The 60,948-nt window shown below is 42.1% G+C and overlaps 1 protein-coding gene across 1 annotated transcript; it reads right to left on the bottom strand.

Moving 5' to 3' along the window:
• Window positions 1-396: 396 nt before the first annotated feature.
• LOC311627048 (aldehyde oxidase 4-like) lies at window positions 397-54,982 on the bottom strand (the record flags this gene model as incomplete). Its single annotated transcript, XM_084893175.1, has 35 exons — window positions 397-497; window positions 2,014-2,181; window positions 4,480-4,665; window positions 6,649-6,714; window positions 6,890-7,004; window positions 7,390-7,442; window positions 8,431-8,505; window positions 11,037-11,165; window positions 11,980-12,075; window positions 14,568-14,795; window positions 16,732-16,923; window positions 17,108-17,194; window positions 17,498-17,585; window positions 19,332-19,465; window positions 20,949-21,073; window positions 24,124-24,220; window positions 26,338-26,460; window positions 26,980-27,094; window positions 27,409-27,578; window positions 28,323-28,415; window positions 30,590-30,752; window positions 32,082-32,266; window positions 33,267-33,376; window positions 34,337-34,430; window positions 35,822-35,973; window positions 37,907-37,999; window positions 38,233-38,377; window positions 39,708-39,788; window positions 40,353-40,439; window positions 41,052-41,113; window positions 42,615-42,741; window positions 47,477-47,585; window positions 48,186-48,282; window positions 51,228-51,285; window positions 54,929-54,982. 35 exons carry the CDS (start codon window positions 54,980-54,982, stop codon window positions 444-446), a joined length of 4,011 nt encoding a protein of 1,336 aa, XP_084749301.1. The 3' UTR covers window positions 397-443.
• Window positions 54,983-60,948: the final 5,966 nt, after the last annotated feature.

Raw genomic sequence — 60,948 nt, 5'->3', positions numbered from 1 at the left:
TAGATCTTCAGGATAATGCAAATGAAAAGAAGAATTTTGATTTTCTATTATACCTTTTAGTGAAAATTTGTATCCTAAAACATGATCATGCAGTGACCAAAACTACAGAGAGTGATTTAAAAATGCTAAAATTGCCCTGACTGGGTGGCTAAGCTGACTGAAACGTTGTCCCATACATCAGAAAGACAGTGGGTTCAATACCCGGTTGGGGCACACATGGGAGGAAACTGTTTCATGTTTCTTTCTCACACCGAAGTTCCTCTCTTTCTCTCTACCCTTTCCCCTTCTCTCTAAACATCAACAAAACATGTCCTTGGGTGAGGATTAAGAAATAAAAAAGCTAAAATTATCATTGACATTTGGGAAATACCTCATTTATTGCTCTGATTTGAGAGTTTTAAAGGCAATCATAAACTCTTTCATTTCCTAAAGAAAAGACAAGATTAAGACACCCGGATGGACCAAGGTGTAAATGTTGAAGGATCATCTCTGGGAATCTGAAAAAAACAAAAGAAAGGCAGATGGTTACTAATACAGTGTTGTTATACTGAACAAACAAAACAGAAACAGAGAACAAACTGATGACTGTCAGGTGGAAGGAGGCTTGGGGGCTGGGTGAAAAAAGTGAAGGGATTAAGAAGTATAAATTGGCAGTTACAAAAGAGTTATGGGGGTGTAAAGTACAATATAGGGAGTACAGTGAATAATATTGTAAGAACTGATGTATGGCATCAGCTGGGTATGAGAGTTATGGGGGGGATCCCTTCATAAGTTATATAAATGTACACCTGAAACTAATATAATACCGAATGTCAACTGTAACTGAAAAATAAAAAACAAAACAAAAAAAGTATTAAATGGGTCAAACAAGAAAATCTGAAAATCACTGCAGTAAAATAAAAGCTGAAATTCAGAGCTGCAAAAATAAAAAAAAAGTCCGAATTCTCCTGGCATGTTCAACTCTGTCCCTCTACCATGCCTCCTGGGGAGCAGCCAGCATCCGTGACCAGGAGACCGAAACCCCCCCTCTCGGACCCGGAGGGGGCAAGACCCCGGAAGCAGCCTGGGTCCTGATGGCATCACTGGACTGCCCTGAGCTCCAGAACTTCCTTTTGTTTCAGAAAAGCAAATCTCTTTTCTGTTTGTTATATGAAAAATGTAATTCGGAAGAAAAGTTATTTGTTTTTTAAAAAGAACGTGAGTATCCATTTTATTCTTACCAAAATCTAATTAATTTTCACATTTCTTGAGTCATAAATCTCCTCATTCTCATTATGTTTGGGGATAAAATGCATTTTAAACCCAGAAGTCCTGTAATGTCAAAGGCCTACACTGCAGTCTAATGCTATACCAGACTCAATTACGGCTGCAGTAAGCAGTTGAATATAGAAGTAGTCTCTGATCCTTCTAGAAGTGTTTTCAGCAGCTGAAAAATGAAACTGTGTTCTGTGAACATGTGCCCAGTGACTTAATAATTTTATTAAAAATTTTTTATTAGTTTGCTTGAAGATACTTTCCAAATAATTGAGTAGATCAGATATATATTTAATCTAATTTGGTTATTGAGGTAATTCAAATACCACATCAACTCCATTTTGACAAATATTTAAAGACATAACCTACCATGGCCATTTGCTATTTTTTAAAAATTTATCTTTATTGCTCAAAGTATTACAGATGTCCCCCCCCCCCCCTTTTTTTTTGAAATCAAGGAAGAAATAAAAACCTCCTGGAAACAAACGAAAATATATACCATTTGCAATCAGCACTGACTCAGTAGAGTGTGCTTTTCTTTGCAGCTGGAAACAATGAAATATCATTTTAAGAAGTTCACTCACTTTACAGGCAGCTGCTTTAGAGCATCTAGGAAGTAGCAAGTGGAGGAAAAAAGAGAATTTCCGTTGAAAAAGATGAACCTGCCCTAGAATTCGGTCACAGATACCAAATTCATACCGATAACCTGGAAGCCATGGAAAAGGGATCCCAGCAGGGGCCTCTATTCGCCATCCTTACCATGTCGGTGAACTGATCCACACAAGCCATCCGAATCTCCTCAGGCGTCGCCGGGCTGTTCAGGAGGAAGGTGTTGGCCAACCCCCTCTCTCTGCGGGCAGCAGCCACTGCATCGTGGATGGCGAATAACACGGAGTTTCCCATGAACATTCCAGCCTCACCCAATCCCTGAGAAGGAGGCCAGAAGGCAGTCAGGAAGGCATGGCTCCTTCAGGACTTGTCATTTGTGTTGACACACATGTGCACTTGCACACTCTCATGCATATTCACCTCCTCCGGCTTTATAACTCTCAGAGTGGGGTGCATCTGAATTGCTGGGCACCCCCCCCTACCCCCCCCCCAATGCCGATTGGTGTGTGTGGGGAGTAGTTAATGAAAATGCCCCAGAACATCAGGGTGGCAGGGCAGCTAACAACACCTGTTCCCCTGTTCAGGTCCAGAAGACCAGAACCCTTGGTGTCCTCTAGAGTGCTTCAATTTGGCCTCTGGACCAGCGAAATCGACCTGGTGTGTTGTGGCTGAAAACCGCTGCTCTAGGCCATTTGTGTTTAACTCAAACCCTCAGCAAAAGAACCACAATCTTTGTAGCTGAGCTTGAAAGACAGTGAGGTGTTTGTTGCCTTTCTTTGTGCTCACTTCTCTGGTGAATGCTGGATGCTTTTGAATGAACAGTGTGAGGGCATTATATTTTAAAGAACCCTCCGTTGCTTCTTGTCCTGATTTTCCTTCTTTCTTCCTTCAAAGGAGTCTGGTTCTTGTTCTGTGTCCAGGGCCTTAGTAGAAAGATGGAACAAAGGGCCCAAAGCAGATAAAGACTACCCCGGGCTGTGGCTTTTACTCTGAGGCAAATGTGGAGGAAAAGGTGGAGCTGGCAAAAGAAGGGATTTCCTGTGAGGTGAGGGGGTAGGGAGGGAGAGCAGAGGTCCTGTGCCCTATTTGGAACACAGCTGGCCCCAACAGGCGGGTTTGTGTTAGGACAGTCTTTAGAGATATCCCTGGCCAGAGTGTGCAGACGTGGAGAGAGGACCTATTCATATAGAAAGTCTCATCTTCCTCCCAATTCTGACTACTGGGAAACAGAGGTAGTCTCCTGAAAACCTGAGGTTAAAGTTGCCATGTGTCTGGCCAGAGGTGGGCTCAGAATGGCACTGCGGGTGGAGAAGTTGTGCTTTTGTACATGTGTTGGAGAATCTTTGCTGCAAGTCTACATGGGCCAGTTAGACCCCAGGGCCATGGAGCGTGTACGTCCATGGCTATTTTTTATCAATGGCTATTCACACCACAGAGCAAATCACCCTCAGTGAGAAATTTGTTTGAAGCCCTTTCTAACTTGGGGAGAGAGTGGGCAGAGGCAATAGGAGCAAGAAAGGACTGAGTCTGGAGGACATGTGGGAAGAGTGCAGAAAAGAAGGCTCTGGGCTGGGGAAATTGGCCTACAACTTCAGCTTTACCTCCCAGTGGCACTTAGCTTCATGAGTCAAGATATTTGACTTCTTGTTTTATTTAAATATACTGAGTGGCCAGATTATTATGATCTCTGAATGCATAATAATCTGGCCACTTAGTATATAGCCTATATAATAAAAGGTTAATATGCAAATTATCCCCTCACCCAGGATTTCGACCAGCAGGCAGGCTGGCCAACCGCCCATGTCCCCTCCCCCTGCCCAACCCATGAATGAATTCATACATCGGGACTCTAACACACACACACACACACACACACACACACACTGACACACTGAGTGGCCAGATTATTATGCCTTCAGAGATCATCATAATCTGACCACTCAGTGTATATTTCATGATCTTTCTCAAGAGTGAAGACTCCACTTGGGGTTCTGAAGGCAGTGAGTACCACTCTGCCATGAGTTTGCTCTCCCCTCCCCCATCTCCCTCTGGGCCCTGCAATTCCAAGGAGAAAGCAAATTCAGGGGACTGTTTCATTATTTCTTGAAGTAACAGTTTATTATGGGATGAACTGTGATCCCCTCCAATTTACATGTTGAAGTCCTAACCACTAGTACTCAGTATGTGACTATAATTGGAGATAAGGTCCTTAGAGAGATAATTTAGTTGAAATGAGGTCTTTAGGATGTGCTTTTAAGAAAAAAGAAATTAAGCCGAGAAAGAGAGAGAGAAAAAGATATATATATATATATATATATATATATATATATATATAGAGAGAGAGAGAGAGAGAGAGAGAGAGAGAGAGAGAGAGGGAGAGAGGGAGAAAGAGAGAGAGAGAGATCCGACCCATGTGCCATATAGAAAGATGATCATGCGAGGACACAATGAGAATGGCCATCCTCAAGACAATGAGAAATCTTCGAATAAATCAAGCCTTGATCTCATACTTCCAGCCTCCAGATCTGTGAGTTAATATCTCTGTTGCCTAAGCCATCCCAAATGGTATTTTGTTATGGGAGCGCTAGCAAACGAATAGAGGTGTTGAGTTCTTACCTTGGATGAGTAGATGGCTATGGGATTTCGGGACCACACCAAAGTAACATAGAACTCTTGCGGTATTTCTGTGACGGTGGGGATTTTGTAGTCTTTAGGACCCCGAGAATAAAGCACACCTTCCGGGGAGTATTTCAGTTCTTCTATGGTATATAATCCCATGCCTTGGATAAATGCTCCTTCAACCTACAGGCAAAAATGGCACAGTTTATAAACATATGATGTTGGTTGAAAATGTATCCCAATGTGATTGCAAATGGAGCTCTGAACCATACATAGTAAGTCATTCTTGAAAGCATTGCTGAGAACTTACACAGGATCTTTCAGCATCTGTTGTTTGCCATCCTGCCTGGCCCTCTAGACTTAGCGCTTCTTGCCCAGGTACCTCACATTCCAGGGACTCAGCATTCATCAAGTTATGGGGGATTCTCCAAGCCCACCAGATTCCTTCAACCCTCCAGTTCTTTGTAAAGGCAATTTCTCTCTTTACTGCTCCCCACCTCGGCTTCTCCACTTGGCAAACTACTCTCTCTCTCTCTCTCTCTCTCGTTTCACTCTGCCTCTCAGTGGCTTATAAATATTATGAGGTCTGGCTTTAATTAAAATATATTCGTTTTCTTAAAATCCATTTGACCCTAAGCCAGTTTGGCTCAGCGGTAGAGCGTCGGTCTGCGGACTGAAGGGTCCCAGTTTTTATTCCGGTCAGGGGCATGTACATTGGTTGCGGGCACATTCCTGGTAGGGGGTGTGCAAGAGGCAGCTGGCTGAAGTTTCTCTCTCTCTCATTGATGTTTCTAGCTCTCTATCTCTCTCCCTTCCTCTCTGTTAAAAATCAATAAAATATATTAAAAAAAAAAAAAACCATTTGAGTTCTACTACCTACAAACTATTATGCTCTGAGAAAAACGGTTCACAGTCCCTTATAAAGGGGTTATCTGCCTCAAGGTTAAAAAACTGAAGGAGAGTTACATGTTGCATTCTATTGAATTGTAAAATTACAGAATAAAGTAAACAAATCTAAATGCTAAATGTGGATACTTCCAAATGCTTGTCCCTAAAGGAAAAGATTCAAGTCCAAGAGTTCCAGTCTAACACATTGCTGGTTTTTTCTTTCCTTTCCCAATGGGACAAATGTATGGTTTTTCTGATGATAACATTTCCCTTTTGGCCTTTGCTTAAGCAACAAAGAAGCAGGAATAAGCTGGTAAGAGCAGATAGGAAGGCGAAGGAGAGGTGGGGCCTGAGGCCAGCTGTGGGTGTCAAACTTTACAGAATCTCAGGTGCAGGTTAAATGGGCAGATTACACGTTCCCGCCCACCAAGCTTCTGATGGAGAAGTTGGCCTGGGTGGGCACAGAGACCTACATTTCCAAGAAGCACGGTAGGTGCTTTCCTTGCTGAGTCGGAGGACCGCACTTTGAAAAACACTGAGGGACAAATGAAACGGCCCCTCAAAAAGCCCATTGGCCAACCCCGGCCAACCAGCTCCTTAGGACTCAGGAAGGCAGGAAGCTGTTGGCAGATGAAAACACATGTCTGTCTGTTGGGTTTGAAGCCAAGTGCTCAACCTGTCCAGCTACTCAGGTCTAGGCTGGGGCCTAGTTGGCAGGTTTAGGAAGCACTGATGCAGCTGGCTTTATTTTGAGTAACAAGGCTACCGAGGGAATAATGCAAAGCTACAACAACAGCAGGAAAGGCTTTCACTTAAAGCTGAAAAAGGCTTTGGGTGTGTTAATTTACTTGTGAGATCTAAATCAGAAATTCAGCCAGAGAGAAATTGTTTTTTTAAGCATTTCGTTCCCTCTTATATTTCTCTAAATTGTTAAGTCTAGTTAAATTCAATGTGCCTATGAATATGAATGGGGCTTTATTATTATGCATTTATATAATATCCCCTAATTACAAACATCAATGTTTGTTGAAGAACATTAGAATGCAGGGAGAATTAATAGGCAGGATAAATGACACATATTTCTGCCACGTAAAGACAACCACTGCTAACTTTTTCTTGAATTTTCTTTCCATTTTTTATCTATTTGTGTGTGTGTGTAATATATGACATAAACTGCAGAGTATCTGTAGCAGGTATAAGCATTTGGAGAACTCTGGGAAATAATGTTCTGAATGGAATTGACCCAAAGTCCCCTCGGGGCGGTCTGGAGCCACGCACCTGCCCGATGTCCAGGGCCGGGTTGATGCTGCAAGCGGAGTCCATGAAGATGTCAGTTCTGAGGAGCTGTGCCAAGAGAACACGCAGGATGGAAAAGATCATTTAAAAACAGATCTTCACTGCATCTGTCTACCAGCCCCCGGGTCCCCACGGGCAGTCAGGGTGATTATTATGCACATAGAAAATGCGCCCATAGAAACACTCACTCGGTGACAGTGGAGAACACCCACCCCCTCTTTACCTTGTGAGCCCCAGTCAAGCAGTCGACTTCCACCTCAGAACAGCCTGCTCCATAAACAAAGTATGGCCAAGGCTCCCCTTCCCCCTTCTCCCAGTCCATGTAGGTCTGGTAGTCTCTGCGAAGAGAAACCCAAGGGAAAGAGAGGCTCCTTCCCCCCTCGAGGCCTGATCCCGGGGGGCGCTCTGGGTCCTGGAGATGAACAGAGCGCTCACCCCAGCACCGAAGGCCTCTCTGACCGCCCTCCCAACAAGGGTCTCAGCCCAGACACTGAAGAAGGCCCATTGGTGTCTGAGCCCTACTCTCCATCACGCAGCTACTGTGCTAGGCCATGGGGGTGTCCCTCCTTGGCCTCCCCGAGCTCTCCTCCCGCACCCCTGCCCATGACTGAAGGGCTGACATGGGGCATGGCTGAGCGCCAGCAACCAGCAAATATCTCTGCACCAGGAGCCCCGCCATCCCTGCCTAAGTGTAATCTAAACCAACGCAAAAGCATCCTTTACCTGAAATACCCCGTAGAGGACAGGCTGATGGATTCCTTGTAGGCTTTTTCAATCTGAAAGAGATGGTTGATATGAAGACATGTAAGTGCGGGGACAGCAGTGGAATTCCGTGCTGGGCTCCCCTCCTCTGTGTGCAGCACCCTCTGCCCTTCACCCCGAGCGAGACTGAGGCTGCCTATAGGCACAGGCTGTGCTTCCCCAGGGCGGCGCCCTGGGATCCTCCAGAGCCGCACGGGGTCAAGTTTATTATTTTTTCTCCCTTTTTGGCTTTTTAAATTAGAGAGAGGGAGAGACTAGGTCATATTCATTTGCAATAGGCGTGTACACAAGTAGGTGTATATATACATACACATATACAAACACATATATGCGTAAGTGCCTATGTGTGCATGCATGCATGCATGTAACCTGTTTCCCCGAAAATAAGACAGTGTCTTATATTAATTTTTTCTCCCAAAGTTGTGCTAGGTCTTATTTTCAGGGGATGTCTTATCTTTCTATGCGCTAGGTCTTATTTTCGGAGGATGTCTTATTTTCAGGGAAACATGTAGTATGTATGTATTTTCACCCTGCTTTTTTCCATGTCATTTGATTGACTGTCTCAATATATTACATCAGCTTCCCTGCTGGAGTACACTGTGTAGAGCTGGAGATAATAATAATGATGAGAATTGAGATAATTATTATTGAAAGCAGAGTAACCTTTTGGCATTTGGTATTTGCCATGATCTCCATTGCTCTGGTGGGAAGCCCAGGCCCTGCGGATGGGAGGAGCCTGTGCTCAGAGGGCAGTGACAGTGAAGGGTGTTCTGCCAGGTGTGTTCTAGGGCAGAACGAGCCGCTGTCACGCAGTGAGAAACGAGGCTCCTCAGTGCAGCCACGGGATGAACACAGACTCCCTCTCCCTCTCAGAAAAGCAGAAGCGAGTGCTAGTAAATGCTTTGCTTCTTGCGTGGGCACCACCAACCAGCCACACTGAGGGCTTTACCTACCCATCCAGATGCATTTGCCTTCTCGGGCAGGCTAAGGCGGACCACTCACCCAGTCCTCCCACTTTCCCTCCGGGTTTTTCTTGATGACTGGCTTGAGTCGGGCCATGAGAATTTGGCAAGCGTTCTAAAAATAAGAATTCGAAGTGACATGAGAAATGAAAGGCACAGGGAGTAGCACAATATTCAATATTCAAATCAATTCAAACATAGATGCCAGTTTGTAAACCTGCTTCCTAGTCCTCTAGGAGGAGTTTCTCAAACTTGAACAATGTGTGGAACCCCTTTGAAAGAAACAGTCTGTGGATCCTGCAGTGTTAAAATTATTTTTTATTATAATGATGTTTAAATACATGCTAACATAAAGCTAGGCAGAGCCGCCTTAGGGTTATAGCTCTTTTATGTCTACAAAGCAAAAACCCAAATGACAAAGGGTGCAGACTAATCTATTATTATATACCAATAAAATTTGAAATAACATTAATTTAGTTGATGGATAATGTTTTCCTGAAGCTGAATGGCTGCTTGGAAGGTGGAAAAAGTCTCAACTGCTGCAACTTTGCAGGCCATGAGTTTGACATGCTTGGTCTAGATTAGGGGTGTCGAACTCAATCAGAGAAGGGGCCAAAATCTAAAATCCAGCCTAAATCTCTGGCCGAATGGTTTACTGAACAGTCATAAACTGACAATGTCATAAACTGACAGCGGAGTGCAGTGATGACAGCGCGGTGTGGGCCACATTGCAAGGCCTGGCGGGCTGGATTTGGCCCGCGTGCCTTGTGTTTGACACATGTGGTCTAGATCAATGATCAACCACTGAACCACATGGACTGGGCTTTAGCTTCCTCTCTTAATTCAAATACAAATCTGCTTTAACATACTCTTCTCAGACTCAGAAGAGCTCACCAGTCCTCTATTGGTCTCTGTTCCTTCTGTTCTATCATCCCCTCTCTGGGAATGGTATCTGGCTACTTATGCATTCAGGAGATCCCTGCATTCATAAATCTATCTTTGTTGGTTCATTCCGTCTTCAATCACTGACCTCATTACAAATGCATGCCTTCCAAAAGAGTAACACACCCAAGGCAAACACAAGTCGCACAGTTCCTGCCAGTCCAAATATCAGATGGCCTTCCTCTTGTGACCTGACCATATACTCTGTTGTATATCTTTAGGCTCAACAATCTATTGCTACACTAAGGTAAGTTTTCCCTTGAACAGAGTGAGGTATAGCAGAGACCCTTTGTCATTCTTTTGTGACATCTGAACTCCTTTTTGTGTGTTGAGAATTTTTTCACAGTATCTTTCTTAGTAGAGTCACCTCCTGCTATTGGAGCTCCAAGTGCCAGATACAAATTTTTCTGGCTTTCTTTGCATTAGAGAAGATTTAAAAATGCACAGAAGTGGAGAGAATAGAACAATATTTCCTCTTACACCACTTACCCAGTTTTAACAATGAGCATTTATATCCCAACCTCACCCCAGCGAGCTACCATTTTCCTCCCTCCCCTTGGCTCCCTCTGCTCCAACCATCATGACCCTCGCAGCTCCTCAAGCACAGTAAGGGAGCTCCCTCTGCTCCAATTCCCTACACGGAGGGCTCCTGTCCCTGCTGCCTTCAGACCAGGTTCAAGGGGCACCAACCAGTGCCTAGCCTGGTTTCCTGGCTGCCCAAGGTCACCCTGACACTTGCACTTTCTCTTTCCATAACTTCCTTTATTTCGATTCATAGCACCTGCCACTATGCTTCCTTCTTTTTCTTCTTTATTTATTATTACCTAATAATTTATTATTCATTATCTGACTAATTTTAGGCTAAGGACTCTAAAGGACGAGACTGGCACAAATAGCCCCTTCACCCAAATGGGGTGCTCTCCCTCCGAAGCAGGTCTTGTAGAGAAAGTGGCCACAGACTGCTCCTAACCAGCCTCAGTGGTGTCAAAGGGTTGGAGCTGAAGAGGCTGGGAGGTTGGAGTGAGGGACAGGATTGCACTGCGACAGGTTGGTGTGCTGGGATCTCCATCTTCTCAGGATGGAGTGGCAGGAAGGGCTTTCTCCATCGCAAACCCAGCGAGAGACACTCCACAGACACTCAGAGAGCTTAGTGTGTGCCCTCTAGAGGTGGGGGCCTACAGATCCCTGTCTGCTGCTGCTCACAAACCTGTGGGTAAAAGGTAGCCCTCAGCAGCCCTGGAAGTCCCGGGCCATCTCTGGGGGAGATGTTGTACTCCGTCGGGATGGAACGTGTAGTGTGGGCGCTGCCTGGGAAATCAGGGGAGCCAGCCCCACCCCCTTTCTACCTGTAGGCCCAAGCTGTTAAGTAGTAGAGACACTGCAATTGGAAGTACATTTTGGAATTTTGGACTAAACATTTTAATTATTGAATGAGATGGTTTACACCAATAAAAGTGATTAATGAGTGTTTAATGATCTTAAGTTGATTAGAAAAATTGAAGGTATATTTCCCTCAAGGGGAGGGAAAAAGAGGCCCACAGGGGAAGCTTGAACCTCTCGAAGTCTCGCAACTGCTTAGCAGAGTGCCTAAAACCAGCTGCCTGACCTTTCTAGGCTTCAATTTCAGTTCCCATATGAGAGGGGGTGGGGCAAGGTTATTTCCAGCACCATGACTGGGTGACTGAGAAATGAAAGAAAAGTCACCTGCACCGCTCTCCCATGGATGTCTGTCCCCATGGACCCTCCTGTGAGGGGGCCATTCGGCACGGTGACTGTGCTTGTTTCCGACAGGTGGATATAGGAGACGGGGATGTTCAGTTCACGGCTAGCCACCTGCCAGAAGCAAATGAAAACCACCATTGATATCATTGACTCTAAGCTTCCCTCCCCCCATATTAAGAGCTTTGATATATATATATATATATATATATATATATATATATATATATATGTATGAGAGAGGAAAGAAGAGGGAGAGGGAGAGGGAGGGAGAGGGAGAGGGAGAGAGAGAGAGAGAGACAGAGAGAGAGAGAGAGAGAGAGAGAGAGAGAGAGAGAGAGAGAGAGAAACATCAATGATGAGAGGGAATCACTGATTGATTGCCTCCTGCATGCCCTACACTTTTAAAAAGGGATTTCTTATTTTAAAAAGAGGAAATTCTTATTGCAAATAATCTCTTGCTCTTTCAACAACACTATTAGGAAGATTTCTTTGAATTAGCACACAAAATGGCCCACCATTGGTGTTGCTAAGTAGATTGTGAATAATAAGAACATAATTTCTCATCCTATTAAACACATTCATTTCTAATGAAGATTTGCATGAACACAATGTAGCTTTGAACAGTTGCCATAAAGCCAAAAAATACTTTATCTTTGAAAACTGGAATCACATTTTTCAGAAGACCTTGATGAGACTTGGTTCTTTAGTATGCAGGAAGAAGAATATAACATATTTTCTCAATTCTAATACCCACTTCCATCAGTCTTCGCCATTCGTGTGTTCCTGACATCAAAATGAATGTGATAACTGACCTGTGCACTTAGTGTGATGGTATTTCTCCTGCTCAACAAGAAAGGAGTTGTTAAACTGACTGTACGGTGTGATAGTCTTCCAGAGTGGGAAAAAAAATGGATACTTATTTCACCTGGATCATTTTCGTGTTGAGGCCTTGTCCAATTTCACAGCCACTATGAGCCACCAAGACAGAGCCATCGGTGTAGATGTGGACGAGAGCGGCGGCCTGCCAGGGAATAATTATAATACCAGTTTGCAAAACCAAATGTTGCCCGAGTTTAGCTGAGGTTACCAAATGAACAATTTGCTCCACTGAGTCAATCTCTCATTGTTTATACTGGAGACAAAAGCTATTATTGGTGGCTACGGACAACCCTTTAACACTTAGGAACCGCCCCTGTAGAGCAATCATGTCAAACTTGCAGCCCAAGGGCCACATGTGGCCCACAACGAATTTTTTTGTGGCCCAGCCAATATAACGGTATGAAAGGAACATTTCAATAACAATTTCGTAATTTAATTTTTACAATATCCTGTTATACATAATTATTAATAACGAACTACAACATCCGCTAATGACTAATTACTATCATTGTGCTGCATTCATTTCCCTTATGCATTTTCTATTCAGGCACACCATTTCTCTCCACTAATACTAGCAGCAATGGCCACGTTCTTAGCCTTGCATTGATTTGTTTGGTGTGTGCAACAGGAAATATTTTGCTTTTGGAAAACAAGAAAAATAGGTTTATTTGAGTTATGCTTATTAATTTGGACAGTTAGTCAGAGTCTGGTAAATTAATATTCAAGAAAATATTAATTTTTATTAAAATGTTCTATTATTTTATGTTAACAGTTACTCATTTATTTCAGCACTTTGTATTCAACACATCTCAATCAAAACAAACCTATGAAAATTGAAGCTTTTTTTTTGTGGCCACATAAAACCTTGCTTATTTGGCCTGTGTAAGCCTTTGAGTTTGACATGCTTGCTGTAGAGCAGTGTTTCCCAAACTTCTCTCATGATGAGAATCACCTGGTGGAGGTGTTAAACTACAGATTCCTGAATCCCAACTAAGAAGTGCTAAACTAGAATTTTGGGAACATATAGGTAAAATTGTATACTTAACTAGTGCTTTAAGACAGTAGTATCAGGACTATCAAAGTCTCTACAGGAACTTTTAAATTTTGTATTTTCACTTCATGACCATCTAACAAGAATAATGATGACCATATTCAATGGTATTGCCACATTCTTTCAGAGCCCATTTTAGATTTTATGTTGATGATTGTATAAGCACCAAGCAGGACGACTGTAATTGATGGGGCATATTTGAGACAAAAGGTGAGATGGTGAGTCATCACACCCTACACAGACATTTAGGATTAAGACTTCAAAATGACTTGAAATGTAGCAGCAGCCAGAACTGCAGGAGGATTTAGTTTTGGAAAAGCAACATCACCCTCCATGTTAAGTTAATGTAACTATTTTGAATATTACTGGCATTTACAATACTACTTTCATTTAATTCCCAAATTCACTTGTGTTCTGTATAGGCATCAGAACTATAAGAAGCTTGTTCTTTGTTGTCATACACAGTTAAGTAACATTAAAATAGATAATTTAAGCAGCTGTTGAGAGTCCACTGAATTTTTCCCTTCAAAGATGGTCTGTGTGTTATTCTGGATTCAGAAATATTTGCTGGGGAGAAGGATTGATCACCTGATGCCCTCCTTCCTTCTCATCTTGCTTTCTACCTTGTGAGTGGACTCTGAGGAGGGGAGTGGACAGAGGGGATTGGGGCATCGTTCACTGAAACCATACAGGGACCTGTATTCTTTTCTTTGTGTGCATTTGGTTACGGGGATATTTCAGAGATTACTGGGGATAGAAACAAGTAAAAAACAACAACACAAATACATAAATAAATAAGAAAATAAATAATTAACAGAAACAGAAATAGAACCTCACAAAAAACTATCTAAGGTAAAATGAAAAAGAAGGCACAGTAGTCATAGATCCCAGTATGGTGACCCTGTGTAGTCATGGAGCCCAGGATGGTGTCCCTATGTAGTCATGGAGCCCAGTATGGTGGTGACTCTATGAGTCATGGAGCCCAGTATACTGACTCTGTGAGTCATGGAGCACAGTATGGTGGTGACTCTGTGAGTCATGGAGCCCAGTATGGTGACTCTGTGAGTCATGGAGCACAGTATGGTGACCCTGGGTAGTCATGGAGCCCAGTATGATGCCCTGGGTAGTAATGGAGTGCAGTATGGTGACTCTGTGAGTCATGGAGCCCAGTATGGTGACCCTGGGTAGTCATGGAGCCTAGTATGGTGACCCTGTGTAGTCATGGAACACAGTATGGAGACTCTGTGAGTCATGGAGCCCAGTATGGTGGTGACTCTGTGAGTCATGGAGCCCAGTATGGTGACTCTGTGAGTCATGGAGCCCAGTATGGTGACTCTGTATAGTCATGGAGCACAGTATGGTGACCCTGTGTAGTCATTGAGCCCAGTATGGTGACTCCGGATTTCTGTGAGAATGGAGCACCTCTGTCTGTTTTCAGTGCTTTGAAAGCTCTGTCTTTAAATGACCCTATTGCTGTCACTAAGAAGTTAGGCAAGAGGGAAAGGGATCCTCTTGTTCCCTCCAATTCTTACATGGACTTGAAATTTGACCCATACTTCAAGACTCATTTCTCCCAACCTCACCTGATTGTAATAGGCCTCAGGGACGGCAATGCAATATTTCATGGGGACCACAGCAAGCCCCCTTTTCTTCCAATAATTATTTTTGTTAAATTCCTCAGCATCCCTTTTCCTAGCATAAAATGAAGATTTCTCCAGACACTCTTTCCAGCATCTTTGCAAGGGCTCTGGATTAAATGTCTGCTTATAGGCTGTTTTGCTAATTTTCTTAGGCATGTTTATTTCTCTAACCTGAAAGACAAGGAATAAGCATTTTAAGCATACATGCTATTCCATTTGTGAAACATGTGTGTTTTGTTATATACCTAACATGAAGAAAGTCTTTCTAAAAAAAGAAACAATTATTTAAATGGATATAAATATGTAAGTACAAATATAAACATAATGACAACCATAATGATAATAACAATAGAAACTACTTTTGAACACATCATATCTTCCAGGCTGCAGACTAAGTATATGATCTCAACAACTTTACAATAATACTGAGAAATAGTATGTGTATTATGAGTCCTATGACAAGTTTCGTTACTGGTGAGACAAATTTCTCCTGACTCAAAATTCTTTTACTTCTACACAATGTTTTTTTATTCTTAACTGTTCTCATGTTAGCTCCTCAAAATCTGAACTATGGTAGGATGTTTGCACAAATGGCTGTAATGATGCCAATCTCCCTCGTCATGACCTTGAGTGGTTTCACACGGGCTATGGGACTGGTCATATGACTAGCTTTGGACACCAGGACAACACATATGTAAACCAGGCAGAGACTTGAAAAGTGCTTGCATCATGTTCTTATTTCTGGAAAATCTATGAACTAGAATGAGATTGGACTCAGTGAATATTTAATCCACTAAGTTTTGATTGACTTGCTGCACAATAAAAGCTTACTATTGATACATAGACTATCTACTTTAATTGAATCTTACAAGCTAATGTAGTGTTGTCTGTAGGTGCTCAATATACACTGAGTGGCCAGATTAAGATGATCTCTGAATGCATAATAATCTTGCCACTCAGTGTATATCCTTGAAATACTTTTTTCCATATCTACCTCGGTTTCCTTTCCTTCTGGAACCCCTATTATTCAAATATTATTTTGTTTTGTATTGTCCCAAAGCTCCCATAGGTTCTTCTCCTGCTTTTTAATTTTTTTTTCTAGAAGCTGCTCTAATTGGGTATTTTTTTCCATCTTGTCTTCTAGCTCACTGATGCAGTCCTCTGCTTCATCTAGTCTACTCTTGATGCTTTCTATTGAGTTCTTCATGGTAGTGATGTCATTTTTCATTTCTTCTTGGTTCTTCTTCAATTCCTCTTGGTTCTTCTTAAATTCCTCATGGTTCTTCCTCATTTTTTCTTGGTTATTGTCAAATTTCTTTTCCATTCTTTTTAGCCATCCTATGATCATTACTCTGAATTTTTGCTCTGGTAGGTTGCTTGCCTCTAACTCATTTACTTCCTTTTCTGGTGATGCCTGCTTTTCTTCATGTTTGGGCTATTTCTTTGTCTCCCCATGGTTTCTCTTTTCAGGATGTCTGGTTACGTGGTGTTCCTTCTCCTTTCCTTGGTTGATCGAAGAACTCCCTTGAATCCACGTGTTTGCGCCGATTGGGGTGTCACAGCTGCTCGTTGGTCTCCTCTGCTGTGGGTTTTCCAGGCCTCAGAGAAGATCCATCTTTCCTGGTAAGATGGCGCAGCCTTCCCTCTGAGCCCATAGCTCAGGGCGAGGTCTCTGCCGCCCCAGTGCTGGTTGCTTGGCCAGGAAATCCTGTCCAGCGGACCCTTCCTTTCTTTCCTTTAGACTTCTGCTGCCCCTTAGCTGCCAATCAATATTCCTCGATCAACTTAGACGCTGCTTTTATCTGTTCTGGGACCATGGTCAGAACAAGTCCGTCTGTTCGATCGCCATCTTGTCCTCTCTCAGTGTATATTCTATCAATATATAATAAAAGGCTAATATGAAAATTGCCCCCTTGACCAGGAGTTCGACCAGCAGGCAGACCCGCCAATCTCCCATGTCCCCTCTCCCACTGGTTAGGCTGGCCAGACCCCACCCATGCAGGAGTTCATGCACAGGGCCTCAGAGATCATAATAATCTGACCATTCAGGGTATATTTGAACCATTGATGGCAGAGTTTTGTACGGGGATTCTGACTTATTACCTACCTCTTCAGGGAGTAAGTTACATTGATATGCCACAGCAGTTGTATAAGCTTCAACTACCACTGAAACCTCGGGAAAGCCAAATCCTCGAAAGGCAGTGTTGGATGGCAAGTTTGTTTTGCAAGGCCTACCCCGGCACCGGTAGTTAGGAACATGATACGCATTTTCAGATTTCAGCACGACGAACTCTATCACCTGAATGAAAACAAAACAGAACTTCACATCTATCCATCTTTCAAAACCAGTTATCTAAATTCTATCTCTAACACAAACCCTTCACAGAATTTTGTCTAATTTGTATAAGAAATATCCATGCAAATAAAGTGTAGCACATACAACTCAACAGGTAACCTATGGGAAGGGCATGGTTCTTATTTACCAACTCAGACTCATCAAGGGTGCATCCACCATTGATATAATATTCAACGTCGACAGCTTTGATCACACCGTTGTTCGTGAATCCAATCTGCAAAGTCACATGACAAAACCATTTTCTCAGCAGTTCGTTACAACCAGATCCTGCTGTACACAAACACATTCGATCACACGTGCCAGTCCATACCCAGCTTGTGAACATGATTTGATGTGACAGTCATCAGAGGAACATCCTAGGGGGACCATGGGATCCCAATAGAAAGTTCTGATTGGTTTTGGGTAGCATTCAAATAATCCTTGCAGTCGGTATGGAGTTTAGTAGTTGTTTTATGACTGATTGGTTGTCCCTGGACAATATTTTCAGCAGTCTCCTACAATTTTTGCTCTCACTCACTTTGTATTTTCCGAGGAGTGGGTGGCGGCCAGCAGTTATCAGCATGTCATCACCACGTTCTAGAACAAACCGGATTGGGCGGCCAGTTCTGTAGGAAGTGACTCTGTTAATACGCTGGGTGCTTCATAAAGGTGTAGAAACTTGGAGCTGGTGAAAGGGGACTGGAAATAACCTAACTTAGTGGTTTTCTATGGGGGTAGCAACATACCTTAAACAACATTTTGAAAATTTGTGGGGATATTAATACGTAACAAACAAACAAATACAAACACAAAACCCCCTATTAATGTTATCCTCATTTAGTCATGTCTGAGAATTTTGATGTTGAAATAATACATTATTTAGTTAGGTTACTTTATTTTTATTTCTTTTTCTTTTTGTATGACATTCAGGCACTGTATGAGGATTTTGCAACTGTGTGAATTAGTAGGTTATATTATGATGATGTTCATGTTGGATATTAAAAGGGGCATTAAAACACGTGGCAAAGGGGAATGCTGAGAATGAAAGGATTGAGAACCAATCAATACTCCGTTGAGTTCTGTCCCCCCTTGCATGCATACTCCCCGTCATAAAGTGCCCGTGGGGGACCCCACTGGCTCCGAGGGAATGCTCCCCGGGCCCGCCCCTCTGCTCACAGGACAGGCTTTGCTATGTTTGGAAAGTGCCAGTGAGCTGTGATGTTCACAGTGTTTCTTTCCGCAGCGATAGTCTGGGATAAGTTACGTTTGTCCTGAACATACTTAGAAACTCTGGTGTGTAAGAGGTTCACAAAAAGTCACGGCTATTCCCGCTCTTACTGTGTCGGGTTCTTCCATCTTGGTGATTCTGAGGTTAAGTGAACATTCCCAGGCGGCAGCTGACCCTGCTGTGTTTCATCACAGAATGTGTCCCTTGTAAAGTTGAGGCTTTGACCTGCCCTCCATTCACCCACCTTAGTTAGATTTATGTTAACTATTTATTTATTTAGTGATTTTAAAATTCTCACCTGAGGATATTTTCCCATTGATTTTTTTTTTTTTTTGAGAGAGAGAGAGAGGAAGAGAGAAGGAAGACAGAGAGAAATATTGATGTGAGAGAAGCACATCGATTAGTTGCCTCCTGCGCATGCCAGAACCATGGCCTGGGGCCAGGGAAGTGCCTGAAACCAAGGTACATGCCCTTGATCAGAACTGAACCCAGGACCCTTCAGTCTGCAGGCTGACACTCTATCCCCTGAGCCAAATTGGTTAGGGCAAAATGTTTGTTTTAAATTGTTAAAATAACTCTAACCAGTTCGGTTCAGTGGATAGAGCATCAGCCTGCAGACTCAAAGGTCCCAGGTTTCATTCCCATCAAGGGCATGTATATTAGCTGCAGGCACATACACAGTAAGGAGGTGTACAGGAGGCAACTGATGGATGTTGAGAGTTTCTCTCTCATTGATGTTTCTAGCTCTCTATCCTTCTCCCTTCCTCTCTGTAAAAAATGAATAAAATATATTTAAAAAATGAAACAAACATTTTAAAGATTGAAAGTCAATGCAGTTCATGAAGAAGTAATATAGAAGTAACATCTATAGCGATTGCATTTATTCCACACAACTATCTTGTGAACAAGGTAGATATTACTTTCTCCATTTTCCCGAGGAGGACACTGAGGCGCCTTGCCTACGGTGACCCTGACGATTGGAGAGTAGGTAGAACAGTGCCCCTTTAACCTCATGCTAACCACATGGGAAGTGACAGCATGTGACCAATGGAATGAACCCCAGGGTGGGCGCAGGGCTGGAAGGACATGGGGGCACCTGTCCCGCTAGGACTTCTGACATAGTAGCTGGCACTGTGACTCTTACTTGTTGGCGGCCACAGCACTGACAGCTCCCAGCAGGGCGGGCTTGGTTACTTTCCCCCCAAATGCTCCTCCGGCTCTTTTCATGTGGCAGGCGACTCTATTCTCTGGGATGTTAAGGGCTGCAGCCACAAATTCCTGCAAGAGAAGCTCGCAAAGTCACAAATTCCAATTTAATAGGCTATTTCCTCATCCATGTTCTTCCCCTCTTCATAGTAAAAGACAGTCAGTACAGTATTTAGAGAACTTTGAAAGCCTCATCACAACCCAATTTTAGAAGATTTTAAGTATCCCCAAAGAAACCTCGTATCTATTAAGCAGCCACTTCTGAGCTCCCCCTAACCTCAACTCCCTCTTAATGCCCCACCACTAGGCAACTACTAATCTGCTTTCTGTCTCTACAGATTTGCCTGTTTAGAACATTTCATATATGTGGAATAATACAATGGTGGCCTTTTGTGACTGGCTTCTTTTGCTTAACATTGTTTCCAAGGTTCATCCATGTTGTAACATGTACCAGTACTCCATTTTTTTTAAAAAATTTCAACCAAGGATGTGCTTTTATATTGATTTTAGAGAAAAGAGAGAGAAAAATTGATGAGAGAGGGAAACATAGATCAGGTGCCTCCCATATGTGCCAAAACCGGAATTGAACTGGCAATCTTCTTAGTATTCAGAATAATGCTCTAACCAACTGCCCTCTCCTGCAAGCCCGATCAACCCCAACTGCTCCCCTCTGCTGGCCTGGTTGTCCGTCATTGCCCTCCTACCAGCCTGGTTGCCGCCAACTGTGCCCCCTGCCAGCTGGTTGCCCCTCACTGCCCCTTCTGCCATCCTGGTCATCCCTCTCTGCCCCCCTCTGCCAACCTGGTCGCCCCACACAGCGTGCTGCTCAGTCATTTGGTTGTCCCTCATGATCCCCCTGCTGGCTTTGTTGACTCACTCAGCTTGTTCAGTTGTCCATTTGGTTGTTTCTGATGTGATGGCTCTGGCTCTTTATATATATATAGAAATTCCCCTGTGCCTAGCACTGTTCTAGGACCTACAACTCCTCATTTCAGAAGATGGGAATGTCGGGGATTTTCTTTGCTTGCTTGGGGGTGGGGTGTGGGCAGGTACAATGCTTTATAACTCAGCCACTAGAGCAGGACTGGCATTCACACACTACTGTGCTGGGCTGAATGCCTTGGACATGCAACCATGTACATGTGCAACACAAGATGCAAAATCATGTATAGAGAGAGAACCAACACTCATTCACCACAAAAAAATTTAAATGCACATGTACTACTAATTCAGGTAGAGAAGCAATGCAATAGATCCATAGAAGGAAATGTAATTACTATGATTAAATTTTACACCATCAATTGCCATAAGGGAAAGAGGAACTTTGCCCTATATTTTAGAAGGGAGAAAACATTTCTGATCTCCTTAAAAGGTCTGCCCATTTAGGGAAATACTTGCCCACTTCCTCCATTACGGACAGTAGCCAGCGTCAAGTGTGCAGGGAGTTTGAGACGGAGAGTGGGAACAATCAAAGCTCCTCTAAAGAGGAATGCCTGGTGTATGGGCCTCACACCACAGTCATCTGGAGCCTCAATTTCAAAAAATATCCGGTTACCTGCACATGGAGGGGAAACTGTGTTCCCACATGTAACACCATTTCCTTATCTTCTTCTTTTGGGATAGCCAGGATGGTTTGTGTTTCCATGTAAAAATGTTCCTGCCCTTCCACGTGCATCTCACCTGTGAAACGTGAACACAGGACAATATTTTTCTTAAAGTCCCACACTGGAGGCTCTCAGTGGGGTTTGGTTTATCAAGGGCAAGTTGCTTCGGCTTATGGAGAACTGGACTTTATGTCATTTGGTTAAACCACTTTTCCTCATTGATCTTCACTCTGCCCAGCCAGCTGGGTGACCATGGGCAATTCAGTCCCCTTCTCTTGGGCTCGGTTTCCTCATCTGTCTAGTGCAGTGGTTCTCAACCTTTCTAATGCTGCGACACTGTAATAATAGTTGCTCATGTGGTGGTGACCCCCAACCGTAAAATTATTTTTGTTGCTACTTCATAACTGTAATTTTGATACTGTTAATGAAGCGTAATGTAAATATCTGTGTTTTCCAATGGTCTTAGGCTCTACAGCAGCAGTTCTCAACCCACAGGGACACAAAGGTTTAAAATGGTAGAACTAGCTCTAGCTGGTTTGGCTAGTGGATAGAATATCAGTCTGCCTGTGGACTGAAAGGTTCCAGATTTGATTCTAATCAAGGGCACATGCCCAAGTTGAGGGCTTGATCCCCAGTAGTGGGTATGCAGAAGGCAGCTGATCAATGAGTCTCTCTTATCATTGATTTTTTTTTCTCTCTCTCTCCCTTCCTCTCTGAAATCTATAAAAATATATTTAAAAATAAATAAATAAGTATGTAAATATATAATAATAAAAGTGTACTATGCTAATTAGACTGGATATCCTTCTGGATAAAGCATGGGCTGCTGCCTCGACCCTCGGAGCCCCTTGCATGAATTTTGTGCATGGGGCCTCTAGTAAATAAATAAATAAAGTGGCAGACTTGTTCCCACCAGTTTTACAGCCTGTTCTTACTGGTTTATCTGAGATTTTTGGCTTGGTTAAAAAATTCTTAAAATTTTGTAGGCTGTGCCAAGAGAGGCATTTGGCTCTAGTTTAAAACTTACTTTAAAACTAGCCAAAAGATTCCTATATAGTTAAAATAAGTGAATTGCTTTTCCAGTAGTCAAAGAATTTTTTGAAATTATTTTTTGGGACAATAGAAAAAAACTCTCCCAAAAAACTCCCTCCCCCCCCCCAAACCTTTGTTTTTAGCATACCAAATACTGACTTTAATCTAAATTCAAATAACGACATCATTTTTTCAATATGCTAGGTTTTGTTCTCAGGCATATCAAATTACAGATAATGAATTAATTTAATCACCATACCGATCCTTTGAGGCAGGTATTATTAGGAAACAGATATGAAAAAGGTAAGTAAGCTGTCCAAGGCTACACAGACTGGAGATAACAGAGGCGGGATTCAAGCCCAGGCAATCTGACTCCCGGATCCACATCCTAACTACACCATTTCTCTATGTTGGCATTCTCTGTAATTCTTAGTAATTTCTTTCCAAATTTCAAATTCCCTTCATATTACAAATTTTCCATTTGTGCTAAAATTTTGAACTCCCATAATGGCCAAAATCCTAGATGACAAAGAGCTAGCATCTTGTGACTCCGTTGCTCTTAGGGTGAATGTAAAAATGAAAAGAAAATATATTACTGTGATTAAGAGAAAGGGCCTTTGGGTCATCTAGTCAAGAGCTCCAGTCCTGGCTGTATTATAAATTAAATATGAGATCTCAGTCAACTACATAACTTTCCTAAGTCTCAGTTTCTTCACCTGTGAAATGGAGCTACCGATATATGTTCCTTCTCAGAATTGATCTGCTTGAATATTAAATAGTAAGCACTAAATACATAGGAGCTTAAAATAGGTTTCATAATACTCATTTCTCAGGGGTTTTATTTTTGTCATTAAATAATACATGTAATATGCTCAGCATGGTGTTGCTATAGTTTGTGTTTATCTGGATGCAGAGAAACAAAGGATAGGGCTGTTTAAGGCAAAGCTAACACTTTTTACTAAGGAAATTATATGCCTGGGGTAACTATGCAGCATACTAGAAATTCATGATCAGTTCACCGTGTGAGGTTACTTTTGGTTACATTAGTTATGGCGCCCCCTTTTGGACCACAATCGTGTGCTTAAAAACATCATTCATAATAGTCCCAAGTTGAAACCAACAGAACTGTCCATGAACAGTAGAAAGGAAACATAAATTGTGGAATATTTACTGTATTTTCCGGCATATAAGATGACTTTTGAAACGGAAAAAAAGTCAACCGAAAATCCGGGAAAAGACCAAAATTGCACAAAAATTGCCTGTAGATCTTGACGGTAAAGTAAGTCTTTTCTTTGAAGTGGGAGGTAGTCTTATACAGCGAATATAGGCTTAAACCTATGTTTTTAACTGTAAAATTAGGGGGTCATCTTATACGCAGGAAAATATGGACACAATACAATGCTCCTGAACAATGAAATAGAACTACTTGTTTATGCACCAACACGGGTGAATCACCCACACATAATGTTGATGAAAATAAATAAACACGGAAGAAGTTGCAGTCTAGTTTCCATTTATATGAATTGCAAAACTGGTAAACTCATTTACAGTGACCACAGTTAGAATAAGACCTTTCAGGAGGTTGCTGACCTAGAAGCAGGGGGATAAGGGGTGGGGGGGAGACAAGGAAGCTTTCTGGGGAGCTGGAAATGTTTTATATCTCCATGTGGGTAGTATTCACACAGACTGCTGCCTATGAACAACTTCATCAGACTAAAATTATTTGTGCAATTTACTTATTTTAAAGACATTTTTATTGATTTCAGAGAGGAAGGCAGAGGGAGAGAGGAATAGAAACATCAGTGATGAGAGAATCATTGAAGGGCTGCCTCCTGCACACCCTACACTGGGGATTGAGCCTGAAACTGGGGCATGTGCTCTGACTGGGAACTGAACCATAACCTCCTGGTTCATAGGTCGACGCTCAACCACTGAGCAACACCACCTGGGCTTTATTTGTGCATTTTAAATTGTGGTTTAAGTATCCCATTAGGGTTGAGAAGCTCTGCCTTAGAATTTCAGCATTCCTCAAACCAATGGGATGATTTAGTCTTTATCTTCAGAAGCTTCACTTTTCTGGCCAAGACCACGTACCTTCAATGATTTGATCCACATGTTTAAAGGCTTGCTCTACATCTCCTTGCTCAATCTTCCTCTCCTCAGAAAGAAATGAATTGTGCTCTAGGGCTTGCTGCAGGGGAAAAAGAAACAACAACAACAAAAAATAAGATTATTGTTTTTATTTATTTATTTTTTCACATTCTAGTAAGCCATTCAAACCTCAGCAGAATCCCATGCTCCTATTCTATCAGATCTTCACACACCAAGACAAGCTGAGCAATTTGGAGAGTCACAGAAATTGGGCTACAATGGATCACAGGCATTGGTGATTACTTAGTTCTGTTCAGCTCTGGGAGGAAGAGCAGGGAGTGGGGTGAGGGGGACAAGGATATGTAAAACACAATCCTCAGGTTTGCTGAAGGTAGCAGTTTGGTGTTAGGGGCCAACTTTGTGATGAGGGGGCAGATAATAGTCAAAGAGAGGCCAAGAGGAGGAGCCTGCTGGGTCTGGGGCTGCTCAGGGATGGCCTGTGTAGGTGACCTCAGGTGCTGAATTGGATAGGATTAGGACAGTCAGAGAAGAGTCTGAAAATCATTTGAAGTCAAGAGCAACTCATAAAGTTACAGAGGTAAAAACCCAGCTGAGGGGCCAAAATGAGAACAAGGCTAGATTGGGAGTGGAGTTTTCTATCAAGAAGCAGTTGAGCCCTGGTCAGTGTGGCTCAGTTGGTTGAGTGTCCAGTGTCCAGTGCACTGGTAGGTTCTGGTTTAATTCCCCGTCAGAGCACATGCCGGGTTGCAGGCTTAATCTCCAGTAGGGAGCATGTTGGAGGCAGCTAATAGATGTTTCTCTCTCTCTGCCTTCCTCTCTCTCTAAAACCAATAAAAACGTATTTCTTAAAAAAAAATAAATAAATAAAAAAGAAGCAGTTCTTCCATGGCCAGGTAGCTCAGTTGGTTAGAGCATTTGTTTTGGGTTCGATCCCCACGCAGGGCACATACAAGAATCAACCAATGAATGCATAAATAAGTGCAACAACAAATCAATGTCCCTTTGTTAGTTCCCTCTCTCTCTCCCTTCCTCTTTCTAAAAATAAACAAATAGATAAATAAGCAGTTGGATGAGCTTGAGAGATGGAGTGAGGGGGATTATGAAAGATCTTGAGTTTTATACTAAGAACCTTATCTATAATAAGAAGACATTGTGTTTTTATTGTTATTTGTTTGTTTTTGTAAGGAAAAGTGATCTGGTGAACTATGTGGCTTAGAAAATGAACATGGTAGGTATACATTTTGAGATAAGATTGTTTTTGTAGTAAATCTGACAATAAGGTGATGAGGACTGGGCTGGAGGTTGGGAAGGGGTGTAAGTGAAAATAGAAAAAAGGAGCACATTTAAGAGGCATTTAAAAGATAACTGGAAAATACTTGAACTTGGCATCCGTTTGGAAAAGCAGGGGAGAATCAAAGAGGATGATGAAAACTGTACCTACTAGGCCGGGCTTCATATTGCTTATGCATCTATCCCTCCATCACACACATTTGTTGAGTACCTACTATGGGTGTAGTGCTTGGATGGGCAACAGGGAAATAAGCATCAGGAACCATGTTTTTGACCTCATTCATAACCACAATTAAAAAAAAAATCACAGCTAACATGTGTTCAAAGCACCCATGTCCCAAGAGCTTTTTTTAAAGCACTTTATTTGGATTCTCTCACTTAAACTTCATGATGACCTTTTGATGTAGGAACTTTCATAGTTCCCATTTCACAGATGCATTTAAGGAACTTGTCAAAATTTTCGTTTAACAGCGTGTTAATGGTAGAGTCAGAATCTGAATCGGAGTAGTCTATCTCCAGAACTTGTCTTAAAGCAGGAAGTAGGCACGGAGATCGAGAGGACCCACACTGTCACTCAGTCAATGGTAACCTGCCTCTGAGTGTCACAGTGCTCTGCACTTTCTCACGGACTCGTCTTGTATGTAAAGCTGTAAGGACCTTCCTCTGATGTTGCTTATCTATATCCTTAAGGCAGGCATTGGCAAGAGGTTATTTGAGGAGTCGTGGACAAAGGAAGGAACTGAGCTCCAGGCAGGAGAATTCTCAGTATCATGTCTCAACTTGGAGATGACTCTGAATAAGGCATAGATGAAGCTCAAGTTATACTATTTTGTGACTGTAAGGGTTGGATTCTTCCAAAAGTGCATCACCCTAGTCATTCTTGAAGATACAAAGCAGCTCCAATACCTCTATTGTGATAATCTGAGGTTCTATGTCTTCATAAGCAATCTTCACTTTCTTAGCGGCCTCTTTCGCATGGGCGTAGGTATCAGCAGCCACAGTACAGACGATCTGACCCACGCAAATAACCTGCAGAAAAGTCACATGTTGGATGTGATTAGTTGAAACACAGAATCACTAAAAAGAATTTACTGTTCCCAAATTCTTACATTTACCTCCTGGGTTCTTGTGAACACAAGAATGGTTACTTCCTGCCTATGAGAATACATTTAAAACAGTGGCTTGAATGGGACTTAGGGGCTTCAGAATTGGACACAGAACTTGATTATGTCTGGCCTAGGATTGTCTTCAGCTGCAATCCTCACTGTTCCGAAATCACTCACGGGGATCTAGCCATCCTGAAATTTCCGAAGTTCTGTTGGTTCTTTTAATGGCTGATACTTTTATTGCTTCTGGGACTTTTTTAAATTTTTTTTTTTTTTTTTTTTTTTTTAGAAATCTTCCTTGAGAGTGCTTATGGTTTTTATGAGCATCTCAAAAGAGCCCCCAATTCAAAATGAGGTGGAATCCTTGATTCTCTGAAAGTCTTTGTGGCATGGCATTTTTCCACAAAGTATTTGAATCCTAAGCCACATACAAATCACACACCTCATTCTGTGCATAAAAAACCTCTCCATCATGGTTATTATCTCCGGGAACATCCTCTGCTGTTATCACATCAACAACACCGGGAAGTGCCAGGGCTTCTGAAACATCAATTTCTCTAGGAGAAAACATGTAAAAGTACACATTAAAGTTGCAGGTGTAAGTTCAGGGTACACTATACTAGTACATGACTCCGCCAACACTGGGAAAAAGTCCAATGGACTTCATAACTACATCATGGGCAATTCTCTGCGTTGGTATTCTGACTCTTGGCCATACATTTTTTCATAACTATTCTTTAAAAATGAATGATTCCCATCCAGAAGAGGAAATACTTTTAATTGACTTACATATACAGTAGGTTCTCAGTTTAAGTATAAAGTAATTAACGCATTTTAGTAACTTTTATAAGGACAGCTTTTGTTTCCTTACATGATCTTTGCATGAGCTCTGGTGCTGGTAACTACAGCCAGAAAGAGTTCTTGGGCGACCGGGGGTATGTCATCAACATACACGGCTTCTCCAGTGGCATGTTTAATGGCTGACTGGTGCATCATGGGGTGGCCGACTGGATCTTGAGGAGGTTGGTGGGGATTCACACACTGTTCATGAAAAAAGCCCGATATTTTATTGCCAGACATTCTCATGCCCTAACAATTGGGTCTGTTATATTTGGATTACTTACAAGAAAAACTACGGGCAACTGGATATCTCTAGCTATGAGTCAGAGTTAATAAATATCCATTGAGTATTATGGTAAGGAATATATTCTTGGTTACAGGCTCTAACTGCCTCCTCAGACACCCCGCCCCGCCCCCGCCCCCAACCCCAAGATGACATTGTTCCTACCCTCAAGGATTCTACAACCTTGTTGAGAAATCAGAAAACATACATTAAAATAATGTGATCAATTTCATAGAGTAATAGAGAACAACATTCACAGCTAATATGGTATAATGAAAACACACAGTTTCCTGGGAGATTCAGGGTGGCTCTTATAAAGGAGGGAAGACTTTCTAGAAGCAGTAAGTGTTGAGTGAGGTTTTAAAAAAAAGGACCAACAGTGGCTAAGAAAGAGGGACATTTTATGTAAAACAGCTGGAAATAAAAGAGGAGAGATTCAAAATCAAATTCCTTGTGTAGTCTTGAGTAAAAACAAAAACCAAAAACGCTAAACCAAGCAAATTGTGTGTGGGTGACAATGGGTCACATCAGCTGGTTTCAGTAGACTTTTATCTTTACATGTATCACAAAATATGGCTATTGAAAAGGGGGAAATACATGATGTGTAATGCGTACATCTGAGTGAATAAACCTATTAGAAAGCAGAGACCCTACCCACCAACCTGGAACATCTGAAGTCCTCGGGGTGTTCCTATGGGGAAATTGTCTACAGCACTCATGAAATTTTCTGGGATATCAGGAAACTTCTGGGGATCCTAAAAAGAAGATTATTTGACATTTAATTTTACAATCTGAGTGACTAGCTTGGAAAATCAGTGGAAATATTTCAGATATTAGATGCCAGTTCTGCGGGGAGAGCCCTGAACTTCAAGTTCCCTAGGCTGGTAGTAGTTATTTGAAGAAAAACTACATCTACTTTTGTGCACAGAAAAGTGAATGCTATTTCCAGGAAGTGAAGAATTCCCTCATGACCAGGTCTCCTTTTTGAACGAGTGGAAGTATGTACATACTTCTAAATGGATCTGTGCTTTCAAATCCAAGCCAACCTCCTGACACAACTGAGGGAGTAGGAAAGATGACTTGTGAGTTATCTACAAGATGTCCAATTACGGACTGTTCGTGCTAGTGAAGAAACTAGAATTAAACTAAAATCCCCCAAACAAGGTAATGGCTACACAAATCATGGCATATCCATAAGATACAATATTATACAGTCATTAAAATAATTTTGTAGAAGTATGCTTATTGACATTGAAAAATGCTCATGTAACATAATTAAGTGAAAAAATTGTGTACAGTATGATCCTATTTTTTCAATTTAAAAATATAAAAGTATATATTTATATGTTAATTGTAGGATTACTGGATTAGAGTTGATTTTTTAAAATTTTGCTTCTCTGCATTTTGAATTCTTCTATAATGATAGAATATATGACGTAATAAAATGTAATATTTTAGAGAATATATGATAATATGTAAGAGATATAAAATAAAATGTATATTTAATAGGTTATATATAATATATTAGATATATACTGATTACATATTAATATACTGAAGATATTATGTAACACCCTAGAGGCCTGGTGCACAAAATTCAAGCATGGGTACGGTCCCTAGGCCTGGTCTGCAATTTTCCCCAGCTGCTGGCAGCTGGCCCCACTCCCCTCACTGCCACACACTCCTGTTTCCCTTTTGTCATCAGCTGATCGGAGCCTGTTGACAGGTGGTGGTGGTGGAGGTGGGTGGGTGGGTGGATGGGGGACCAAGAGGTCAGCCATTTCTGCCTGCTTGCTGGCTCTGCCCAAGCTGTAGGTTGCCTTTTGTGTTTGGGGAAACTGGGGGAGGCCTTGGCCTGGCATCACTCATGTCCCCCACCACCCACTTTGGTACCCTGTTTGTCATCGGGTGATCAGAGCCTGCCATCCGGCCAACAGAAAGAACCGAGAGGTGGTCAGTGCATCTCACAGTGACTGGTTGAGTGGTCTTTCTTGTGGTTCCGACGTTAGGGTCAATTTGCATACTACCCTTTTATTACATAGGATAATAGGTTATATAATACAACATAATAGAATAGAATAATACTAATAATAAGTAATGTTAATAACATAATAATAAAAAGGGCTAGCTGAACTAAGAAAGTAAAATTCTCAGGCACAAACAAAAATGTGGGTATAGTAATTTATATTACCATTTTTAAGTCAGTTCATGAGTTATTAAGAGGACACTCAGTTATGGGCCATATTTTGAAAAACGGCTATGAAAGTCATTTTAAACTAGGCTAGAAAAGAAAAAAATAATAATTAATAAAAAATTAGACAATCTAAATGTCTAAAAATAAGGAATAGACTAAATAGTGGTTCTTTCCATAAACATGACATACAAACTTATGTCATAATGTCACTGAAAAATATTTAATGACATTGAGAGATGTTTATATTATAAATTGAAATAAGCAACGAGTTCTATGTGACATTTATACATACACATCTATAAAGAAGGTCTTAGAAGGATATATACCAAAATATTAATAGTGGCTAGCTATGGTGATAGGATTACAAATAAATTTTTCCTCCTTTCTGGCTTATTCACATTTTCTAAATATTAAAGTTGGGCTATTAAAATTTTTTTTCCTTAAAATAAAGAAAGATGTTATGATTTACTTATTGAAGTTTTTTTGGTGACTGAAGGTCAACTTGCATGCATGTTAGTACTAGTTATGCAAATTACAGGGCAAATAGAATACCAAGATTGTCCCCTTCTCAGCCCAATAGTGAAGGAGAAGAGAAGGAGAGGAACAAAGAAGGGTGAGGAGAGCCCCAAACTTAGTACCCTTGATGGATATCGAAAGCAGGCAGGGAAAGCTCTTTCATGTGCAGACTCCCACTCAGAATGTCAAGGGACCCAGAGACTCAGAAAGGTTGTTTACCATTTTATTCAGTCCTCGCCTCACTTTGAGGTAGAATTTGAAGAGTAAGCTGATGATGAGGGTTCGCTTATATTCTACCATGCCACCCTCAGCTCCTGGCGGAATGTAAATCTCATCCAGGACCAGCTGGCACGCATCGCTCAGCATTTGGTCATCCCATTGCCTAGTAGGAAAGAATGCAAACATTTCACAAAAGAGGCACTAAACTGATAGAACAAGGGAAGACGGAGAGCAATCTGTATCCATCTTTGAAATCAACACAAAATGTCCTTAAATATTGCATCTGCTTTATTTAGAATATGATGCAGTGAGAGAAACATCAATGTGAGGGAGAAACATCAATCTATTGCCTCCTGAATGTGCCCCGACTGGGGATCAAACCCATAACCTAGGTATGTACCCTGACGGGGAATTGAGCCACAACCTTTTGGTGTATGGGATGAGGCTTCAACCAACCACGCCACCAGTCAGAGTGTGATGGGAATCGTTAAGATCTACTCTCTTAACAACTTTTAAATATATAATACAGTATTATTAACTACCAGAGGCCTAGTGCATGAATTCGTGGGGTCCCTTGGCCTGGCCTGTGGGATCAGGCTGAAACCGGCACTCCAACTTCCCCTGAGGGATCCCAGATTGTGAGAGAGTGCAGGCCAGGCTGAGGGACCCCAGGGGTGCATGATAGAGGCCAGGGAGGGACTTGGGAGGTTGTCCAGCTGGGTAGGAACTGCAGGAGGGCTCTAGGGTATGTCCGGCCCATCTCACTCAGTCCCCATCGTCTAGACCCCAGTAGCAAGCTAACCTACCAGTCAGAGCATCTGCTTCTTGGTGGTCAGCGCATGTCATAGAGAACAGTTGAGCGATCTTAGTATATCATTAGCATATTACACTTTGATTAGTTGAACGGACGACCAGATGACTAGACACTTAGCATATTAGGCTTTTATTATATAGGATAGGCACTATGCTATACACTAAATACCCATGAATTATTCATGTTATAGCTGGAAGTTTGTACTTTTAACCCCCTTCTTCCATTTGTGCCCTCCTTTCCCTCCCTGACCCCACCAAGTGCAATCACCCATCTGTTCTCTGTATTGAGAGTGATGAAAGGAGGCCATTTAACCTTTTGGAATATTTCATCTTCTTTATGTGGTTTAAAGAAATTTTTAGGTATCTTAGGAGATAGCATTAGAAATGTTTACTTACTTTCTAGGTTAATTAAGAGTGAAAATTTTCAGGTTATGCTTACTTTTATTAATTTGTGCAGTAATCTTATTACAGACATGACAATGAAAGAATTACTGTACCTTGAAATATGTTGGTTTGGGGTGGCTTTAATTTCTTTATCTTTTGTTTGCAGCAATTAAAAAATTTAAACAAATATATAGCTATATTTTATAATCAGAAAAAAAATCTCTAAGTGCTATTTTCATTAAAATATTAAAATAGGAAGGCCTGGGTTCTATGCTCCAGACATACTGTGACCTACCTCCCGACGAGCTGCTTGCAGGTTTGGTTTGCAGAGACCACAGTGGGGCCAACACGCCCATAGAATATTTTAAGGTCCTTGATTGTGTCTGTGCCATCTTCAAACTTCACACTCATCCCAGCATTGACAATGGCGAAGGCATTCTCCTGGCGTTGGGCGAGCCGCAGTCCTGACACAAAGTGCCACTGGAGGGATAAGGACACATATGGAATACCTTACTCAATGAAGAGAAAATAAATAAAAACACTCAGAAAGGTTCGTGCTTGTCTCTACTGTGTGCCAAACAGGGCACTTAAGTGATTATTAATAATAAAAAGGACCCTGGGAATGGACTGGAATTCTCTGTTATTAACTGTGGTGCTGACGGTATGTGAGCACTGGCCCCAGTGTTTTACATATGTTAATTTTTGATCCTCACAGTAACTGTACTCATTTCCAATTTATTGATGAGGAAATAGAGGTTTGGTAACTTACACAAGGTCACACAGTAAGTGGCAGAGCTGGGGTTCAAACCCAAGCCGTCTGGCTTCAGAATCTACGCTGATCTACTTACAACTCCACTCTTGACTTCGGGCAAATGACTTAAACTGGGTCTTAATTTTCTATGAAATGAGAAGGTTGGGTTTGATCAGAAGGTGCCTCAAGGATGAGGGGGAGGATCAAGAGGTGGAGTACCTTGCTCTGAGAGATACTTAATGAAAGAGTTTACCTTGATCTTTAATGAAAGAATTTACCTTGCTTGAAAGTCTTCTGAGGTGGTTGCCTGCTAGAACATGCACAAACTCGCTAATGAAGCAATAGATATGGGGCTCGAGCTCCCATCCAGTCTTATTTTATGGGGCTCCTCCAGCTGCCATTCACCCCAAACGAATGACCAGTCCCTTCTCTCCACTGACCTATGCTTTCCTTTCCTTTTGGAAGGCAGCTATGCTCACCACTATACCACCAATGCGGACGGTTCCTTTCCTTTTGAACAACACCAGGGAAGAGAAGTTAGGCCTGACAGGAAAGCAAATGAAATGGTCATTGAGAATCTGGCCCTTCCTGAGCATAGCCAATCATCTCCCTGCAGCTGCTCGTTGGAAAAGGAGATGGCACCAGCCCGGGGAGTCTGTCTGTGGCTCCTGCACAGGGCTCAGGATTAGCAGTGTGGCCCTGGGTGGGCAGCGGGTCAGGAGTCCTTACCTCTGTAGAGTGGGGAATGTAAACAGATGACACAATCTCTTCTGACTTCAGGTCTACTTCAGGCAATCTCTCAAGGAAATGGCCGTCTAAAGGAATCTGCCGTTCTCCTTCTATCAGAGAAATGACCTTGATTAGAATGCACGTGTCCAATTGGAGAATACCCAGCCTGGGGCAGAGGCGATGTATCGGGTGAAAAGAGGGAGTGCAGGCTGGGGGTCAGACGATGTGGGTTCTAGCTCCAGGTTCCAGGCTGTGTCACCTTAGGCAAGTCGCAGATCCTCTGGGGCTTCTGGCTCCTCATCATCGGAATGAAAGGTTGGGCCAGATAAGCTGGAAAGGCTGTCCGGAAACAACCCAGTTCCACAAGTGGGAAAAAGGGAAGAATGGATTTCACGTGTGGAAAACCTGAGGTCCTGAGGTCCGGAGAGGTTAGATGACCTGTCCAAAGTGCTTAAGGCAGGACTAGTGACAACGTGGGGTGCCTCAGTTATAGCTTCTTTTCTTTAAGCAGTTTGCCCTGCTTTCTTATTTGATCCACCATATTTTTTAAATGTGATTTTAACCAAAGAAAGGGTTACAACAGTAGTTCTATGAATAATATGCATTGCTTTTATTTCCTTAACTACAATCTTTTCCTTTGGCAAGGAGGAAACTGGCTGTGAATAAAGAGAGAAGTAATGCATCATGTGCCCATGAAATCGATTTCGTTTAAAATGAAAAGTCGTAGAAGAAAAATTCCACCTTCAGGAAACTCTGAAATTGAATATGCCATAAATCTTGAGATGTACCTCAGACATTTTTTGATAACTGCTTTTGGACTGTGCATGAATGTGACCAAACAGCTGAGAAAAATTATCTGGTGCAGTAACTTATCTATGAGATATAGAATATCTAGAGAGCAGGATAATTGATCGCAGCTTCATCCTTATGTCTGAGGGAATGTAGCTATCACCTATACATATCTGGTAAGTCAAAGTTGGATATGCTTGGGTTCCCACGTCATAGTTCATGAAAGGAGCTACTTGACAGTGATAATTATAAAAGAAAATGCTTAAACGTTGGTCTCTTACCTTTAGATATCAGATTGATGGTAGCATTTCCTGCTGCTAAAATTGGATTTAGGTCAGAAAAATCCGGCCTGCTCACCACATGTCCTCCTAAAGTCTAAACAAATAAAGGTGGCATTATTTATTTATGTTTTTTTTAGTAACACTTAGCTATTTAACAGGTAAGCAATTATCTATGCAGGGATCTTGTGTTAGCTTTTAACTTTCTTCTTTGCTTCATGGAAACATCTGGCAGAGCTCTGGGGCAGTGAAGTAGATTCGGGCAACATATGGGGCAAGATTCCCACCCCTGACTCCACTCAAACTCATTGCCTGAGAAAATAATCCTTTCCCATGTGTTACCAGCAGAAAGCTCTCTTTGGGAACTGACCCTAGAGTGAGCGTCTGTAACACAGGGGAAGGTGGAGACTGCAGCCTGAGAAAACGCTAGAGACCCGGGAAATGGAACTCATTTTCTAAATGTTTGCGGTGCTGCTGTGCAATAGAATTCTCCCCTCTTGCCCAAACCGTCACTGATGAGGACCTCAGAAGGGAGCTAAGAAGGCAAGATGATGAGAGGAAGCCATGGTCCAGAAAAAGGGATAGAATATGCCTATAGTGAAAACATATGGTGGATTTTGAGAATCAACAGAAATAGAGTCAGAGACAACTAGGAAAAATTTGTCCCTCTCCCAGCCCCACTGAACTACTCACCATGTGCGGAATGGGTAGTGGTTTGAACCAATTTTCTCTTAAATCTTAGATAAAAAGGATACCTTGGAAGCTAGATAACTGGGAGATGTCCAAGAATTGACATTTGGGATACACATGTTTGGAAACTGACCTCATCGCAAAGCTCCAAGAGGAGAACCATCCATAAAAGAGTATTTCAGGAAGGCAGGCCCTTGTTTACTAAACCTTCCACAGACTGTCAGAACCAGGTAGAATCTTAGAGACAGTCTATTGGGTTGAACTTCAGTTTTATTTTTAATTTCAGAGAGGAAGGGAGAGGGGGAAAGGGTTAGAAACATCAATGATGAGAAAAAATCATTGATCAGCTGCCTCTGCATGCCTCCTACTGGGGATCAAGCCCGAAACCCGGACATGTGCTCTGACCAAGAATTGAACTGTGACCTCCTGGTTCATAAGCTGGCGCTCAACCACTGAGCCACGCTGGACAGGCTTAATTTTTACAATGGAGAAACCGTGCCTTAAAGTGGTTTCTCTAGGATCATGCCACTCATAGGTGATAGGCTGAGATTAGAATTTGGACACCTTCAGATTCCAGGAGCATAATCTTGTTATATAATATGCTGTTTCTAACTTTGGGCACACACATACACACACACACACACACACACACACACACACACACTCACACTCATGTTGTGGAGATTTATTAAACACTGACTTGTTGGATTTCCTCTTCAGAGTAATGTTTGCTCAACTGACCAGACTATATGTCTGTCTGTAACTATGGCTCACTTACTATGACACTAGAGAACTTACCGCCATACTCCTGATCTGGACTCCGGCAAGCGTCCTCAGATGCGTCAGGAGGGCACGGTAGGTCTTAGTCTTCTCCTTTGGTTGATCCGAAACAATAAAATGTAAGGCATCCTTCATCTGGGCGAGGCTGCAGCCCGCGCCGATGGTCACCCCTGAAAGTAAACCACTGGGATGAAACCTTTTAGTAATAAGACACCTGGGCTACATGGAAGCCACCTTTCAAATAGATCTTCTCTTTTCACATGAATTTAGAATGACATCAACCAAGATTAAGATTACTTCTGGCAATGTGCATTATTCCCAAATGCTAGGTACCAAATTCTTTTTTCTCAGTCCTATACACAGTCATATATGCCACATATGCTAATATATGTCCATCACAGATATTTGAAATTTATTAGTTTATTTCCAATTTAGTGTTTTCCTGAATGTATTGATCAAATATAAAACTTTCAGCCAAGACTTTATAAGATTTTTAAAAGCTCAGTGAGCCCATGTGGGGATTGAGCTGCACATTTGCGTGGTCCACTGGTCTTCCTTCCACAGCCATCACTTCCTACTGTTCCCTTGTCAGAATGAGAATAGACACTACCTGTGCCTCGGGCCAGTTCCATGCAGGTGAACCCACAGGGGATGCTTTGAGTAGTGATGCCATCTGGCTTAGATATTCTTAAGGGGGCAATACTGCCTCTAGGGGGTGAAAAAAACCTTTCTTTTTATGTATAAAGCTCTGATCTACATCTATACTAATAAAAGGGTAATATGCTAATTAGACTGGGAGACCTTCCGGATGTCCTTCTGGACAAAGGTGAAAAGAATTAATGGGCAGACTGTCTTCAGATTAGCAGGTGAGAGGAGAAGCAGTCAATTTTCCTTTTGATTGATGTTTACTCACTGGAAAGAACCCTATTTTACGTAACATTTTTAGCTCCTATAACGTGTCCTCCATTCAGATGCTGAGTTTTGGTAGTGGACGGTGGGATATGTTTCTCAGACAGCCTTATTTGGTGCCATGTAGAAGCAGTACTTGACTAAGAGTAAGAAGAGATGGGATTTAGTCTTGACTTAACCAAGTGATAGCTGTGCAAAGTTGGGAAGTTATTTCAGCCTTTAACTCTACAAATCCTTTAGGATAGCAGAGATGCCAAGGCTACCTGCTCTATATACTCCCACGGTTGTTGTGAAGATAAAGAGAAATGTGATATGAAAGCACTTGCTAAATTGTGAAAAGAACGTGAAATAACTTGGAAATTTTGTAGTCTAGGTGGTGTGTGTGTGAGTGTGTGTGTGTGTGTGTGTGTGTTTAGATGAGCCTTAAATTTGTGAGTCAGGAAGTAATGTCTAGCGGGCTCAGTTGGTTAGAGCATTGTCCCGTGAAACAACAGGTTGTGGTTTCAAATCCTGGTCAGGGCACATAGCTGAGTTTTGGATTAGATCCCCTGTCTGGGCATGTCTCTCTCTCTCTCTCTCTCTCTCTCTCTCTCTCTCTCTCTCTCTGTCTCTCTCTCTCTCTCTGTCTCTCTCTCTCTCTCTCTCTCATAAATCAAAACATCATGGTTTGATTTGCATGCTCAGATTGCAGGGTCGATCTCCAGTAGGGGGCATGCAGGAGGCAGCTAATTAATGATCCAGTCTGATTGATGTTTCTATATCTCCCTCTCCCTTTCTCTCTCTGAAATCAATAAAAACATATAAGAATGTTTAAAAAATAAAATAAAAACATAACCTCGGGTGAAGGAAAAAAAGAAAAGAAGGATGTCTAGCAAGACGCTTTCCTACCTAGAGGCCAGCCAATGTCTTAAGTCTTCTTATTCAGTCAGCCTTCCCGTACCTGGCTGAACTATGTGGCGTCTTCCTGCCCTTATGGCCCCTATGACAATGCAGTCCTCAGTGACACAGCTGAGTGGAGTGCGTTAGCTTGATAAAGCTCACAAATACACAAAGTACATGCTCAATAAACATTTCTGAATGAATAAATGAGGTCAGCAGAAATCCTATGAAGTGCTCAAATCAGCCCATTGTATATAATGAACAGTCCACCAACAGCCAATCATTACACCTTATTTGAAAAAAGAAGGTGCATACCGTTGTCTGTGCTGTCCACAAAATACAGTTCTGGAAGCCCAATTGGAGATATGAAAACTGGATGGAACTCATCTTTGAATTTAATGCCGGGTCCTTAAAGAGAAAAGCATTTAAAGCAATTAGGAAGGGAAATCAATGGGTGCTACTAGATGTTGCTTACAGATAATCAAGAGGGAAAATGGTGACAAAAATGACATTTGCAAAAGAAAGCAACAAAGCATTTTAAAGGCAGAGGCATCCTTTAGTAAAGATGAATTGCATTTAGGAGGAGTTTAAAGAGACACGGGTGTTTGGGTTACCTAGAGAACATACTTCAAAACACCCACCCACTGTGGTGTTCCCCATGACAAGGGGGGCCTTGGGGTAATTGGCTTTCAGCTCCAGGAGGTCGTTGAGGGTCACAGGGGTCATCCAGGCGGTCCTTTCCCCTTGAAACGTCAGCCTTCTCTTGTTTGGATCTTCCGCCATCCTCTGCAGAGAAGCATAGCCCACAGACTCTTAGGTGAGGCTGCTGGGCTGCATGCCGTGAGGATATACACTGCTCTGGGTGTCCAAATGGCCCGCTGGCCAATTTTAACTTTCTGATGAGACCTAACTTCTAGGGAACAGGAAAGGATGGCTTTGTCTGAGACTAGATTTGTAAGTTTTGTGTGGGCACCATTGCATTAAACATCATAATGGGTGTCTGCCCGTCAATGCCTGCATAAAGAGTAGAGTAGACGCTGTTTGTGAAGTAAGGGTGTGAAGAGGAGGCCGCATGGTATGATGAGTGTCTACAGGGCCCGGCTTCTCCCTCTAGTTCTGTCCCAAGAATGACTCAGAGGGGCCTCATCTTTGGGATTAGGTGATTTTTATTTATTTATTTTTTTAGGATAAAAGTTGCTTATAGGCCAAGTTACCCTTGAAAAACATCCCTTAAATCCGTGGTTGGCAAACTGCGGCTCGCAAGCCACATGCGTGGCTCTTTGGCTCCTTGAGTGTGGCTCTTCCACAAAATAGCCCGGCCTGGGTGAGTTTATTTTGGAGAAGTGGTGTTAGAAGAAGTTTAAGTATAAAAAATTTGGCTCTCAAAAGAAATGTCAATCGTTGTACTGTTGATATTTGGCTCTGTTGACTTATTAGTTTGCCAACCACTGCCTTAAATCATCCAACAGGTATAGTATATGTGGATGTTTTTATAACTCTATATTTATACACATGTGTATCTACATCAACATGTATGCATATAATTGCAAAATACTAGGAGTGTCCAAGTTCTCACACTCTGAGGGGTGTGCAGGGAATGAGACTCTGAAAAGCCAGTAGAATCATATCCCTCATCTCATGCTCTCTCCAGGGCATAGTCATGGAATAGAACGATGGGCCTATCACACTGTTTATATTCTCTCTCTCTCTCTCCCACCTGAGTTGAAATCACAGAGTTAATTGTAAGAATAATTTAATCCCATCATAATAACTATCATTTGAATCTTACTTTACCAGTTTTACAAAACGCCTTAAACGTATCTCACAGAGTCTCTGTGTGACATTGGACATCACCTGCCAGCTCTGAGCTCAGACCCTTCAATGGAGGGGGTGGGACCAAAGTACTTCTGAGGTCCTGGCAGCCTCATGCCTCAGTCTAAACTATCTGCTTCAAATTATTCACAGTGGAGCTGAACAAGTTCCTGAAAAGGGGTTGTTATAGTGGGCACAATTCCAACTTCTAACATCTAATGCTCTGCAATGCCACAAATTACCGGGTAATTCAAAAGGCTTGTAACACATTATGTTATGAAATAACAAAAGTAAAGTGTCTTACTATCAGTTCTGGAGGGAATATCGGTTCCTGGGATGGATCCAAGGGCTGGAATTCGTCTTCATTATACAGTTTGGTACATATCTCGACAAAACAAAATTAAAGACAAGTGCAACTTCAGAGTTACTGGGAGATGTACGGGAGCCTCTAACTGTGGGACTTCAGAGTTAGGGCCTGACCCTCTGATACCTCAGGCACAAAAGGTGGGTGCCAGAGCCCACGGTGTCCCCATGGGATCCTCCCCACCTTCGGAGGACCATGACGGAGCCCCTGGCAGCTTTACTGAGCTCAGGCTGGCTCTTTGGGTGTCAGGAGTTGGGTTTTAAGCTTCTGTGCTGGATCTCAAGTGTTATTTGCAGATACGTATTTGCCATGAGCATAAAGAGGCACCCCTGTGTATGTCCCATGATTGGGGGTGAGGGCATGGGGAAATCCAGATTAGCACAGAAAGTTGCAATGCTTCTGACGGAAGAAGACAGCCTTCTGTGGTGACTGGCCTCATGAAAGTCAAAGAGCTGCCTATTTAGGGGACTTTTGAAGGCTGTTTATGCCCTGAATTTACTGATAAGAGTAGAAAACGTGAATACATTTGGATCTATTGGGTATTTTTCCAGTCAAACCCAAATGCAGCGGAACACCAATACTTACCTTTTCCTGTCCCTTCACAGAAGACCTTTCTTCATCCTGATCCATGCAACATTTTCCCGATCCTTTCATCTGACAGACAGTTGATGCCTTCGGAAGGAATGCCGTTTAAAACAAAATCATTGGTTGATTCTTTAAATTCTGACCTGAGTACCAGGCAGCGCCCAGGCCTCACAGGAGGAGATCATAGAGTGTGTCCTTGCCCTCAAGGACCCTGTAATGGGCTGGGGTGGGGAGCAAGGCATTCAGTCACTGAACAGCTAGAGAAAAAGCAGGAATGTGCACCACACTCATGAGAGGGTCTTGTTAATGGTCTCTCTCAAGTCTTGGGGGGGGATGAAGAGAGTTAGAGGAGTGCTGGAAAAACACCTAACTGAGACCTTGCCTGTTGAAAGTATGTCTCCTCTTTAGAATCATAGGATACTGCACTGTCCAGTTACTGTAACTCCATGCACTCATTCCCGTCCTGTCTTTCCAGGCTTATTCTTCTTAAGGCTCCTCTGTGTCTTCCCTTCCTGTTCACTAATTCTCTTTCACACATCTTCCTTCAAAGCTTATAGACATGGCATAGGGGATATACTGAGATTTTAATAATTTTGCTATTCAATAGATGCAAACTCTACTGAAGAAAATGAAATATAGATTTAGAAATAATTAAATCGGTTGAAAAATTTTCTCTATATATTCTTTATGTTAACTTACCGCGCAGAAAGTATTTCCACTTTCTATAATTGGTCGGTATCCAGTACAGCGACACAAATTACCTGATTAAGAAGAGATCAATTTTTAACAAATGATATAGAAATATATTGCATATTTTTCCTTCATGTTTTCAGTTATAATAGCAAGTTATAATAGCAATTAAATTCTTTTTTTTTTCTTCCCAAACCAGCAAAATTGCTCTTTGAAACAGAGATGTAAAAAAATAGATCTTGTGCCAGAGTTTACAACATAATCTCATAATGGTTGCTATGTGAATTACAGGCATAGAATCTGGGAGGAAATAGTCCATTGCTATAAGACTGTGTATATTAAAAAAAAAAAAAAAAAGAAAAAGCAAGAAAAATCACAATATATCTGATTTTTCAAAACTCCATATACTTCACTAGTGTGGGTTATTTCATTGAACAAAGATTACCTATTGTTCAAATCTATTCAGGTTTGGTTAAAATTATAATTGAAACCATAGGCCAAAGTTTTAGTACTTAGTGAGAAACTGAAAAAATTTGAGTAAAGAAGTTGTTGAGAGATAAGGAAAAACATTAGAGAATATTTCCATATCAGTTACCATAAAATTTATGTTGAATTTTTAATTTGCTTTAGTCTACATCTTTTCATGATAAAACTGAATTTTTCTAGGTCTTTTAATTGAAAGGGACCAAGAGCTTTCTTGTGATATTCAGATATTTGCTCCTACAGCTTTCACCAAAGAACTAATGACCAGTTACTTTAAAACTAGGTATGTTTGTTACAGAAGACTACATTTCATAACATGACATACTCTCTTTTTTTGTAGAAAATTGTGTTTGTTCACCAAAACTTGACAGCTATTTGTTATAGAAAATTGAATCCATGCCCTAACCAGTTTGGCTCAGTGGATAGAGCGTCAGCCTGTGGACTGAAGGGTCCCAGGTTCGATTCCAGTCAAGGGCATGAACCTTGCTTGCGGGCACATCCCAGTAGGGAGTGTGCAGGAGGCAGCTGATCAATGTTTCTCTCTCACCGATGTTTCTGACTCTTTATAAAATATCAATAACATATATTTTAAAAAAGAAAATTGAATTCATCACCAAGCTTATTGTGATATGCTTCTATGACCTCTTTGATCTTATAATAAACCCAACCAGAACATAAAACTGTAAAGTATCTGAAAGCCTATTCTCTTTGTAAAATTACTATAAGTAAGTAGAATTCATGAATGATCTTAACACTTTAATTTAAAAAATAAACAACAAAATCTTGTTCTTCCATACTGCCCAAATTTCCACTTTTAGGAAAGATTCTATTGAAAGTGTTATCAATAGCACATCTGAATGGCTTTGCAGAAGGACAATGGGCTCTATGAAGGGAGAAAGTTTTGTGATAAAACCAATATAGCCCCAATTCTTGGCCTATCTACTGACAAAATGAAGGCAGCACTTCCTGGAAAGGACTTGGGTGAAGCGAGGTAGTAAAGAGGAAGCCCAAAGCTCTGCCACAACTTTCTCTAGTTGCTTGGTTCATTCCTATCTTAGGTCTTGCCTGCAGAAGGCCAAGAAGGCTCACCTCCAAGAGCTTCCATTATTTGCTCAGGGGTCGGCTCTGGGTGGTTCCTCAGCAGCGTGTAGATGGACATCGCCATCCCTGGGCTGCAGAAGCCACACTGTGTGCCGTGGCACTTGGCAAGTCTTTCCTGGGAGGAAAGGGTACATTATTTATGCACTAAACCTTTGGGTTCCGTATACTGGACAGGAAATAAAAGAGAGTGAGAAATAACAATTTACTTCATGCATTCTATACAAAGAATCTATGCCATGAAGATGCAGATGTGAGACACGACTCTGGGTTCCTCTGTGTGACTCTGTCCCATGTGTCTCTTGCATGGTGCTCACCTAGATGGCTCAAACATTTTCCAAATAGCACTCCCCCTGAAATGAAAGCCACATAGTTCAACTATGGCTAAACTTAAAGGACAGATATTCCATAATATTTTAATAACTATATATAGTGTCAGGTGGGTACTAGACTTATTGAGGAGCAGTCAAGCATAATATTTGCTTACTCCATCATCTTGGAGGGAACCTTGGAAGTTAAATAAATGTCTAACCAATATGCTGTACACCTGAAACTAATATATTATTGAATATCAAGTGTAATTAAAAAAATGTTAATGCAACAATGGCATATGCAACCATAAAAAAAAAAAAAAAAAAAAAAAAAAAAAAAGGACAGACATTGTTCTAGTGCTAAAGGGAAATGTGGCTGTGTGGCTTCAGATGTGGCATAGAAACTGGCTGTAAATGTGGTGGTCAATCTTAACAACTGGATCTGTGGGGGAAAAAAGCCCTGATTTGTAGTTTCTACCAATTTCAGCTGTGCAAATATTTCCAATAGGGCTGGCATCAGGCTTCCAGTGTGATGTCTTTGAATGCGGATCTGGGGAGAGATGTACAGTGGAATACCATTCTGTGGAATTTCCACCAAGTAGATATAATAGACAAATAATCTTAAGGGTATAAACAAGAGTAAATGTAGTAAAATAATTAGCAGATGATGAATGATGATATTTATTAACTTTGTTTTTGTCATTACTTATTTAATTTTAAGTTTGTGTAGTTTCATTGTTAATAATGGCTGTGTTTAAAGAATGGCTCACAAAGTTCCTGAAAGTTTAAGAATCAGCTCTCACAAGCCAGTATAAGCCTATTCCAGGGCACTACTGAACAAATCAATATTTGAGAGAGACTTCTGGTCAAGGAGGTAAATGCTGTGCTTGACTTCTCCCATGACCACATCAAAATTACAATCAAATTATAAACCAACCATCACTGAAAACCACCTGAAGACTAGCTGAATGGGATTCTTACGACTAAGGATTTAAAGAAGAGGCCACATAGTGACTGGTAGGAGAGGCAAAGACACAAAACAGGCTGATCCCACACCCACCCATGATGGTTAAGAACAGGGTGGGCTACCTTGGCTGTGGAGGGAGCAAAGGATCCTAGCCTCATATCCAGAGTACCAGTTGCCAGGAAGAGGAGTCTTTACAATACTTGGCTGTGAAAATCAGCAGGGGTTCTGTCTGAGTGAGACTGAGAAGTGCTGGAGACCCAGGCATTCTCTTAAAGTGCCTGAGCACAGATTTACTTAGCCACAAACATCTGCCCCAAGTTATAGCAACAGGAAAGCAGCTTGAAAAAAGCCAGGGACATGAGGGCACCCGAATCATCTGGCTTCAGGTGAGGGCTGGAGGGGCGGGTCTCTCTTGGACAGAAAATACTAGAGTGCACACCATTGTTCTTTGGTTGAGCTCTCCTCCCACATAGCCATCAGTTGGACAACATTGTTCCTATGTTGAGCCCTTCTCCTGCCTGGCCTGCTGGTGCAGGTAGTGCCAAATCTGATTTTCCAATTAATTACACTGTTCACCCCACCCTAGTGATTCATTAAGAACCTGCCCTACCCAACTATGCACAAACCTGAAACCTCTTTAAATTGACAGGTCTCAGCCTACCCCGTTGACTTCCTTAACATATCTCAGAGACACACGAACTCTAGACAAGTAGCATCTGGCCCCAGCATGCCTCATACCTCTGACACAAGTGGCAGCTGGCCTCAGTTTGCAGCTTAACATCTCCCAGGCACCTCCAAGTTTAGCACAGATGGCAACCATCTGCAGATCACTTTGTAGCTTCTACGTGGTGGCCTTGGGCCAGGCATAGCAAGTGACTTGGTCTGCCCCAGAGATCCTCCCAAGAGCTCCCAGAACCATCATACCTGGTTTTAGGCCACACCAGAACACCAACCAATTAGCCACACAAACAACAGACCCAAAGGATGGCCAGCGCAGGCACCGGAACCTTGATAAAGCAAAACCACTCCATGGAATCAGCCCCTGAAAAACAGCTTGTCTGCTGTAGTCACAGACATTCCTCACAGCCAGTTAGCCTGGGGTCAATTTATCTCACTGATATTGCCACAGCAATGAAAGCTCAGCAATAATAAGAGGGCACAGACAATCCACTCGTGTGATGAAGGAGAATGCCTCACTGGGCCCTACAGGACACCTATTATATAAGGCAACTCTGCCAAGACTAGAAGATGTAACAGATTCATCTAAAGTAGAAAAAATAAAACAAAACGAAACAAAACAAAAAAACCGCAGAGAATCAGCCAACATGGCTGGGGAAACAAAGAAAAATATCCCAAATGTAAGAACGGGACAAAATTTCAGAAAAAGGGCTCAGCCGAAACTGGTTTGGCTCAGTGGATAGAGCATTGGTCTGCAGACTGAAAGGTCCCAGGTTTGATTCCGTCAAGAGCATGTATCTTGGTTGCAGGCACGTTCCCAGTAGGGGGTGTGCAGGGGGCAGCTGGTCGACGTTTCTCTCTCATTGACATTTCTAGCTGTCTATCCCTCTCCCTTTCTCTCTATGGAAAATCAATAAAATATATTATAAATAAAAAGAAAAAGAAAAAGAGCTCAACAAATGGAGACAAGTAATCTACCAGATGCAGAGTTTAAAACACTGCTTACAAGGATGTTCTATGAACTTAGGGGAAGAGTGGATGAATTTAGTGAGAACTTCAACAAAGAGAGAAGAAACATAAGAATGACAGTCAGAAAACATAAAAAAAGAATCAGTTAAGGATACAATTTCTAAAATGAAGCCTGCATTTTTAACATGATATGCTAATTTGAAAAAATATATGCAGCCTTATATTCATTGCAGCAATATTTACAATAGCTAAGATATGGAAACAACGTAAATGTCCGTCAATGAACTAGTGGATAAAAAATTGTGGTACAGAATCAATATATGCAAAGTAGGAAGATAGTGGCCTTAGTTAAACACCTGTAATCACCGCCTCCCACAACCACATCAAAATTACAGAGGCACGAAAATGGAAGAGACTGATGATTCTCAGAGGGAAGAGAAGTGGGGAAGGGGCGGGAAGTGATTAAACAAAGATCTTATATGCATATATGCATTATATATAGACACAGACAATAGGAAAATGGAGGCCTGTGGCAGGTGGGAACCAGGTGAAGGGGAACAAGGGGGGGAGGGTGTGGAATAATCTCAACAATAAAGAAAAAAAAAATTTAAAGCCATGGTACATATATACAGTGAAATATTACTTGGCCTTAAAAAAGAATAAAATTTTACCATTTGGACAACAGATGAACATATAGAGTATTATGTGAGTGCAGTAAGTCAGACAAAGACAAATACCATATTATCTCACATTTGAAATCTAAAGAACAAAACAAACAAACAAAACAGAAGCTGACTCATGAATACAGAGAACAAACTGATAGTTGCCAGATGGGAGGGCAGGGGTTAGAGGACTGGGTGAAAAGGTGGAAGGAATCAAGAAGTACAAACTGGCAGATACAAAACAGTCATGGGGATGTAAAGTGCATCATAGGGAATATAGTCAATAATATTGTAATAACTGTGATTATTATAACAGGTTACAACCTGTTATCTTCCATAAACATCTGCTTTTCTATCTCATTTTCTTTTCTCATAAGACTGAACTGTTCTTGTTTGGTTTGGTGCCAGCTGGTACTAGACTTACCAGGGGGATCACTTCATAAGTTACAGTAATGTCTAACCACTATGTTTTACACCTGAAACTAACATAATATTGAATGTCAAATGTGATTTTGAAAGGTGACTGGAGAGAAAGAAATCTGATAGGCTGCGGCATGAGGTGCTTCCGTAACTGTGAAGGTGGTGAGGCAGGTATGCCATGCACTGTAACCAAATACTCATCAATGGGAACACACTGTCAGAGGACGCTCTTGGCTTCTATGCTCCAACCACAGTTTTCGAGGGGAAAGAATGTCAAGGGGAAATATGGCTATTTACCATTTTTCTTTTTATACACTGCTTTTAAAACAACTTTTGCAGCAGTTCCTATGCTAGTATATGCAAATAGCATCGCCATTTCCTCAGAAAGTCCAGCAAACTTTGCTAAACATGTTGTCATTTTAGCTGTGTTTTATTGCCACCGGGATGCTCAGTTTCTCCTGAGACATTTGGTGAGTATGGGGCTTATTTGTACACACAATTAGCCTCTCATTTAGAGGTCAGTATTTTGAATGTGGTAGACAACCTGTTATCTTCCATAAACACCTGCTTTTCTATCTCATTTTCTTTTCTCATAAGACTGAACTTTCTTGTTTTGTTTAGGGCAAAGGCAAGGCTGAGAAGTTAAATAAGATATATTAAAATTAATAAAGAAAACTTTATTTATACACCAATCTTTGAAAAGATTCCTAGTTACAAAGCATGGAATCTAACCAAATGGGAATTTAAAAGGACAAAGGATCTCACAGTTGGCAACCTATTTAGAGTACATGGGACCATGAGGGATACCTATACCAACACCTGGTCCCAATCAGAATACACGCTTACCTGCACGGGGTGGATCCTGGTTTTGATGCTTCCGATACCTTCCACCGTGGTGACAGCAGCCCCATACAGAGAACAGATGGGCACCAGGCATGCGGTGACTGGATAATGACTGTGAGAGAATTGTGTCAAGAGAACACCTGGGAATCATAGGGAGTGGGTAACATAATTCAGGGAGTAATGTCGGTCTGGGAGAATCACTGGACTGTATTTCTATGAGAATACAGAGAACTCTAGAAATAAAACCATAAATTTCTGGAAGTGTTCAAGAAAGGACTTACTTATGGCTGGTGTAGGATATGAAAAAGAAATGGAAAAATAGAATAAGAAAGTGTTTTGTGTAGGGCCTCACAGAGACCTTCAATTCTCTATTTTTCCCCCTCATTCTAGGGAAATAAATGTTTTACTGAGCATAAGAAGACTTATATAAATCAACATGGGTTAGTTATATCCAGTGACTCCCAGCCATGCAAACCTTTTAAAAATACAAATACTCTGGTTGCACACTACGTAATTATATATAATCTGATGGGAAGAAAGTCCATGGGAAAGATCTAGAACTTGGGAAGCTGCAGGGAGAGCAGGCCCAGAGCTGTGTGAGTGCCATGGGCACCTGGGGAGAGGGAGAGGGGTGAATATGGACAGCAAAGCGAGAGGGTCCACAACCTTCCCAGATGTGCCCAAGCAGGGCCCTGGCCAACACAAAGGATACCGGATCTTCTTGGTCTTGGGGTCATATCTTGACACCATGACAGTGCAGGCGCCACAGCCTCCACTCCCACAGCCGTACTTGGTGCCTGTGAGGTGGACTGGAAAGAAGCAAGTCAAGGAAAAAAAGGACCCAGGCTCCTTTGCTTTTATTTTTTAAAATATTTTAAAATTGATTTCAGAGAGAGGAAGGGAGAGGAAGAGAGAGATAGAAGCATCAACAATGAGAGAAAATTATCCATCCTCCTACATGCCCTCTACTGGAGATTGAGCCTGAAATCCTGGCATGTGCCTTGCCTGGGAATCAATAGTAACATCCTGGTTGATGGGGCAACACTCAACCACTGAGCCACACAGGCTGGGCCCCTTTGCGTTTTACATTCTTTTTCCTTGGATGCTGACAAGTAACATGTTCTCTTGAGTTCCTTGCTCAAGAGTTCTTCTTTTGTATATAAAGGAGCTCATTGGTAAAGGTGAGAAAAAATTTTCTTTTTCAGATGCATTTCTAAATGCAAATTTTTCATATTTTGGGAGATAATAAGATGGCACTCCCGAAGGGACTAGGGCAACTCTGTGCAACTCAACACATTACCATTTTGGCAGCACACCATCTGGATAGTCCCACTACAGGGAGTACGTGAAGACTTCAGAGAGCCTCATGCCTGTTAGATCAGGGGTTGCATCCAAATGAGGAAGGAAAAAGCCGGTTAAATCCAGAGTTCTGGACCACAAACTCTGGACTCAGGTTACGTTATTGCTGTGGAGGTGGTGTGTGTGCAAAACTTAGAAAAATCCCCCTGGGAAACTTGCCTTTCTCTGGCTCAGCAATGCAATGCTTTTACCTTCTTATGGGATTAGGTACTATTAACTTAATAACAATGGTTCTTGAGCTAGTCATGTCAACAACCACTGTGTACTTTTCCTCTGTAAAGCATTTGCATATTTCCACAGAGGGAGAACAAACCACCTATGTAAACTCCCTGCTTTCTGTTCTGTATGAATCTGCTGGAATTGGCTTGGGAGCTTTTCTGGTTGAGGGTTAAAAGGATTTCATCGGTGGAGATCAGACTTGGCTTGGGTAGAGGTGGAGACTAACTTCATCTTAGAGATGGCTGCAGGAAGAGATGGAATTCTGCGTTGGGTCAGTACACCCCGGAGTGAAACAGCTTTGTGATGCACGTGTTAACATTGAATGAAAAAGCCAAAAGTTGGTGCAACTGGCTGCTTTGTCCTTTGGTCACCAAACAGCTAGTTTGATGCTTCCTTCATCCACTCCCACCAGAGGTGCCTGCCTCAAACAGTTCCTTCCACATTTTGTCAGTTCATCCTACAGCTCATCATTTAAGTGGGTTGCCAGATAAAATACAGGGGGAGGACAAAAGCAGGCCTACAGTGGTGAGTACATGAAACACAGAGTTTACTCTTGTATCATTATTTACTAATTATTGTATGATTTTCCTCTAGCCAACATATCTGCGCCTATTCCACTCATTATTCCAGGAACTGGGCTTGTAGCTGGAAAACAAACACACAAGAGCAAACAACAGGCCAAATCCTCCCTCAGGGGCTCTCCCACCTCCCGTTTACGCAGCGTCAAAATCGCACAGTTGGTCAGCACACCCTACTACTTCCCTTTGTGTCATTTCCAAATTCACTACAGACTTCTCTGTGCTTTCTCTAGACCTCCTAAATGAAGAAATTCATCGATATTAGGAGCAAGCTAAACATGCATGGACTCCCAAGGAAACATGGCCGGAAGCCGCTCTGGGCAGAATTGCCCTAGCCTCCCATTTCCCATCGCCCCAGTGTCCTCCTCTGTTTATTCTTCCTGGTGCCCAAAGGCATAAAGAAGTCGTTCTAAGTAAATGTGGCTCACCTGAGAGGCCTCAACTTCTGATTACAGAGTCAACAGTACTGGGATGGAGTCAGAGGCTTATTATTTTTAAAACATGTTTTTATTGATTTTTAGACAGGGAGGAAGGGAGAGGGAGAGAGAAAAAGAAACATCAGTGATGAAAATCATTAATCAGAAGGCTCCTGCTTGCTCCCCCTACCGGGGATTGAGCCCCCAAATGGGCATGTGCCCTGACCCGGAATCTACAGGTGACCTCTTGACTCCTGGGTAGATGCTCAACCACTGAGCCACACCCATTGGACCAGAGGCTTATTTTTAACTTGTTCTCAAGTGGGTGATGCACAAATATTGGCTTTTCTGTCTGAGCCATGGCATACACCAGCACTGACCTACTGCACTTTTCACAGGACTCCCATGGCCCCTTCCAGGGCCCTGTACCTAATTTACATAGCTAATTTTATATTTTTCCCCCCCTGAAGGCAAGTCTCCAATATTATAAAAACTTCAGGCTCCACAAACCCCAATCTGCTGCTGACATGGGGACTGACTCAGGCGTCATTGCCAGAATGGGACCCAGTCACACAAGATACCAAATATAAGGAAGCCATCCATCTTTCTTTCACTATCTCACTCCTTCCCAAGGTCACAGCCTCCTACGGAGTCAACCCATCCATCCCAGCTACTCAGTGATAGTTCAGTCACACGTACAGTTCCCAGAATAGTGAGTGGAATAGGGGCAGATATATTGATGAAAAAAGTAAAATGATGGGGTAGGAAACTATATTGCAAGGGGTTTCATTGAACAGGCGGCATTCGGCACACGTAATTTATTAGACATGCTTCCCTGAGCAATTGGCCAGGCGTTTTCACCTTCACATGCCTGAATATGAAGCTGCCATCCAGGTGACCGTGGGCCACAAAAGTCATGAAGTTATTTCCCAAAGCTATTCCCAGTGGACCCTCGTGGTTCCCTGGAAGGGTCTTTTGGGTGAATGCTCAGGTGGAAAACTACAACAAATAAAGTACACATCTGTCACTTCTGGAGGCATTATCTGAACTCCAACGGGACACTAAACATTGGACACCAGGCTATTGACCCAGAACAAATACAGGGTGGCTTTCTTCAGAAGTCTTAGTGTGTTCACTGTCTACCACCCAACTCAGATAGATTACAGCAAAACGTAAGGATACGGACTTTCCGCAGGTAGAACAGCAGGGTCATTTCAGGATCAGCGCTCTTCTCTACGACCTACATTGTGGAGCGAAAGGAGGGCTTCAGGAAGAGAACACCAGAACGTGTGGCAACTCTACCTGTTGTTTAGGGGCATGTTTTTGGTAGGTGATGGCATCAAAGACAAAACAACAGCAAAGGAAACACAATACTTGGAGTCAGAATTTTGAAAAAAATGAGCATTATCTTAACGTCTCTGCATTTTGTAACACATATGACAAGTGTAAATTCTGGATTGTTTTTCCTTATAGTCATCTAGGGAAATGGATACACAGGTTCCAAAATTGATCAAGATAACTAGTGGCTACGGAAAGCCACAAAACAGATTAACTGCAGAAGATTTTTTAACAGAGTCATAAGATCAAAAGGGAGTGGGTTTAAGGGAGACACCCTGTCTTCTCCATCCTTCCTCAATGAAATGCAGGTGCCAGTAGATGAGGGAAGTGCAGAAGGGAGCATCAATCACTGCCTTTCTCTCATGGTGCATGCCAGGCTGTTGGCACGAATAAATCAAAGCTGATACCTGTGATGAAAGCTGTCTGCCCTCCCTGTCCAAGCAGCTCCCTGGCAGGGTACAGTTAGGCAGGATTAGAGAGAACTGAAGAGAAAATCGCCTGGAAGAGTAGCACTGAGCAACAACAAAAAAGAGAACATTATTTTTTCTAAAAGTGTCTGTATTTTTATCTACCCAGGAAAAAAAACAGCAGCAAACCACAATATTTTAAATAAATGCCTCATATTTCCAAGCTTCCTTCCGTGTCCTCAGAGGATCTGAAGAGCCAGAGAAAAGCTCAGGACCCATTAGACATGGAAGGAGCAAGGCCCAAACGAAGGAGAAAACAAGATAGGGCTTTGGGAACTTAATGAAAGGATGCTAACTGCAATTCTGACATCTCATGTATATAGCACTCCCAGCCATTTAAAATAAACATTTCAGCCCTGCCATAGTGGCTCAGTGGTTGGGTATCGACCTATGAACCAGGAGGTCACGGTTCCATTTTGGTCAGGGCACATGCCTAGGTTGTAGGCTTAATCCCCAGTAGGGGGAATGCAGAAAGCAGCCAATCAATGATTTTTTTCTCTCATCATTGAAATTTCTCTCTCTCCTATCTCTCTCTCTCTCTCTCTCTCTCTCTCTCTCTCTCTCTCTCTCTCTCTCTCTCCCTCTCTCTCGTCCCTTCCTCTGTGAAATCAATAAAACTATATTTTAAAAATAAATAAATATTTCAGTAGTCATAAGAAAAATTCTGGTCATACCATAAGTTGCACTCACAAAATTGTATTAGTACTTTCTGTTTCCTCTGGTACTTTATAGACACATAGGAAATGATTTCTTTTTACTATGTATATGAAGAAAGGAGCAACTTTACCAATATCCAGAGATAAGCAAGGGAGAACCACAATGAGAGAACATTTTACATCTATCAGATTAGCACAGTTTAGCAAGTCTGATTGAATCAAGTGTTGGTAAGAAGGCAGTACTTGTCATGCAATCATCTGTGGGAAAATGTATCTTGTGTAGGATTCAGAAAGCCACCTGGCAGGACCTAAGACATTGGCATGCCATAATCTCACTGAGTGATTTTCTTGCCAGCGTTGGTAAGGAAACACACAGTTGGGGGTTCACTGCATGTAGTGGGGAATTGGAAGCATCCCATGTGTGTATCACTGGGGGACTGCATAAGCAGAGTGAAGACGTACACAGACGTACACAGCCCGGAGAGCTCTACATGTAGAGATAATGAGCCAGGGGTTCAGAGAGCAACATGGATAGATCTCAAAAACAGCGGTGAGTCACAAAAGACATGAAGGGATGTGTAAGTCTTTGTAAAGTAAATCACAATTTCACTCAGGTGAAATATAATAAGAATATAAGCACATGCATACAAAGCCAAGAAGTGCACAGTTGAACATTGAACAATGTGGAATTAGGGGGGCTGGTCCCCCTGCACAGTTGAAAATTTGTGTATAACTTCTGACTCCCCTGAAGCTTAACTATTAATAGACCACTGTTGACTGGAAGCCTTACCAATAACATAAGCAGTCAATAACACATAGTTTGTATGTTATATAAACATATATATATATTTATATTATATTCTTGCAATAAAGTAAGCTAGTGAAAATGTGATTAAGAAAATCATAAGGAAAATACATTGTAAAAAAACACACACACCACACACAAAACCACACATAAGTGGACCAGCACATTTCAAACCTGTATTGTTCAAGGGTCAGCTGCATATATTTCAAGGCTACATCTATCTTTCTAAATGACTACATTGAAAGTATATGACAAGGATGTATGAAAGTATATGACAAGGACAAACTATACGCACAAGAGTGGATGCATCTGGGAGAAGGAAATAAAGAGAAAATAAGAAATAAAAAGAAAACAATATAAAGCAGAAGAAGAGCCTTGTTGATGAAGACGTGCCATTGGTGGAGGAATGTGCTTCACTCAACTCTGTGCTCCTGGGTCTAAAGGAAAGAAGACCAACCACAAAAATAGCAGCAAACCCGATTTCTCCAAAGAGCTGCATATATTTCCATCCTTCTATTTGCCATCTACAACTTGTCTTAGAAATTTGTAAAATGGAGAAAGGGAAAAATACCAAAATATCAGCTATGAATTCAAAAGATTGGGAGACGTGGAGAGGGAATAATCATTCGAAAGTGTTATTAAAGGATAAATGGTTTTATTTGCCAGCAACAGCAAAGCAACAAAGCCCCATTTTCCCTGTGCTCAGAAAAGCTCTTAGCTTTTGAATTCCTGTGAACTGTCTACTCAGCAGTTATTCTTCCGACTTGCCAGTGGCTCCAGGTCATGTAAGATCCTGAACAATGGGTAAGCAATATTACTAAATCCAGATTTTTTTTTTTGTTGTTGTTCTTTTCTTTCTCTTTCACTTTTGTTCTATAGTTCATGGGTTTCCTAAAAATGTTGTTTCCCTGCTATTTGACAGGCAACGCTCCCAAGAATTTTTGCCATGATTAAAGTTGAGTTCCTCTTTTAAGGGAAGAACATCAGTAATACAGTACAACTGAGGCTTCGGAAGCAAAATCATTAACACCAAATTTTAATATGTTATAAGTTTTTTCCCTACCTAATTGTCTCAAAGCATCTCAAACATTTTACTTATTCATTTTGCTCATTCAAGCACAGGCCTGAGGACAACTGAGCATTTGAGTTGCCTCACCTCTTCCCCAGTGGACATAGCTGCCTCCCTGCCCCATGGCTCAGCAGAGCTGCTTCAGTTTCTGGGCTAATTGACCAGCCTGAGTGGATGTATGACGGCAAAACAAAATCATATCCTTAATGTCACATGTGCCTTCTGTTGAAATAACATCGGTGAACTTCAGTAGAGCTAATATAGTTTTTCATAACCTGGGTCAGAATTCACTCCCATTGTAATCCATTGGAGCTCCTTACTGTCCAAAAGAAAAGTTAAGGCAAGCAATAGCCCCCATGCTTTCATCATTTTGCACTAAACCTTGAATGAATGATGCATTTTCAAGTTCAGACGAGTATATACTAGTTTGACTTGAAAAAGACAGAAGGCAGAGGTTAATTAAGGACTGGCATCGTAGTGAAAAGAAACTAGCTTGGCTTTTGTCTCTGGTGTGCAAAAGTTCATATTAATTTATTGTGTAAACTTACCTTTCTTCCATTCACAAAGAAAATCAGCTCATCAGAACTGGGGAGAGAAGGCATCGTGCCAGAAAACAGTGCCTCCACCCCAGTAGGAAGTTTTCCTTCCGATAGAGCAGGTCGGTGAGAGCAAACACCTAGATAGATGCCTACCAGTCTTGGAAAAGCCCAAGCATCAGCGGGTGATTTATAGCCACATCTGAGACCCGCCCCGTCCTGACCTCAAGCACTTCAAAGGGCTCTTGGCAGCACCTGTCTCCTCCTATGCCAGGAGTGAGCCAAATCATTGCCAGTCCCCTTTAAAGACCAGAATGGCTCGCTAGTGAAATGTGTAGAAAGCCAGGGACTAATAAACACAAATTGAGTTTTGCCCACTGTCATGGCTCAGTGGTTGAGCATCGACCTATGAAATCAGGAGGTCATGGTTCAATTCCCAATCAGAGCACATTCCGGGATTGTGGGCTCGATCCCAGTGTGGGGCATGTAGGAGGCAGCCCTTCAGTGAATCTCATCATTGAGGTTTCTATCTGGCTCTCCCTATTCCTTCCTCTCTGAAATCAATATATATATATATATATATATATATATATATATATATATATATATATATATATATATTTTAAATATATATTTTTTAAAAATTGAGTTTTAAAGAGGCTATTGTTATTTTTAAACTAACCAAACCATCAGTCAATATAATACTATTAGTGACCCGGTGCATGAAATTTGTGCACATTAAAAGGGGATTAACTAGAGGAAATAACTTAATATTGCTATTTGCCCTTTCTCTATAATAGAGGTGTCAGAGATGAAAGAAAATTAGTGAAATGTATAGGAAAACCTTCCTCCTGTCAGAGTCTGGGTAACACCATGGGACCAGAGTCAAGTCCCCTCCCACCCACATGCACCTCAAAATCAAGTGAGACCACGACCCGGCTGCCTCCCCCCCACCCCCCGACATTGGGCTAGATTCAGACCTGGCCAGTCCCATCCTTGTCAAGTCCTGCTGGGCAGGGGGCATAGCCTCAGGTCCCCTAGCCTGGTGCTGGGGTGGGGGGCATGGCCTGAAGTCCCCTGTCAAGCTCCACCTGGTGGGGGGCGAAACCTGAAGTCCCCCAACCTGATCTGGGGTGAAAGGAGCAGCCTGAGGTTCCCTAGCCCAGCACCAGGATGGGAAGCACACCTTGAGGTCCCCCATCAAACCCCACTGGGCAGGGAGCATGGTCTCAGGTCCTCTGGCCTGGCATTGGGGCAGTGGTGTGTGGCCTGAGGTCCCCCAGCCTGCCTCCAGGGTGGGGGGTGTGGCCTGAGGTCCCCCAGCCTGACTCCAGGGTGGGGTGTGTGGCCTGAGGTCCCCTGTCTAGCCCCATGGGGCAGGGAGGGCGCAGCCTCAGGTCCTTGCAGATTGCTCGTTAGGGCTCCTGATGGGAACTTGGCCTCAGCTGTGGGTACAGCCATCTTTGTGATGGAGTGATGGTCAGTTAGCATATCCCCTCTTTATTAGATTGGATACTATTGAAACTCATGAAACTTTTCCCAGTGTCCTTAAAGATTTATTGAAACCCAACCACATTCATTTATGTGTGGATTCTGGCTGGTTTCCAGCTGCAACAGCAGGCTGAGCAGTCGCAGTCGAGATCTTATGGTCTGCAAAGCCTTAAAATATTTACTCTCTGGGTGTCTTACAGAGAAAGTTTGCTGACCCCTACTGGAGAAAGAAGGCATCCATGTTTTTGATTGGCCTTTTGATGATGGTGCAGCACCATCCAACCAGGTTGTTGGTGACTGGTTACGTCTGGTAAAAAGTAACTTTCCTGTAGAACCTGGTGGCTGTATTGCCACACGTTGTGTTGCAGGCCTTGGGAGAGCGCTGGAGCTTATTGCCCCAGCATTAATCAAAGGTGGAATGAAATATGAAGATGCAGTACAGTTCATAAGACAAAGCAGCATGGAGCTTTGAACAACAAGCAACTTTTCTAGTTGGAAAAATACTGCCCTAAAAGGTAGCTGCATTCCAAAGACTCCAGTGGTTATAAAAACAGCTGTAGCATTTGGTGATGCTATTGCTTTGGGAGTGGAATTGAGATAGGATCTAATTCGTAATACACATTAGCCAACATGTTGGGTTGGTGAATATATCTGATGAGGCTTCCATAGTAGTGGTGAAAAGTGTAGAGAGCGCTTGGGAAGGCACATTGAGTATTTCTTAACATTATTGTTGGCAGAGCCATGTCCTGGAAATGCACCATGCCAGAGGCAGGTATATTATCAGCCTGACCCTCAGCTCAGGTGCCAGGGGGTGTGTTTCATTATCTAAGTTCAGCTAAGCACAAGAAATGGATGCAATTATCCTGGCTTAGCCAGGAGTGATAATTACAAAGAAGCCACAAGAGTGAAACATTATAGCTTGATCTTTGACCATGATTTCTCTTAATTTCCTTTGTTTTAAACAAAGGAATCATGCTGTATATAATAAATGCACTGCACCCGCTCTGGGTCACTATCTCTCCATCAGAACACAGCTGTCCCACCGGGTCCTAGCTTTCCCTACTGTGTTTGTCTCTTTCATTTTCTCAATCCCCCATCTCCCCTACTTAGTACTCATGTCCTCCCTCTAGCCACGCTGGTCATGGTAAAGAGAGAAATATTTATAGAAAATTAGTTTTACCAGGCCATAAGCTTGACAGAATTGCAACCTCTATGTTTGATTATGATCAACCTATTTTTTGCTTTTAGCAAAAGGTTCTTACTGTTTAGCATTTAAAATGTGCTTATCATTTGTACCAAGTGACTTTTCCTGAAATCGTGCAGTTATGTCTTTAAATCTGTCCCCACGCCAGAATCTTATCAATATACTAGAGGCCTGGTGCACAACAGTTATGTGCTGGGGGGCTGGGGTGGTGGTGTCCCTCATCCTGACCTGCGCTCTTTCACAGTTTGGACATCCTTAGCGCTACTGTGGAGGGGGGAGAGGCTCTCACCACCACTGCTGCGCTAGCCAGCCCTCAGTCCGCCTATTGGCTGAGCAGTGCTCCTGCTGTGGGAGCTCACTGACCACCAGGGGGCAGCTCCTGCATTGAACATCTGCCCCCTGGTGGTCAGTGTGCATCACATGTACTGGCTGGTTGGATGGTTGGATGGTCGGACAGTCACTTAGCCTTTTATATATATAGATAAGAGATTTAGAAAGATTATGTGCCAAAATACCCAGCACAATACTTGTGTATTTTTAGTTTCATACTAAAATCCCAGGAACTATGAACACTCTGGACCTTATGTGGTTTATCCCTGCAGTCATTTCAAACACAGAAAAAGTAGGGCCTATGTAGTTATTTGCCTGCTCAATATATGTTTACATCTCTCACACTCATACAACTGTACATCAGGTGAGCTCAACATTTTGATTTTTAAGTCTTAGTTATTATTTAATGTCTTTCTATAAACCTCACTTTGTGCTGTTACAGAAAGCCTCCACTAATCTAGATCTTACCCATTAGCTGGATGTCACCTTTTTTCTGGTTGGCAGGTAGCAAATATATAGTTTAGTTATTTGCATCATCATATGCTGGACTATGGGAGAAGCCCAACACCTGAGACAGGTGATGAAGCCCAGTCTAATGGCACATATGAAAGAAGAGTCCCAAGAGGTCGAGAACTCCCAGAGAATAGATACAATGCCCCCAGGGCAAAAGGCAGGGGCTACAGGACAAGTCGATAATTCTAAATCTCCAAAGAGGTTCCTTCCACTCCACTCTGTTTTATGGCCTAATTGGGTATGGTGCTGGGTGAGGAGGAGAAGGGAACTGGGGGAGAATGGTGTGTTGTGCTGGGTCAAGAGGTTCTTGTAACCTATATAAGTCTTAATTGCAAAATGCATACCTTAAAGAAGCAAGCCAGTGAAAGAGAATCAGGGTGTATTAGTATGGCCTTTTCCCTGTGGGGCTCTGAAACTGTACAAGGGAACAGGTTCCCAAGTTTCTGGCAACTGATAAGCCCAGAACTTCAAAAGGTAAGAATCATTGGAAAGGAAATTATTCTACCACTTATACTCTTATTTCTAGGATCAGAAGTAGATACCTCGCTGTTCCTCTTATAAACTTTTAGAGAAGGTAGAGGGAGAACATAGGTTACCTTCACAGGCCTGCAGAATATCTGGCAGTCCTGCCTTACGATGTGTTGCTAGAATTCTATAGGGTTTTATCTCGTCTAGAGTTCCTGTGACCTACTTCACATAGAACTATGCAATTTCTAATATTTTTCCATGTCACATATATAGATATACTACCTCATTCATTTTAATATCTGTCTAGTAGTCCATCATATAGATGCATTGCACTTTATTAAACGTCCGAAATAAGGAACACCTTGTGTGTGTGTGTGTGTGTGTGTGTGTGTGTGTGTGTTCATTCTTATATAAATATTTTTCCACAATAAATATCTTTGCATATATACTTTGGTAAAAAGAAATTATTTGTATGTCCATCGGTTAAATTCCTAAAGGTGATAATGGATTTAGGGTGTTTTTTGTTTGTTTTTGTTTTTTGGGGGGAGTTTGAGAAAAATGTTCTAAGATTAGACTGTATTGAAGTTGTACAAGTTTATGAATATCCTACAAATCATTGAATTGTATACTTTAAATGAGTGAATTTTATGGTTTGTGAATTATATCTCAGTAAAGCTGTTAAAAAAAATTCCTAGCAGTGATAGTGATAGGTTTGAGTATATGTGTGGCAACATGTTTACAGGTGCTAAGGGCCTCCCCTTTGAGTCTTTCGTTCATCAGGAGGTGGGAGGGTGTTAGACTAAGCTGGTACAGTCTGTGTGGGGCACATCTCTTATCTGGCCTTGGAAAGAGAGGAATTACTGGCCTTGGTCATGAGAGTATATGGCCCTACCCTTTAACCAAACTGCCCCAGGACTGAAACACCCTGTGTTAACCTTATCGATTTGGATAAAATGTAGTCCCTTATGTAAGAATTACTTTGTACTTTATATTTCCCACACTGTCTAATACACTTTATAACTTAAAAATTCTTTCACATGTATTATCTTGTTTAATCCTCATGACAATTCTGTGAGATTTATTATAATACTAGAGGCCTGGTGCATGGATTTGTGCACATTGAAAGGAGGGCAGCAGGGTACTACTGGGTGATATGGGCCAGACACGCCCTGGACCAGTCCCTTCCCAGCCGACCACACCTGGGGCAGTACCAGGGCTCAAAGGGAATCCACAGAGTGAGTGGCATCCCTCTGGCAGGTGGGCTGGCCTGCAGGGATTGGGCTGAAACCAGCAGTCCAACATCCCTAGAGGGGTCCCGGAGTGCAAGAGGGCACTCTGCAAAGTTGCTGTTGCTTGGCAGCTTCTGCGTTGAGAGTCTGCCTCCTGGTGGTCAGTGCACATCATAGTACCTGGTCGACCAGTCGACCAGTAGACCAGTCGCTTAGAGATTTATATATATATATATAGATTCCCTTTTTGCAGATGAGAAAACTGAGATGAGACTTGGACGCTAGTCAGGGTCACATAGACATTAAATGTACAAAACCAGTATGCAAACTCAGACCTTTCAACAGCAAGTCCCTTGTTTGTGGTCCCAATGCTTGATGATGTCATTGGTCAGTCCCACAGTATAAGCCTAGTAAAGCCTGACTGGCCATGGGTTTTATCTTTCTTGACAGAGAGATGACTGAGGTGTCTAGAGAGAGAATGTGTTAAATGGCATCCAAGGGAGACAGACAGGCTTTACAATTTCACTCCCAATCCCCTACCTCATTACAGTTCCCTTGAAACTACTACTTTTTCACCCAAATTAATGCTAATTTGATTTCAATTTGGTGAATAATGACAGTAAGTGGTAGATGAGAGGAACATTTATTGATAAAAAAAATATATGTTTCCATTGATCCCAGAGAGAGGGGAAGGAAGAGGGAGAAAGAGAAACACTGATGGGAGAGAGACATGGATCTGTTGGCTGCCTCCTGCATACACCCTCCACTAGGGATCGAGCTGGAAACCCAGGCATGTG

Source organism: Pipistrellus hanaki, assembly GCF_964339955.1.
Source record: "Pipistrellus hanaki genome assembly, chromosome: 8".
Taxonomy (NCBI): Eukaryota; Metazoa; Chordata; class Mammalia; order Chiroptera; family Vespertilionidae; genus Pipistrellus; species Pipistrellus hanaki.
This window is presented reverse-complemented; position numbering and strand designations above follow the sequence as displayed.